Raw genomic sequence first — 70704 nt, forward strand, 5'->3', positions numbered from 1 at the left:
AAGATGACCCAACCACTCTTGAGCACTCAGAGTTATTTGTATATGGCACTCTGACCTATTATGAGTCAGCCATATCATGCTTCAATACCCTCTGCTGCTTGCTAATTTCCTTTCTCTTGTTATGGAGTTAGAGGGTCAGCCTGGCCCAGGACGAGGATGTTCGAAGGATACAAGATACAGTCTCCTTGCTCAGAGTCAGCTCTCATGATCTTAAAAGGCACATGACAATTTACTAATATAATGTACATTACAGTGTATCCTGGCTACTTCAATGTCAACTTGACACAAGCTAGAGTCATCTGAAAGGCAGGAACCTCAACTGAGATAATGCTTCAATAAGATCCAGTTGTAAGGCATTTTATTAATTAGTGAATGATGGGGAGAAGGCCCAAACCATTGTGGGCATCCCTGGGTTCTGTAAGAAAGCAGGCTGAGCAAGCCAGGAGGAGCAAGCAGTAAGTGGCACCCCTCCATGGCCTCTGCATCAGCTCCTGCCTCCAGGTTCCTGCTTGAATTCCTGTCCCAACTTCCTTCAGTGATGAATAGTGATTTGTAAGCATAAGCCAAATAAACCCTTTCCTCCCCAAGTTGCTTTGGTCATGGTGTTTCATCACAACAATAGTGGCCCTAACTAGGACACAGTGTCTCAGAATTTCCAGCCTTTTTGAGAGTGGGTAGTGTTGCATTATGGATCCAATTCACCTTTTGCTTGTCCATTTTTTAGTCAATGGACATTTGGTTTGTGTCTTGGTCAAGGTTTCTATTGCTGTGAAGAGACACCATGACCACGGCAACTCTTATAAAGGAAAACATTTAACTGTGGTGGCTCACTTACAGTTCAGAAGTTTAGTCTATTATCATCATAGCAGTAAGCAAGGCAGCATGCAGGCAGACATGGTACTAGAGAAAGAGCTGAGAGTTCTTACATCTTGACTCACAGGCAACAGGAAGTGAACTGTCTTACTGGGTGTGACTTGAGCATATGAGACCTCAAAGCCTGCCTCCACAGTGACACTTCCTCCAACAAGGCCACACCTACTCCAACAAGGCTACACCTACTCCAATAAGGCCACACCTACTCCAACAAGGCCACACCTCCTAATAGTGCCACTCCCTTTGGGGGCCATTTTCTTTCAAACCAGCACATTGTTTACTTCTACATTTTAGCTGCTTTGAATAAGCTATGAACACAGGTGAGCAAATATCACTTTGAGACCCTGTTTTTCTTATTCTTGTGAATATATATGTATACATATATATGGTAAACAATTATATATATATAATATCATATTCTTTCTATATTTACATTTTTTTTTTTTTGGTTTTTCGAGACAGGGTTTCTCTGTGTAGCTTTGCACCTTTCCTGGAACTCACTTGGTAGCCCAGGCTGGCCTCGAACTCACAGAGATCCGCCTGCCTCTGCCTCCCGAGTACTGGGATTAAAGGCGTGCGCGCAGGCGGCTATATTTACATTTTTGAGGAACTGAATGTTTCCCATCACCTTACTCTTTATATTTCCATTAACAGTGCACAAGGCTTCCTATTTGTCCTAGGGTTTTGTTTCTTCAGTAGAATCTCATATAGCCAAAGCTGGCCTTGAACTCCTGACTCACCTATCTCTGGTATTACCGGTGTGTGTCACCATGCTGGGCAAAAATTCCAATTTTCTCTAATTTCCAGTAACACTTGTCTTTTTCTGGTTTTATTTTTGTCATTTGTTTGTCTTTGGTTTTGACTCTAGCCATCCTTCTGAGGGAGAGGTGGTATCTCATTGTGGGTTTGATTTGCCTTTCCCTAATGATTAGTGAACTGAGCACTCTGTGCTTCTTGGCCGTATATAGACCTTCTTTGGAGAAATGTCTATTCACATCTCTTGCCCATTTGTGTGTGTGTGTGTGTGTGTGTGTGTGTGTGTGTGTGTGTGTGTTTTCACATGTGTAGGGACACACATGGGAATACGTGTGTGTGCATGTGGAGGCCAGGAGTTGATATCAGATGTCTTCTTTGGTCGTTCTTTATTTAGCGACATAAGGCTTTCACTGAACCCAGAGCTTGCCAACTCTCCAGCTTCCCCTGGGGACGTCCTGCCAATGCCTCCTGAGCACTGGGGTCACAGGTGGGACACCACGCCCACTCGGCTTTTCTCTGGGTGCTGGGGATTTGAACTCCAGCCCTCCGGATTGTACGGCCAGTGCTTTGTCCCCTGAGTGTCTCCCCTGCCCCCTCTGCCCATTGTTTAACGTTTTAGTGTTTTACAGTTTGAGATTCCTACCCTCAACCAGATGTTGACCTGTGAATATTGACCTTTCATGGTCTCTCCTGTTAACAGTGTCCACTGAAGCACCAGTGTTTTCATTGCCACAAAGTTCAGTCTGTGGTTTGTTGCCTATATTTTTGGTGTCACATTGGAAAAATCTTTGTCAAAGCCAATGTTGTCAATTTTTTGCTATATATATTTTTTTCGTTTTTTGAGACAGGGTTTCTCTATGTAGCTTTGTGCTTTTCCTGCAACTCGCTTGGTAGCCTAGGCTGGCCTCGAACTCACAGAGATCTGCCTGCCTCTGCCTCCCAAGTGCTGGCATTAAAGGCGTGTGCCACCACTGCCCGGCTTTGCTATATTGTAACTGGACCTGGTGATGCATGACTTTAATCCCAGCACTTGGGAAGCAGATTAGTTCAAGGCCAGCCTGGTCTAGATAGTGTGTTCTGGGCCAGCCAAGGCTACATAGTAAGGACTTGTCTCAAAAACAACAACAAAAAAACCCCACTATTGTTTCAAGCCTTTGACCCTTTTTTTTTTTTTTGCATCTGAATTTCCAACATTAGTGTATTAGCCAGGGTTCTCTAGAGTCGTAGAACTTATGGAATGAATCCCTATGTTTGTATAAAAGGGGGGTTCATTAAAATGATTTACAGGAGGCAGTCCAGCTAATCCAACAATGATTAGCTGTGAAAAAATGTCCAAGAATCTAGTAGTTGCTCAGTCCCACAAGGCTGGGTGTCTCAGCTGGTCTTCTGTACCTGCTGGAATCCTGAAGAAGCAGGCTTCAATGCCAGTGAAGGAATGTATGTGCTCGCAAGGCAAGGGAAAGCAGACCAAAAGCAAAATCTTCCATCTTCCACGCCCTTATTACAGGCTTCCAGCAGAAAGTGTGGCCCAGATAAAAAGTGTGTCTTCCCAAGATCTGGATCAAAGGCATGTGTGTCTTCCCACCTCAAAAGTCCAGACTAGAAGTGGATTCATCCACTTTAAACCAAGCAGAAACTCTCTCCCAGGTGTGGACTCCATTTCTGGATTGTAGTTCATCCCAGATATGGTCAAGTTGACAACCAAGAACAGCCGTCACAATTAGTAATAACGCCATTTGTTCAAAACACTGCCCTTTCCTCCGGGTGATAACAGTCTTGTCATCCACCAAAATCATGTGACTGTGTGTACAAAGGCTTCTTTCTGGGCCCTATTCTGTTTCCTTAGTCCCAATGTCTGTTCTTAACCCAGTACCGCACTGTCCTGACGGCTCTGTGGGGAGTCTCGAAGTCAGCTCTCTTCTGCCTTTTCTGGAAGACCTCTGAGAAGTTCATTGAGAAGCTAGATGAATTATTGGAAGATGAATTTTTTCAGCTTAGACCTTCGCCTTTGCTGTCCCTTCTTTGGGCTTTGTAGATCCTTTTTTCCTTTGTTGGTTTGTGTGTGTGTGTGTGTGTGTGTGTGTGTGTGTGTGTGTGTGTGTGTGTTTGTGTCTGTGTCTGTGTCTGTGTCTGTGTGTCTTGTTTTGTACTAAGTATTGAACTCAGGTCTCACACATGCTAAGCAAACGCTCTAACACTGAGCACTATCCCGGGCTCTCTTTTCACTTTCTAAATTTGGAGACAGGGTCTCATTAAAATCGAGGCTGGCCTTGAACTCATCGGTAGCCCAGGAAGGCTTTTAACTCACAGCTCTGTCTCAGCCTCCTCAGTAAGGTGGATGGCAGGCCTGCACTACCAGGGTCTTCCCTCTCCTCGTGAGAGTCAAATCATTCCAACCCCACCTCCGTTTCCTGCCTCCAGAGTCTCCACGGCTGTTCCCATCACTTTGAGCTCTGGTTCCACTGTGCCCTGCACCTAAAGATAAACTTCTCTCAGTTTTTCTTGTAATACTACAATTTTCTTCCTTCTCCTCTCTTCTTTTTTGAGACAAAGTCTTGCTTATATAGACCAGGTGGACTGGCTTTGGATTTGTGCGATCCTCCAACCTTTTGCCTCTTGAGTGTTGGGATGGTTTTCATCTTTAAAACATTTGCTATGGGGGGATGGAGAGATGACTGGCTGTTGCCGGGTGGTGGTGGCGCACGCCTTTAGTCCCAGCACTCGGGAGGCAGAGGCAGATGGATCTCTTGTGAGTTCGAGGCCAGCCTGGTCTACCAAGTGAGTTCCAGGAAAGGCTCAAAACTGCACAGAGAAACCCTGTCTCAAAAAACAAAACAAAAAAACAAAACAAAACAAAAAAGTCCTGGCTGCTCTTCCAGATGATCAAGGTTCGATTCCCAGCACTCATATGGAGGCTCACAACCATCTGCAACTCCAATTCTAGCCTCCAGCAGGCACCAGACATGCACACAGTGTACAGACATATGTGCAGACGAAACACCCATACACATAAAATTTTTAAAATAAGTATTTATTAAAAATTCACCGTGACCCATAATAAGCTTATTTCTAAGTTAATTCTTACACAGAGATCAGAGATTCTTTGAGACTCTTTTTGTGGGGAGGGGCGTAAGGGCTCACATAGCCCAGACCTGCCTCAAACTGGCTCTGCAGAGGATAACCCCGACGTTCCTCCTGCCTCCACTTCCCAAGTTCTGGGATCACAGGTGTGACTCACCACAGCTGCCTTATGAGGTAGTGAGGATGGAAATCCGGTTTTCGTGGGTGTTAGGCAGGTATTCTATCCACTGAGCTACCCCCAACACACACAGCGAGACTGACAGAGTTTTTCCCCCCCCCCCCCCGCACTGTGAAAATGGAGAGCCGAGTCTCAGAATTGGTGACGTCTGACCACGGCCATAGCGTCTATTTGCTGGCACATGAAGGGTGCTATGTCGCCTCATCCGTGTACGGCCTCTGGGACAGACAGGACTGGGGTGGCAGGGGAATGAAGAACAGAAAGCGACACCCAGATGGGAGAACTTGGGTCGGTGTTCTAGGCCATCTGGTGGAGAAACCACAGCATGCTGCAGGCTGGGTGTGTTTATTATATACAGTTGACAGAGAGGCGAGATTATTGTATCCCGTTCAGCAAGGAGGTGGGGTTTGTGATTTACAGCTGAACAGGGGGATGGGTTTAGCTAACGTCAGTAGGAGCAGCCTCTGTAGTGGAGCAGTCTTCAGGCTGTGGGTATCCATAAAGCTGGGAGGGGTGTTATTGTAGACATTTTCTGCACATGCTAACAAATCCACACATGGACCTTTGCCATTTTCCTCTGAACCTCACCCTGGGGGTGGAGAGAAGGGAGCTTTGCCATTTTTCCATGAGTCTGAGGATCTGGGGTCCTCGGCATGCCCACACCTGCCCCCTACAGTATGTCTTATGATCAACAATACCTTGGTTTCAACGAAACATGGTACGTGTGTGTGCTGTGTTTACCTATTTGCAGCAATGCCTCAGTCATCTGTAAATCCAAGACCACAGGGGCCAGGGCCTCACTCCAGGCCTCTGTGCTCAGCAGGTATTTGATGAATTGCTAGGGACTGATTGATGACAATCCATATCGATGAATTATAAACTAGTGAATACACTGTGCTTCCTGAGGTGGCACTAGACACACCCACCGAACAATCGCTACACTGGATAACATCTAGTGTTCGCTGGCCTGTGCTTGCTGGGCGACATCAGTGTAAAGATTTACCTTGCTTCACTCTTGGAGGAAGAAGGATGTGAGTCCTGTCTCTGAGAACTCTGGCAAAGCTCTCACTTTCTTTTCCTTGGTAAACAAATGACCTGGCCTTTGTCAACAGAAGGCTTCTGTAAACCGAAATCCACGTAAGGCAAACATGCTGTGCCATGAGGACGCCACAAAGGGGAATCCTATCAGAAAGTGATGCCAATTTCTTGCCCCGAAGACCTGATGTCTTTGTCTATTAAGGGAATGTCCTTCTGTAATCGTAATAGTAGCTAACTATTTATAACCAGGCTGTCCCTGAATGTCAAGTAAAATGACTCTGATGAGTAGAAAATAAAATGTGTCCTCTTGTGCAGGGGAATCTCTGAGTTTGAGGCCAGTATGGTCTGTAGAGCGAGTTCCAGGCTGGCCAGAGCTACACTGAGAAACTCTGTGTGTGGGTGGGTGTGTCTTCTTGGAGGGGACTTGGAGTTCCTGGTCTGGGTCCATCAAGTGTGACTGCCCAGGGGCAGATTGAGCCCAATAGCACATATTTTTTCTTTAGCAGTGGCAAGACTAAATAGCAGGATGGGTGTCCCCACAGGCAAGCAGGAGTGGAGGCTGGGAGCTGGTTTTCTTTCTTTCTTTCTTTCTTTCTTTCTTTCTTTCTTTCTTTCTTTCTTTCTTTCCTTTTTTGTTTTTGTTTTCTGAGACAGGATTTCTCTGAGTAGCCCTTGCTGTCCTGGAACTCACTCTATAGACCAGGCTGGCCTCGAACTCAGAGATCCACCTGCCTCTGCCTCCCAAGTCCTGGGCCACTCTTGGCTCTGGGAACTGGTTTTCATTTCAATCTGTTTCTTCCCTCCCTGGACTAAGCAGGGGGCTTGATTTGCAGCAGATTCCTTCAACATTCGAGGAATCTGCTGATGACCCAGTGGCACAGCAAGGAGTTTTTGCAAAGAAAAAGAAATGGGATCAGTAATAAAATATTGGGGTCCCCCTCCACCTCATAAGACCAAAACTTTTGTAAGTTACCATATGAATGTCACAATAATGTCAAGCTGCTCTACAAGTTCCCAGGAAAAAGCTGATGTGTTGCTTAGTGGTGAAGCACTCACCTTAGTGGTGGAGGACTCACCTTAGTGAAGGAGTGCTTACCTTAGTGAAGGAGTGCTTACCTTAGTGGTAAACCTTAGTGGTGGAGCACTCGCCTTCATGGTAGAGCACTTACCTTAGTGGTGGAGAACTTACCTTCACCTTAGTGATGGAGTGCTTACCTTAGTGGTGGAGCACTCACCTTAGTAGTGGCACACTCACCTTAGTGGTGGAGCACTTACCTTAATGATAGAGCCTTTACCTTCATGGTGGAGCACTTACCTTAGTGGTGGAGCACTTATCTTCACCATCAACCACACTATCCATGGGGAAAGATCTAGAAAACATGGGGGTGGGGATGAAAATATAGCAATAGAAGACCAGAAACTAAAGAGTCAAGGGGACCAGAGGAAGCAATCGCTGAACGTAGTGTGGTAATGAACAATGTGAGCAACAAGTTCTCTGAGCCAAGCACAGGGTGAGGGGCTGTCTCCTTCCTCTTCTGTGCCTCCTGGAGTGGTAAAGTTTGCTTCAGGCACAAAATCAGGGCTCAGGGTTCACCCCTTCCTAGCAGTCTTCTTTGGTGCCCTGGGCTGAATCAGCTCCACCTACAGAGCCTCAGGCCTCTCAAGCAGATGACTCAAAGACAGCCTTCTCCTCCCCTGCACTTTACAGGAGATGGCTCTGTACCTGACAGTATTCTAAAATCAAATGGGTCGTCTAATAGGTGTTTAAGGCTAAGCACATTGTGAGAATAGCCTGCCTTAATTAATCCAGAACTTGAGCTGAGAAAGATGATCCACACCTAGTCTGCACTTGGAAAGAAAGGCAGGAAGTTCAACACAAGTTGCAGGACATCCTGGGCTATGTGATGCGTGCCCTCCATGCCAGCCTGGACTACAGAGTAAGATCCTGCATGAATGAAAATAAAGATAATGATGATCATAATGATAACATAAACTTAGACCCACCCCTTTCTTCTAAAAGTTGTCTTCTCCATCTCTACACAGATATGTTTTCCTGGCCCTGGCTGTCTCTACCACCTTCCGGTTAGACCATGACTGCATGTGGAAACCGGCTCTCTGAAAACTCTGAGAAGGTATGTGCCATGGACTGAAGCAAGGGCCGTTCTCCAGCACCTTGTCCAAGCATCCCAAAAGCCGAAGGTCTTTACCTCTCTCTCTCCCTTTCTGCAGTACTGGGGATTGAACCAGGGCCTTGGGTATGATGTCATCACCTTACCCACCACCCTCTTCTTTTTTTAATGCTTTTTTTAACCTTTTGAATTTTTTTGAGACAGGATAGTACATCCAGAGTCTCCGGAGGTGTCACCCATCAGTCTTCACTGCTAGCATGGTGGCAGCCGGAGACACAAGCCCATTGCCATACTCTATTTACTAACATGGTGCACGCACCTCTGCTGGGACCGCTCAGGTCCTTCGGGGCTCTGGTCTTCTCCAGAGTCACAAGCAACATGGTTTTGGAAGAATCCTTCCCGGTTGGCATTGGAAGCTCTCTCACAGAGCATTGTGTTCTGCAGTTCCCTCCGGACCCCTGCAGGTTTTCTTCTGCATTCCACCCCGCTGCTCTGGCCTTTCCTGTGCTGAAACAAGAGAGAGGTGGCTCAGCAGGCACTACGTGCCACCAACCAAGGCTGTCCGAGTTTGGTCCGCAAAAGTCACATGGTAGAAAAAGAGAACCGAGTCTCCCAAGTTGTCCTACGACCTCCACAAGTGATATGGCAAACATACACCTCATACACACACACACACACACACACACACACACACACACACACACACACACAAATAAGTAAATAAATGTGATGAAAATTAGAGTCAATAACAAATTCAAGCGAACGCCATCGTAAATACCTCTGAGATGGATATTAACGGTACCTCCCCCAGAAAAGACTGCAGAGCTGAACAAGGGGGCAATGCTAAAACTTCTTCGCATAAACTCAGTACCAAGAACATGGAAGGAAATGACTTCTGGTCAGTAAACCAAAAAAAAAAAAAAAGATCCAGAAACAAGGGGTAGTATCCATGTCTTCAGGGATGGTGAAATTGTATTAAGAAATAAACCTATCTGGAATAAGTGGATATATCTATAAGAGAAAAAAAAAATGAAACTGAGCCCTTCCCTATGGAAAGAAATGCAGTCATCACAAAACATCTAAATGTTAAAGATAAAAGTAGAAAGATTTTGATACAGAACACAGGGGGGAAAAAACTTCATCATCTCAAAGAAAATTCCTTAAAATGAGCACTAAGGTAAGAGCACTGGCTGCTCTTCCAGCACCCACATGTCGCTCACAACCATCTGTGACTTCAGTTCCAGGGGATCCAATGCCCTCTTCTGGCCTCTGAGGGCACCAGGCACACATGTGGTACACAGACATACATGTGGGGAAAACACCCATATACACACACACACACACCCAAAAAATTTTAAATAAATAAATAAGCATTTGAAGACTTCAATACTTCATACCACAGAACTTCAACAAAAGACAACACAGGGTGAAAAACTGAGCCAGAACAATGCTTCACATGAACAATAAAGCCATGTGCCAACTGCTGTACATTAGGGAAAAGCAATCCAAATACAAACTGGCAAATATTTAAGCAAGTGTTTTGGAGAAGAGGACACACGGCCATAGCTCAATAGCAGGCAGGGTACTTGCCTTGCATGCATGTGCCAGGCCCTGGTACAACAAACAAACCAAAAACCTAATACTTTAGAAGGTGTTCAGGGACTGGAGAGATGGCTCAGCAGTTAAAAGCACGTGCTGCTCGCCCAGAGGACCAGAGTTGGATTCCCAACACCTACATCAGGTGGTTCACAACCACCTGCAGCATCACAAACACACATAAACAAACAAAAAAAAAACTTTTTAAATAGAAATAATGGGCTGGGTGTGTTGGCACATATCTTTAAACCCAGCACTTGGGAGGCAAAAGTAGGTGGATCTCTTTGAGTTCAAGGCCAGCCTGGTCTACATAGCGAGTTCTAGACCATCCATGGCTACAACATGAGACCATCTTAAATTTTTTTTAGAAAGTGGTATTCAACTTCACTATTAATTAATAAACAAACAAAAAGGACAAGGAAGATGGATCAGTGGATAAATGCTGTGGGATATTTGTACACTGTGTGAAGATGTGTCACTGTGACTGGTTTAATAAAGAGCTGAATGGTCAATCGCTAGGTTAGGTGGGGCTTCCAGGGACAGAGAGGACTTAGGGGAAGAAGAAGGCAGAGTCACCAGCCAGATAGAGAGGAAGCAGGATGGGCAGTGCAGAGTAAAGGTAACCGAGTCACATAAAGGAGCATAGATTAAAAGATATGGGTTAATTTAAAGTTATAAGAAATAAGAACAAGACTAAGCTAAGGCCGAACTTTCATAGTTAATAAGAAATCTCCATGTCATTATTTGGGAACTGACTGGTGGGACAGAGAAAGACTCCTTACAGGTAAAGGCACCTGCTGTGGAGCCTGACAGCCTGAGTTCAATCACCAAACCCCACACGGTGGAAGGAGAGAATCAGTTCCTGAAAAGTTGTCCTCTGACCTTCAGAAGTGTCATAGTTCATGCATGTGTATATACGTGCACAACATGTGTGCATGCACACATGCATACACACAAATGTAACTTAAAAATACACAAAAATTGGTGACAATGTGAAAGTGTATGGTAGATATGGAATAGGACCCTATAAACTGTTGATGCAATAAACACACGCAGAACATAAGTAGAGAGCAGTTTGTCATCACTTAGGAAATTGAAAGACACACAAAAGCTACTGGTCAGCAGTTTAATCCCTATAGAAGAGATGTAGCAAATGTGAACAAAAGGCTTGTGGTCACAGTATTTGTAATAGACAAAAAAAGTCCACGTCCTGCTCCAGCAAGGGCAGGGTGGATAGAGTCACTGTGACTGTCACAATGTTGTTTGTGATCCTGGGTGGCCACAGCTGCGGTTTGGTTGGTGAGAACGATTCTATTTCTTCATCTTTGTATTCCCTACATGTGCCTTTACTAAATCGAGTTAAGTAATGCTTCATGCTGCCTCTACATCTTCCTTACAAGGGCAAAGATAAACCATAAAGAAACACATACATTTAATGTAACCAGAAATGTGCTTGGCACACATCAAATGCTCAGTAAAGACCAACTGTTGCACTGGGTATAGTGGTGCACACCTGTAACACTAACACACTGAAGCCTGAGGCAGAACGAAAGTAGAGTTCATGATCAGCATGGAGCCCATAGTGAGACCTGTTCCAAATTCATGACCAGAACCAGGAGCTTTGTGTCTCATATTTATAGTTCTTCATCCTGAGCTGCTATGGATATCGCTCTGTATAAATAAAGCACTGATTGGCCAGTAGCCAGACAGGAAGTATAGGCGGGACTAACAGAGAGGAGAAAAGAAAAGGAGAGGAAGGCAGAGGAAGGAGACACCAGCTGCCATTCAGGGAGCATCATGTAGAGGCAACAGGTAAAGTCACGAAAATCGTGGCAACATATAGATTAACAGAGATGGGCTAGACAATGGTAGGCCTGAGCTAATGGCTGAGCAGTTTAAATAATATAAGAGTTGGTGTGTTTATTTTATTAGTGGGCTCCAGGACTAGAACGGCTTGGAGGGAGCTGGAGAGAAATGTACCAGGCTACACTGAGCCTTGTCAAGTGATTGACCCTGTAACAACTGTATTGATTCACATATGCTCTTTGAGATGTTTGTGTCATCATGGGAGGGAGAGGGGCTTACTGGGCCCCCTCCTAGGCTCCCCTCCAAAGGGAGGAGGGATAGACTTTCCCTTGCATGGTGTAGCCACTGCTCCTAGAAACAACCTTAATGGTGCTCACTTCATCACCAAAAAACAAAACAAGAAAAAGACATGGAAGTAGAGGAGGGGCCAATAGGGTAGAGAAAGGGAATTAGGGAAAATGAGAGGGGAGAAAAAGTAAGGGAGGGTATATGTGTAAATATGATCTATATGTATTATTTACATTATGGAAATGTCATGTGGTGGTTTGAAAGAAAATGGCCCCCAAAGGGAGCGGCACTGTGAGGGGATGAGGCTTTGTTGGGGTGGGTGTGGCCTTGTTGGAGGAAGTGTGTCTCTGTGGAGGCGGGCTTTGAGGTCTCCTATGCTCAAGCCACGCTCAGTGGGAGAGACCACTTCCTGCTGCCTGCACAAGATGTGGGACTCTCAGCTACCTCTCCAGCACGTTGGCCTGCATGCTGCCATATCCCACCATGATGAAAAGGGACTGAACCTCTGAACTGTAAGCCACCCAGTGAAATGTTTCCTCTTATCAGAGTTGCTGTGCTCATGGTGTCTCTTCACAGCAATAGAAACCCTAAGACATGTCATAGTGAAACCTATTACTATAATTAATATAGGCTGATTTTTTTTTTAAAAGAAAAATAAATGGAGACAAAGTCTCACTAATTGCCCGGGCAGGCCTTCAAGTTGTGATCCTCCCCTTCTAAGTTTCCTAATTCAAGCCCACACTGCCAGATCCACGCCCCCTCTGTTTGCAGGCAGGCAGTCTCACACCCCAGAATGTCAGTACAATCAACAATGGACCATACAACAACAGCAGCTCCATATGACAATCGTGGAGCTGAAAATTCCAACAACTAAGAATTGCCGTGATACCTTTTCTATGTCTAGATGTGTTCACAAATATGTACTTCCCTCCTCCGACGGCCCAGGAAAAGTGAGCAATGCCATGGGGCCTGGGTGTGAGACGGTCCATTCTGTGAGGTTTACACAATGAAGGAACTGCCTAAAGGCCCAGTTCTCAGAAAATGCCCTCCTCAGGCTGCATGCATATGACCAGTGCCAAGCAGGCTTGGGGCAGCAATTCATGCCAATGCCCTGGCTGTGCCCTTACCTGCTGTGTGGCTTTGGGCCAGTTTCAGTAGACTTTCTGAGCTTCTGCTTCCTTAATGGGAAGCCAGAGATCCTGTGGACCTTTCTTGAGGGCTGAATAAGGTCATATATGTAATTGCCCTGTACAGTGCCTGATGAGCAAGAGCACTCACCAGACGATGAGCCTGTTTCTCTCTGTGCTGGAGGCCAGTTAACATCCTTTGGGAAGTTAAGAGGAAGGCTTTTGTTTTATTTTCTTTCATTTTGTTTTGTTTTGGGCGGAGACTCACTGTGTTTCTCTGCTGGCCTGTATTTATTATGTAGAGCACACCAGCCTTGAACTCACAGCCGTCCTTCTGCCTCAGCCTTCCAAATGTGGAGATTACAGGCATGCACTACCAGGTCCGCTTCGACTACATTTGTGTTGTAGTCTTATTAAGATAAAGATGTGTCTGTGGATTAATACTTTATAATTCAGAATAAACAGATGTCCATCCGTCGGCGGACAGAGATTGCCACAGCTTGGCACAATGGATGCTTTGAGCACACAATGTGGAATCTTCACCTCCCCCAACACCAGTCCAAGCCTGTGTGAGCAGATGTTCAATAAATAACTGGACTGGCTACAGATGTGTTACTACAGGCAGGCATTTCTATCCCACAAAGTAACGAGACACTGCGCACTGTCAACTAGTGTAAGCAGCTAATGAACAGAGCTGCCTACCCTGCTTGTAAACAAACTCAAGTAGAAGGTTTCACACACCATAAACTTCCGGTGCTTAAAGAAAAGACCCATTAAATTCTGTCCTATAAGATCAAACACAAGATTGCTGTATTACTCTGAGCTGTCACACTGAGAAAAAACAGACGCAGCTGACAAATAGGGATTGAATTTTCATCAGACACACCAAGCCCAGGTTCGCTCAGAGAAGCAATTACTGTCCTGACCACCAGGGGACGCTACATACCAACACATTTTCACTCTGGTGGCTAATGGGGAGAAGCTCTCTCAACATCCAAGTTCTGGGTGCAGCCACAGCGTCAGGCTCATTGTGTATCTTCTGCACTAGAAATGTTGCTAGAACATGGAAATGTGGCCCAAATGAGAATTCCCGTCTAGTTAGTTTGTCTTATGTATGCATATTCATATATTTACTCCTCAAATTACCCTAAATACAGCCTTTGTTAAAATCAAACAAGAAGCAAACTTCTACAACTAGAAATTAAGCCATATAGTTAGCGTGTTAGCTGTCACCTAGAAAATGTGTACTAGGACAGGTGCAAGGAGCCACTGTCTCCTTAGTCCTTCTGGTCTAATAAGACAGACACTAAAGTTCTTAAATCCCAGACTAACATTTCTCAACCTAAGAACTATGTCAGACACGGTGATGCGGGCCGGTAATCGCAACACTCGGGGGATATGAGCGGAAAGATCAGGACATCAAAGCCAGACTGAGACCCGAGAGACTCTGCCTTACATTGGGCGGAGGTGGCGCACGCCTTTAATCCAAGCACTCGGGAGGCAGAGCCAGGCGGATCTCTGTGAGTTCGAGGCCAGCCTGGTCTACCAAGTGAGTTCCAGGAAAAGGCGCAAAGCTACACAGAGAAACCCTGTCTCGAAAAACCAAAAAAAAAAAAAAAAAAAAAAAGCGCCAAGTCACACAACCAGGACACCGTGCATACGTGCAGCTCCGAGTTCCAGAGGAGAGATGCCTCACATGCCTTTACAGCTTCGGTTTCTCCTTAGAATGCGTTAAACTCAGACTGGATCAGAAATGAATTCTTCCAGAGAAGGGAGCACATTGCTAACTCAGGTAGATCCAAACTTTAATAAGACAACGGAGGTTTCTCCGTGGGGACTGTAAAAGGATCAGAGACTTGAATTTTCCTTATTCCTAAAATAAATCCATCACCCGTAAAGGGAATTTTGGTATCATTTTCAAAATTGCTACCAAAATGCATTCAACTATTATTATTTTTTTATTATTATTAAATATCCTTTGCTGGCCTATCCCACCGATCGACCCGAGGGAGCCCGAGGGATCAAGAGGCCTGAAGACATTGAGTTGTGTGCGACATGGACAGTGACCTGATTCTAATGTGCTTTTTTATGGCTTGTTTCCTCCGCCATGCTTTAAGAGCCCAGGAGAGGTCAGGCGGAGCCGGGAGCGACTAGACTAGGGCGCATGCGCGCTTCACACCCAACGCCAGGCTCGAGTCAAACTCCACCCTGTCCTTTCATGCGGATGCCCAGAAGTCCTGGCCACGTCTCAGGAAGGCCAAAGCTTGGTTCCAAGTGAGATGTCAGCGCCAGAAGAGGATGCCAGCGCGTGAGGGGAGTGCAGGTGTGGGATGCGGGTGGGGGGGATGTAGTCAGTGCAGGATGTAGGTGAGGGATGCAGGTACAAGAGACAGGTGAGGGATGCAGGAGCCTGCGAACTCTAGGAGGGACCTCCAATGGACGCACAGAAGCGTGGGGTACTCCAGGAAAAGGGTGGCACGGCAGGGTGGGCAGAGGCGAGGGCGTGCCACAGTAGCGGGGACGATGGCCTGGGGCAAGCCCTTGCTTTTTTTTTTTAAACTAATTATTTTATGTGCATTTGGTGTTGTGCCTTAATGTATGACTGTTTGAGGTTGTGGGTCCCCTGAAACTAGAATCACAGATAGTTGTGAGCTGCCGTGTGGGTGCTGGGAATTGAATCCGGATCCTCTGGAAGAGCAGCTAGTACTCTTTAACAGCTGAGCCATCTCCTGATGAATGGCCAGGGCAGGGTCCAGGTGGTTTGCCTGGAGATGTTGTGCCTCTGCTGGCGGAGGTCAGGATCTGCATGGCTCGGACACCCCATCTCCAGGCCGTGGCATCAGGTGCCTGGTCTCAAGCTGTCATAGGGTGGCAGGATTAGTTAGAATTGGTTAGAAATTAACTAGTTAGAATTAATAGAGTTCAACTAGTTTCTTTTAAGAAAAAAATTTAATGCTTCAGCCATGATGCAGCTTATTGGTCTGTACGTACCTGGTGGTGCCCGCGTGTTAAGAAGGCACATGTTCAGTGGGAAATCGGAACTGCATTTTGCAGCAATCCTTTAATTGGGAGACTAGCAATGACAGTAAATTGCCATGGTGGGGCGCCGTTGGCTTTCTGCCCACGGAATTCACCCCCCTAGTCAGCCAGCTCGGCCCCTGGATATTTGTGAAAGGGACTTCAGCACCCCAGTTTCCTTTTATCAAGATGCCTCCAAAATGTGCCATTTAACAGAGGTTGTTTACCAACGGCCTGAAAGTGGGTTATGCCCTGGCTCTCCCCTAGAATTCACAGCTAGGAGATTTGTAACCAGCCAGCCCCTTCCCTGGAGAAAGAGGCCCTTCTTTTCTAAATACCAGTGTGTTCAAGGTAAACATCCGCTAACTTGGTACAAATTCCCCTGCCTCAGCAGTTTGGCACCTGCTTGAGAGCAGTGAGCTGACTGTCCCTGTCGAAACGGTCATGTGGGAAAGAGGAAGAAAATCCTTCCCATGCTCACTAGGTAACGACAGCTTGCTTTAAAAAAAAATTGTATTGCTGCTCAGAAAGTGGGGTACTGGTAAGTTCCATTTCACTTGAAAGCAGTGACTTTTTAAAAATACTGTTCAATTATTCAAACTCAGCGGACAAACACTGAAGGAAATCCACCTGTACTAACAAATCACTGTTCACTAAATGCTGGTTAGTAGAACGTTTGGCTGTGTGGCATGACTAGTAGATGTCACAGGTCTTTCACAAGAGTCACTAAAAAGATTCCCATGCTGTTTAGTAACTGGCAGAAGAAACCGGGAAGACAGGAGGAGGAAGAGCCTCAGACAGGAGCGTCTGGTGTGCCACGTGTGGGTCCTGGGGCTGTCACATGCCCTTGTCAATCAGACTGTCTTAGCCGGTTGCTTTTTTCTGACCTAATATGAGAGACGTGAGGAAATGGTGACTCAGCACTGATTTCCAGAGAGAATATTTGTGGAGTTTTTTTCAAGTATCTCAAGAAAGAAGTGACTAAAAGGGATGTGTGGTGTCGGTGTTACCCTTCTCCACTACAAAGCAGTGAAGATCTTTGTTTCTAAATGAGCAGGTTTTCATTATTTGCAAAATAAAATCAGCTCTCACTGCAGCCAGGTGTGATGGTGTACCTGTGGCCCCAGCTTCTGGAGAGGCTTGAGGCTAAGGATTGTACCAGCCCAGGAGTTCAAAACCAGCCTGCACAACACACACACACACACACACACACACACACACACACACAGAGAGAGAGAGAGAGAGAGAGAGAGAGAGAGAGAGAGAGAGAGAGAGAGAGAGTAAGACTTGGCGCTAAGAAATAAAGTCTGGAGAGGAGTTCACTCAGTGATATGTTTACCTCAAAGGCATGAGGGTATATGCTCAACCCCTAAGGACCTATGTGAGAGTACTGAGCATAATGTTGGGAGGCAGACACCAGGGATCCCTGGGCCTTACTGGCCAACCAGTCTAGCCTACCTGGTGAGCTCCAGACCAACCAATGAGAGATTCTGCCTCAAAGAAGGTGGGTGACATTCCCAAGAGTGACACCTGACATTGTCTTCATCAACACACCACGAGCACCTATGCACACATATGAACATGTCTGTGCACATATGCTTTATACACTTGTATAATTCCTGATGATTCTCAGCCTGTGGGTCACCACCTCTTCAGGGATTGAATGACTCTTTTACAGGGGTAGCCTAAGACTGCTGGAAATAGCAGATACTTACATTATGATTCATAAAAGTAGCAAAGTCACAGGTATGACGTAGCAATGAAAATAATTGTATGGTTGGGGGTCACCACAACATGAGGAGCTGTGTGCTAAGGGGGTCCAGCATTAGGAAGGTTGAGATCGCTGTAATCGTGTGTGTGTGTGTGTGTGTGTGTGTGTGTGTGTGTGTATGTGTAAAATGACTGGAGTCAAACTGCTGTGTGAGACTTTAGTTATAGCATCAGTGTATCTTTGTGGCATTAGTGTGATTAAAATTACATTTAACATAGTTTATGTTTGTATACATTTCACAGTTGAGGATCATATGGATTTTATTTTTTAGTAATTATGAATGAACCATAGTTTTTTAAATTTACAGTTGGCTTAATTCTGTTGAGAATTGAAAATAATGCATCTGTTAAGTAACATCCATGCATCCATGAGTAACACAATATCTAACTTGAACAGGTAAGAATTTTGCCTGTGAACATTAAAAAAAAAAATCTGGTGGTGGCTTTGTCCATAACTTGTGAAAATTAATCAAAATATTTGCAAATATGTATTTTATCTTTAATTATGTGGGATGAGTACAGGTTCCTGGAGGCCAGAGGACCTGATTCCCTGGAGCTGGAGTTGTAAGCTGTCATGGGTGCTGGGAACTGAACTCGTGTTCTCTGAAAGAGCATCAAGCATTCTTAACCACAGAGCCCTCTCTCTATCCATCCATCAAAATACTTTAAAGAGCCAGCCTCTGCATGGAGACTTCGAGAAGGCAGTAGGGTCAAGTAGACATGGCAGGCATCTCATCATCTGAACTTGGCTTCTGCCTCTCAAGGAAGGACCTGGCCCAAGCTATAGTCTTCCCCGTGGTGCAGTCCCAAGCTGGAGATGCTGACAGAGCCTACTGAGGGACTCTTGTGGGGTGGGGTGGGGTACACTGAGCTCTTCTAAGACTCATTTTTTTTTCCTTTAAACTAACAAGTTCTCTGCTTGGTACATCCCTCACTGTAACCGGTGTGTGCTAAAGACTGGGCGAGTCACTTGGGTGAGCAAGCCACTCTTGTTAGCACACAGAAGCATGTTTGAGCCGGTTTGGGAACTGTATGCTCCATCCTATGGCAAAGTGAGTTGTGCTGACATCCTTCTAGGGGAGCCTGTGTGTCCTGGCTTCGGTCCTTGCTTAGAAAGAGAGCTAAGAGTACTTGCTCACCCAGAACCAGAACAGTGATCCAGGTTTCAGCCACCGGTGATTCTCGAGTTACTTTCATTTGCCTGAGAACAGGATGGGTTGGGGCACACTTCGGAGTGTCCTAGAGAAGTCAACCAAACCTCCCAGCATTGGGAAAACTTGGCTCATCATGGTCATTGTCTGAATCGAGATCCTCATGATGGCTTTGAAAGAGGTGTGGAAGATGAGCAAGCCACTGCAAAGAAGGTGTGGGGAGAGAAGAAGGCCGATTTTGTTTACAACACTTCCCAGCCTGGCTGCAACAATGTGTGGTACAACTACCACCATTCCATCCCTCACAACCAGCCTTGGCCCTTCAAATCTCCCTGTCCACACCGCCCCTCCTGGTGGCCATGCACATACCAGAGACACAAAAAGAACGGGAGTTTTGGAAGGAAGGACACAAAGAATAAATTTAAAGACATTTAAGAAATCAAAAGCCAGATGGTCCAGGGACTGTAGGGATGGCTCAGAGGTTAAGAGCACTTCCTGTCCATCCAGAGGACCAGAGGTCATTCTCAGTACCCATTTGTAACTCCAACTCAAAGGAACCATCACCCTCTTCTGGCCTCTGTGGGTATTTGAACACACATCACACACACATACACACACACACACACACATATATATATATATATATAAATTTTAAAAGCAAACAACAACGACACCAGAAGGTCTATATCAAAGAGTCCCTGTGTCCCTGTGGTGAACCTGTTGCACCACCAGTATCCTTTTCTGGGTCGTCTTTGAAGCTGTCTTCATGATTGTCTTCTTTTTTTTTTTTTTTTTTTTTTTTTTTTTGTGAGACAGGGTTTCTCTGTGTAGCTTTGCGCCTTTCCTGGAGCTCACTTGGTAGCCCAGGCTGGCCTCGAACTCACAGAGATCCGCCTGGCTCTGCCTCCCGAGTGCTAGGATTAAAGGCGAGCGCCACCACCGCCCGGCTTTTTTAAATTTTTTTTTAAGTTTTTTTTTTTTTTTTAAGATTTATTTATTTATTATGTATACAGCATATATGACTGCAGGCCAGAAGAGGGCACCAGATCTCATTACAGGTGATTGTGAGCCACCATGTGGTTGCTGGGAATTGAACTCAGGACCTCTGGAAGAGCAGTCAGTGCTCTTAACCTCTGAGCCATCTCTCCAGCCCATGATTGTCTGCTATATCATGTACAATGGCTTCTTCTTGCAGTGTCTGATGAGATGCAATGCCTGGCCTTGCTCCAATGTGGTGACTGCTTCATTTCCAGGCCCATGGAAGACTGTCTTCATAGTGGTCATGATTCCTGTGTCTGGAATTTACATCCTGCTAAATACCTGCTAAAATTGTTCTGTTTGCTCATTAGATATCGTTCAGGAAGGGCCATGGAGAGATGTCTCGGTAGATAAAGATTTGCCACACCAGCATTAGCAGTGCAGTTCAGAACCCCACACCCACATTTAAAAAAAAGAAAACCAGACAGTTGTTTTTGAAACTTGTGCTCCCAGCACTGGAAAGTAGAGATGGGATGCTGAGAGCAAGCTGACTACCTAGTCTAGCAGAATCTGTGAGGTCTTGGTTCAGTTGAGAGGCCCTACATTAATGAACAAAGGAAGACACACCAACTTCAGACCCTGCACACACGGACATACATGCACATGCCCACACCACACATGTAACAAACGATGAAGAACGACTTCTTTTGCAATCAGTCCCTACAGGTGGAGGAGGAAAAGGTGAATGGTGAACAGGGGGAGGCTGGGGAGTTCCCGCTCACCTCCCTGCATCCACCCATGAAGGAGTTCCTTTAGATGGTCCTCTCTGGTCTCTCTCTCCCCCCCCATCTCCTTCTCATTCCCTCCCTCCCCCTTTTCCCTCCTTCCCTCCATCCATCCCTCCCCTCTCCCCCCATTCTGAGGACTGAAATCGACTATTTGGTGTAAATTCTGAATCTAGCCTATTCTGACTGATAACATCCATATTGCTCTGTTCAGTTCTAATTAATGATGCTCTTACCTCCAACCACCTAGAATGGATTCTTAATCTAGCCCATCCTTAATAACTCTGAGTGAACTCTGGCAAATGACTACTGACTTGCATCCCTCCCTTTCTGCATTAGCTGATATGGCTATTCTATGGTCTCTTCAGACTTGGACAAATTCACATGCCTTACCTGGATCCAAAAGCAAATCCAAAAGACCTGTTTTTACTGGCCAGACTGAAAGACCCCAGCATACTAGCTTAGCCTAACGCCATTTCGAGTAAGGTCTGAAAAGCACGGAGTGTCTACGGCCGGCCACCTGGCCCCAGAAAAGGGTACTAAAGGTCAGAAAAACAACTTGGAGCCAGACAGCAGGCGTGTCGAGCTCGGGGGGGGGGGGGGGGGGGGGAACCACGAGCTGTCCTGAGTTTGAACCTGGCCTCATTTGAATCGTCCAATCAGAACCCTGTAAACCGAGCTCCTCGTGCTTCTGCTGCCCGACCCTATAAAAACCCTCCACTCCAGCCCGCCGGCGCGCCAGTCTCTTGAGCCTCTTGAGGGACTGTGTTGCCCCGGGTACCTGTGTTCCTGAATAAAGCCTCTTGCTGTTTGCATCTGACTTGTGGTCTCGGTGTGATCTCTGGGCGAGGGTCTCTCCAGAGGGAAGACTGCCTTCGGGGGTCTTTCAAGACAGACGCCACTACACTGACAGACAGTTTCTGAACTGTATGACACACATTTCCAAAACATCTCTAAGATTCCCAGACCTATGGCCAATAGTCACAAACACTGGACCCCTGATCATGTACATCTCTTTACTAGTCCACACTCCTTTCTGCTCTACCAGACAGTGTTTCTTTAAAGTACGCAGGGGGAACGATGGTGATATTTCATTTGTACTGAAATGTGATTTTATTTGTATGTTAATAAAGTTGCCTGGGGGTCAGAACCAATAGCAAGCCATAGCAGAAGCCAGGCGGTGGTGGTGGTGGTGGTGGTGGTGGTGGTGGTGGTGGTGGTGGTGCACACCTTTAATCCTGATCACATGACAGGAAGATCTCTGTGTGTTCAAGGATACACCCAGCATGGAGACACACGCCTTAAATCTCAATACCAACCATAGAAGACCTGGAGGTCTGTATAGACAGGCAGTGAAGAGGAGGTCCTGTGATTGGGTTTACAACCAATGAGAAGGCAGAAGAGAAAGTCAATAAAAAGACAGACACACAGGAAGTAGGTCTCTTTCAGAGGGGAAGGACAGCAGTGGAAGTAAAGGGTAAGAAAAGGTTTTTAGTATCAGCTCTCAGCTACTCTTGGGCTTTTAACTCTGCATTTGGCTCTGTGTTTCTTATTTAATAAGACTGTTACATCTACAGGGAATGATTAGCCTCCACTTTCTAGTCCCACTACTACTATCAGGCCACCTCCAGTTACTTCTCCCATTGGGGTGACTACTAAGTTTCACCCACCACAAATGAGAGGTTCCCTCAGTCATTGCATTTCTCAAGCTCTACCCAATGATTCGGATGCCACCAGGACTTTGTGCAACTGGGAATGTCTGCCCTTTTCCCATGGCTTCCAACAGATGGAGAGCCCACTGGAACCTGTAAAAAATAAAACATCCTCCCCTTCTCTAACACCTCTTCCTTCTGTTACACACGCGCGCGCGTGCGCGCGCGCGCGCGCACACGCACACACACACACACACACACACACACACACACTTCATCCTGAATGCTTCAAACTCTAACCTATACCCACCCTCCCTGCTGTCACACTTGAACACCTGGCAGGGTCAGCTCCAGCCAATTTTCTCTTTGTCTGAAAGCAAATCCAGCTCTTTTCCCTCCACCTTGATGCCCAACTATTCAAACAGCATTCTCTTCTGTAGTGCCTCAGCAGCTTCTGCAGCCCTGCTAACTGAACAAGAACTTGCACTCTAGCATACTTATCCACACACATGCAGCTCCTAAACAGCGATGCTTTCCTAGCCCCTTAACTGGCCACACAAGAGAAGAACTCCACTCTTATTTCCCTTCTCATGGCCCTGGGAATAACAGTGGGCGTTAGCACTGGAGTCTGCCACTCAGTCTGCCTCTGTATCTGCGGTGGTTTGAAAGAGAATGGCTCCCATAGGCGCATATGTTTGGTGGAACAATTTGGGAAGGATTAGGAGATGTGGCCTTGTAGGAGGGAGTGTGCCACTGGGGGAAGGCTTTGAAGTGTTCTCTCTGTCTCTGTCTCTGTCTCTGTGTGTCTCTCTGTCTCCCTCTCTCTCCATCATGAGTGTAGATCAAGATGTGAGCTCTCAGATGTTTGTTTGCCCCACCATTATGGACTCTAACCCTCTGAAATGGTAAGTCAAATTAAACACTGTTTTAGAAGTTGCCTTGGTTGTGGTGTTTTATCACAGCAACAGAAAAATGACTGAGACAGTGACTAATTGGCATTCTTCATCCCAAGGCATACAAGAAAGCCTCCACGAAACATCCAGACCCAGCTAGAGTCCTTAGCAGCCATCAATCACACTCCAAAAGAGGAAAGGATGGGAGTAGGGGTTCCATCTCCTGATAAAAGAAAGGGAAGACCTGGCCTCCTTAATGAAAAGAGCGCTGTTTCTGAGTAAACGAGTTCTGGCCTGGTCAGAGGCAGAAAGGGGCAGGCAACTGTGCCTCAGGAATCAGGCATCAGGTACCAGTCATGGCACAGGTGGTCTCAAAAGCCCCCATGGGTCTCCTAGCTCAGAGAGACCTCTCTGTCACCTCTTTAACAACCATTTTGATTCTCAGGCTCTTTTTTAACCCATTAGCTCAATTCCTCCGGACCACCACACAGCCTGCCACATGGACTCACAGGCAGTAGCCTTTTGACCCATGAGTGCAGATAATTGTTTCCAACCAAGACATCCCAAGATAGAAAGGCCTCAACCCCATGATGCCCCAACCCAGAAGTAAGCAGTTCATGGTGTAAATACTATACCCGTCACCCCATGACACCTCCCCCTCTGTCTCCTTCTCTGTGTGTTTCTTTTTTATATAAACAGAAAGGCTGGAAATGTTTGATCTCCAGCTAGATGCTGTTCAGGCCACGCTCATCTGAAGCTACCATGGGCAGGAGCAGTTTGGTTTTCTTCAGCAACAGGGTCAGAGGTAGGGTTGGTTTTCCCTTTTACCTCACAGAGGTTCCGTGTGGCCAGCAACACAAGAGTTTATAAGGATTTCTGGGTTTCCATTCTCTTTCATTAAGACAACTTATTGTCCAAGACTGCCTGCTACCTTGGTTAGTTCTTGCAAGTATGTGCTGGTCTCACTCAGATTCAGGTGAGATCAGAGAAAAATCAAGAGAAGGAAGGAGAGTCGGGGGGGGGGAGGGGCAGGACTTTAAAACGTTTTTGGTCTGGACAGCAGAAACAATATTAGAAGATATGGGGGTGGAGGATGGGGAAGGGAATGTACCTTGTTTCGGGGATTCCTGTTTGCACTGTTGGATTTATCAGGCTTGCTGCGTGAGTGTGTTCTGAACATTGACTAGATTAGTACCCGTGGTCCCCCCTCTTCCATTTACCTTGTGTCTGTTTCTTTACCTTTCATTCACTGCTCACCTCCATAAGCAAGCATATAAACCACTCGAGGAAAAATCCTGCACTCTTGCTGGGCAATGGTGGTACACACCTTTGATCCCAGCACTCAAGGCAGGCTGATCCCTGAGTTCTGAATTCGAGGGCAGCTTGGCCTGCAGGGAGAGTTTCGGGGCTACACAGAGAAACACTGTCTTGAAAAACCAAGGGGGGAATAATCATGTTCTTAATGTTTGAATGTAGACATCTTACAACTTAGATACATGTGAGATTAAAGAGAGAGCTGAAGAAAATTTAAAGGGGAGAAAATTGATTTTATTTAAACATTTTTAATAGTTTCAAATGAGTACTGGATTTTCATCATTCCTATCTTCCTCTCCTCCTCCATCTCCTCACTATTCCCTTCCAAACTCATGACTTCTTTATTGCTCCACATGCTATCATGCACAGGTATTATTTAGGGCTGACATTTAGGATTGGCTAAAATGTCAAGGAACCCATCTCTGGGGACATTTTCTTATAATCCGAATTTCAGCCAAATTAGGTTCTGCTCAAGAGAGCAGAAACAATCCCAGAGGGATGTGGAAACTCAGTACTTTGATTTCAGGAATAGTAAAGCAGAATTAACCCAGATCCATTTGAGACCAAGAGGAAATGTAGAGAAAGGAAAGCAGGAGAGAAGAAAAAAAAACTTACAAAAGCCTCAGGTGGCTGCAATAGTTTGAGATTAGACCAGACAGAAGAGACAACGGTAGAAGGCAGAGACTGTAGGGAATTTAACCCTGCATCTTGTTTTGCTCCCTTTTTTGCTCTCTGGCTGGCTCAGGGAGTCCAGCCACAGCTGCCCACTTTTCTCCAGGAATGTTCTGGGTCCTGACTGCCCCCACACACGTAACAGCTGCTGCTCACTGGCCAAGCAGGGGAGTGGAGAGGCTGCAGCCTACGGCTCTCCAACCACACAGGTAACTTCAGTCTGAGGTCAGCCACAGACATCAAAATGAAAAGGTAGAGAGTTGGGAGGGACATTTTTAGCAGCAAGATGGGAAAAGATGGGTGTTCTTGTCCCCTGTTGGTGCAGCCAAAATGGGGTGGGATGTAGTATGAATCTTAAAAGTTCTTATTAATAAAAGCAAATCCGGGCCAGGTAATGGGGTGAAATGCTGAATGGTCAGAGAGACAGAACAAGCCATAGCTAACCTCACCTGGCCAACTTCTCAGCTGATCTTGTTTCCTCAGACTGGAAGCCTCTGTGTCCCCATATCCAAATGGTTCTCAGCTGAACTGTGCTGCTCAAAACCTAAAAGCTTAACCAGCCAAATACTTCTAGTTTCTGGTCCTCACGCCTTATATACCTTTCTGCCTTCTACCACCACTCCCTGGGATTAAAGGTTCACTCCCTGGGATGTGTCACCATGCCTGGCCGTTTCCAATGTGGCCTTGAACTCATAAAGATCCAGAGGGATTTCTGTCTCTGGAATGCTAGGATTAAAGGCGTGAGTGCCACCATTTTCTAGCCTCTGTCTCTAGTGGCTGTCTGTTCCCTGACCCCAGATAAATTTATTAGGGTACACAATATTTTGGGGAATACAATACCACCACAGGTGGGATCTGGTATGTCCATTCTTCTTGTTCAAAGAATCCAAATGAAAACCTACATAGACTTGCAGAAGTAAGGAAAGGGTATTTGAAGCAAAGATAGAGGACAGCTTAGCATAACTGCAAAGAGTCCCAGAGCACAGGAGCTGAGGTGTCATTGGTTGGCACTGCTGCTGGGCGTTCAGGAGGAGGAGGGGCTGGTTACTAAGGGGGTGGTTTGGGGGTGGTTTGGGTAGCAGATTAGACCATATAATTGTTCTATCGCATGTGTCCCTTCCCATAATTCACCTGGTTTTAGTCATATGCCTGCCCAATTATGTCTTGGCAGAAGGTGGTAAGTAGGGGAGTCTCCCTACAAGTCCACCTGAGGGCACAGTTTCTCTTATTGGGCATGCACCCCAAACCAGTCTGGGCCAGTTCATTCTTTCCATTCTTTATGCTCTGGTACACTGGCTGGATAAGCCCTTCCTGGGGCTGGGGGAGGCAGGGAAGACTACTTGCTCTCCTTCTAGAGGACCCAAGTTTCGTGCCTAGCAATTAAGAAGTGCCAATTAAGCCAGGCGGTGGTGGCGCATGCCTTTAATCCCAGCACTCGGGAGGCAGAGGCAGGCGGATCTCTGTGAGTTCGAGGCCAGCCTGGGCTACCAAGTGAGTTCCAGGAAAAGGTGCAAAGCTACACAGAGAAACCCTGTCTAGAAAAACCAAAAAAAAAAAAAAAAAAAAAAAAAAAGAAGTGCCAATTAAGAAAGAGTTTCAGAGTCTTGCAGGAACACTGGTTCCTAATGCCCAGCATGTGGTGCCACAAACAGGGCAGATAACAAGAACAAATGTACACAAGATAACAAGAATCAAAGGTATAGAGGCCACATCTAGTGATAGTGTTGCTGGCAGAATCTGGTGACACAAGCCATCATACCATAGAGGCAAGAACACTTAGGAAGCCACCAGAGGAGGAACATGAACTTGGAACAGAGGCATGTGATCACCTCAAGTTTGGGGGCAGCCTGATCTACACAGTGAGATCCTGTGTTAAAAATCTAAACTAGCCGGGCGGTGGTGGCGCACGCCTTTAATCCCAGCACTCGGGAGGCAGAGGCAGGCAGATCTCTATGAGTTCGAGGCCAGCCTGGACTACCAAATGAGTCCCAGGAAAGGCGGGCGCAAAGCTACACAGAGAAACCCTGTCTCGAAAACCACCCCCCCAAAAAAAATCTAAACTAAGCAAAACCAACAAGACGCCTCCAGCGTTCAGCCATGGGCTCTCCTGATGCCCCTGGCTAATCCCAAACATCCATCCCACGCCCATCACTAACTCCACATTTGGGCCAGGACTGGTGGCTTATGCCTGGAATCCTGGCCATTGGGAAGTAGAGCAGGAGAATCAACACAGTCACAGTGATGTCTCTGTCTTGTTTTCATAGTGCTGGAGACTGAACCCAAGGGAATCCAGACCAGGACACCGCCTCTTGAGAGCGTCTCTGCGCCTACAGCACAGTGATTTAACCTGCTCCTGCCACGGTCGCCGTGTTCTATACACATGTCCTAAGTATGTAATGTGCTGGAGGCCAGAAGCAGGGCTTTTGTCTTTTTCCTTTCTTTTCTTTTTATTTCCTTTTCTTTTTTCCATTGAGACAGGATCTTGCCTGGGTTGGTTTCAAACTCACAGTAATCCTTCTGCCTCAGCTTTCCAAGTACTAAGGCTTGTGCCACCAGGCCTGCTTTGACTACCATTGTCTCATCAAGACTTATATGTGCCTGTGAATTCACAGTCTGTAATTATCCGGAATAAACAGACGTCCATCAGTCGGCGGACAGAGATTGCCACAGCTCGGCACAATGGATGCTTTGAGCACAGAATGTGGAATCTTCACCTCCCCCAACACCAGCCCAAGCCTTGTGTGAGCAGATGTTCAATAAATAACTGGACTGGCTACAGATGTGCTACTACAGGCAGGCATTTCTATCCCACAAAGTAACGAGACACCGTGCACTGTCAACTAGTGTAAGCAGCTAATGAACAGAGCTGCCTACCCTGCTTGTAAACAAACTCAAGTAGAAGGTTTCACACACCATAAACTTCCGGTGCTTAAAGAAAAGACCCATTAAATTCTGTCCTATAAGATCAAACACAAGATTGCTGTATTACTCTGAGCTGTCACACTGAGAAAAAACAGACGCAGCTGACAAATAGGGGTTGAATTTTCATCAGACACACCAAGCCCTGGTTCGCTCAGAGAAGCAATTACTGTCCTGACCACCAGGGGACGCTACATACCAACACATTTTCACTCTGGTGGCTAATGGGGAGAAGCTCTCTCAGCATCAAGTTCTGGGAAAGAGCCACACCGTGTATTTTCTGCACTAGAAATGTTGCTAGAACATGGAAATGTGGCCCAACTGAGAATTCCTGTCTAGTTAGTTTGGCTTATGTATGAATATTTATATATTTACTCCTCAAATTACCCTAAATACAGCCTTTGTTAAAAATCAAACAAGAAGCAAACTTCTACAACTAAAGATTAAACCATATAGTTAGCGTGTGAGCTGTCACCTAGAAAATGTGTACTAGGACAGGTGTAAGGAGCCACTGTCTCCTTAGTCCTTCTGGTCTTTGCATATATATCTTTTAAAATGTTCACGGTAATAAATAGATGCCATTTATAATGGATCATCTTTCTCATGTTAAGGCCACAGTTCCTGTGGCTTTATGCACACCCACACTGCTGTAAAAGTGCCACCCATCTGTTTCTAGAGCTCTTGTCCCCAAACTGAAACTCCATACCCACCTCTCCCGCCCCATCCTCCGCTCCGTGGGTCCTGACAACCACCATTTCACTTTCTGTCTCAATGAACTTAATACTTTTCTTATTGAGACAGGATCTCAGGCAGCCCAGGCTAGCCTTAAACTCCTGCTCCTTCTGCCCCCACTTTTCAAGTGCCAGGACGACAGGTGTGTACTTCCATACCACCTTAAGTTCCTTTTGTTTTTTAAACAAAGTCTCCAACTATGCCTCAAGGTGGCCCCATAGTCCCACCAAACTGACCTCGCCTTCTCAAATGCTGAAGTATAAATATTTGCCTGGCTTTAATTTGACAACATAAACTTCTCATAAATTAAATCACTCTGTATTTATTACTATTGTAACTGACATTCATGCTCCTTTCTCTTTAAGGTCAAACAATATTCTACAGCATGTATAAGCCTCATCTGTGACTCCATCCATCCTTCCGGGGACACTTGGATTGCTTTTACTTTTTAGCTGTTGAATAACGTTATGAAATGGGTGTGCAAATGTTGGTTGGAGTTATACATTTTAAATTTATTTCTAGTGAAAAGTTGTAAATCATCATTGTATTATACTTCTGACTTTACCTATACAATACTAGAGCGTGGGGGGGGGGCAAGTCTTTTAATACTTCTGATGCTTCGGGGGAGTACATTCTGGTACTTCTCGAGGAGAATAAAAACAAACGGGAAAACAAAAGTGTCTAGAATAGTATTTCTGGATTTAAAAAGAACTGAGGCAGATGTGCAGTGCAGACCTGCAGTCACAGCACATGTGTCTGCAGGAGGGTCTGGTCACAGCCAGGTCGTGCTAGAGGAGACCCTGTCTAAGAAACAAACGAAATAAAATAAAACCGCAAACAGCTCCACGACAGGAGAAAGGCTTCGCATGTCTTTACAGGCTTTGTTTTCTTTCTCTTTGGAATACGCTCAAATTCTGGTCTGAACAGAATGAGTGACTTCGTCAAAGTGGGCTGGTTGCTAATCCCAGCAGAGTCAAACTTGAGTCACGCAATAGAGGCTTCAAGGGGACCGTAAAACAACCAGAATTTTGGCCTCATTCCTGAAAGAAATCCATCAATCATAAAGGGAATGCTGGTATCAACTTTCAAAATTGTCACGAAAATTCAGTGAACTATCATTTATTAATGATTGTCTTTGCTGTCCAATCCCCCTGCTAGACCTTAGGGAGCCAGACGGAACACGAGACCTATCGGATATTGAGACAATAGACAGGGTTGGGATTCTGTCCTGCTCTCTGGCCTTCTGTCCTATGACTCTCAAAGAGAGAAATCCTGAGGGTTGGACATATTAAAAGCCTCACCCCGTTACGGACAGGCTAGATGGACCACATTCTGGCATCTCATCCCCAAGACCAGCTGGAACAAGTTGCCCGCAGGGACATCTTCCCCAACACTTCAGGCCATGCCAAGTCTCAAGCGCCTTGGAACAAGTTATTTGAAAAAATTAGAATCCTGTGGAGCTGTCTGCTAATTTGGGTCCTCCTGGAAGCAGGCTGGCGGCCGCTATTTATAGCTTGTTGCCCGCGGGGGCATCTCTACCCGCCTGGCCGAGAAGGGATTCCGGCCGGGGCTCACACCGGGAACAAGCCTGCATCCCCAGGCGGCGACACTCGGGCGCGCCCGACGCGCCCGCCCGACGCCCACGCGCGCAGCGCCCAGACCACCCCGGCAACAGGTCGTTGCCTCTACCGGGCTCTCCACTCCAGCCCTCCATGACCCGGTCGTGGGGTGCTTGCGGCAGGGAGCCCCGTCCTATTCCTCCCGCGGATCGGCCAAGCTGCGGGAGCCCGGGCGAGAAGTGCGCGTGGTGCGCAGTGGGGTGCAGGTGTCGCCGGAGGATGCGGGCGCGCGAAGAGGGCGCAGGTGCCCCGCTCTCCAGGAGAGGACATGGAGAGGGGCGCGTGGGGGCGTGGCCTGCGCGAGGCCCCAGCGGGGAGGCGCGGCCGGCCCGGGTGGGAGGTGGCGAGGGCGTGGCGGGCGGCGGGGCCGCAGCTTGGGGCGCGCCAAGTGCCGCGCGTACCGCGGCGGTGGGGATGGCGGCCGGGGCGGAGAGGCCGGACCCTGGCGCGGGGCGCTCGTGGGAAGGGGCGCCGCACGAGTGAAGAGGGAGCCTCCTTTTCAGAGCAGGCCGAGCCCCGCTGGGCGAGGAGCGCCGGTGCCGCCGCGGCAGAGCGGGGTAAGATGGACTGGGCGCCCCAGGGCCACACTCGGGACCCACAGCACCCGGGGCGGCCGGACAAGGCGCTGCCACCCCTGGGCCAGGCCGGGTGGCGCTCAGATCCTGGGAGGCTTTAGTGATCCTTAGGATAGTTGCGGAGCGCCGTAGGGGTAGGGAGCTGAGCCTCGGGAGACTTTGATAAACTTTGGGAATGATTGCTCTTCCTGCTAGGCTCCTAAAGACCTGGGCGGAGCGTCTGCTCTCCTTGATGGATGACCAAGGCTCGGTAGAGATGGTTTTCCTAGAGATAGTATGCCCTTGGATTGGGGAAAGCAAGGCTGCCCCCAACAGCAGGGATCCTAAGGTCATGTTAGCAAGCCACCCCAGCTGCAGGCAGTGGCCTGCAAGTGCCCCTGTGCATTCGTAGTGTTTGGATTGGAGAGAAACAAGGTGGCCTCACCTTCCTTCTAAGAAACTTTCTGAAGTTTATTTTTCTTAAATACCTTAGTTATTAGTATCTTGATCTGTACCCAGCTTCTTGATCTGTGCGCACGTGCTGATGCGCACGTGTAAAGAATGTACATATTCAGAAGCGTGCACTTAGCTGCGTTCTACAAGAATCCTTTAATTAAGAGACTTGTAGTGGCAGCGGCTGGGCAGCTGTTTGTTTTCTGTCCACTCGTCACACTGGTGGCAGGAATTCACCCTCCTGGTCAGCCGTCTTGGTTCCTGAATATTTGTGAAAGGGACTTCAGCACTCCAATTTTCATTTTGTCAAGATGCCTCCAAAATGTGCCATCGAACAGCAGCTGTATAAAACAACCAGGAAGGGGATTGTGCACTGGCTCTCCCTTAGAATTAAAAACTACAGCGATTTGTAATGTGTGCATCACTTCCCGGACTGCCCATCTGTGGTGCCGTGAAATATATTGCAAGACAAACATGGAGCGATTAAAGTGGAGTAAGGGAGGGACTTTTCTAAATATCAGTGTGTTCAAAGTAGAAATGAGCTAGCTTGGCACAAACGCGCCTGGCTCAGCAGTTTGGCCTCTGTTGAGATAAGCATCAAATGAGGACAGTGCTCTGCCCCATAGTGTGAAGCGGTACACACACACACACACACACACACACACACACACACACACACACGGTCCCATGGGGACAGACAGTGCACTTGGCTGACTAGCACATGGCTGAAAGCGGTCCCGTTTAAAAATGGGAGGAAATAAAAGTTAACTCTTCGCCAATGAGGAGAGAATTTTGCCCAGTTTCCCTGAACGATACTGATGCTTTAGGTTCTTGTGTTCGTTTTTCATAGTTGAATGACAGGATGGGTTTGAAACTGTCTCATGGCTGCTGTGGGCTGCCTGGCTCGTGTGGAAGATTGGGACTACAGCCTCCATTGCTTGAACACATGCCTAACAGTACCTAGGACACACACACACAGCCACAGGATCTACCTTCACCGTTTCCCAGTCCTACAGTACTTTAATAAACACATACTTTCGTAACTTACCAGCACATATGAGGGCTGAAAGGCCTGGGAAGATTCTCACCTGTGCAGAAAGCCTGGCCCCAGGATATGAGTGTGAAGAAACCAGCCAAGCTCAGCTGGTGTTCGACGCACCCTTGTCTGTCCGGCCCTCTGGATTGCTCTACTGGTCCCTGGGACTAGGCAGTCAGGGCATATACTTCTACCCATTTTCCTCTTCCATAGTCTGCAAACCTGTCTCCCGAGGTGAGGAACACATTCTTGTTTTTATTTGAATGCTCACAGTACATATAGCTCCGTTCTGCACACAGGAGAGATTTCATGCTTCCTGGAGAGAGAAAGGCATCCACTATTGTTCATGGGGTCATAGAAACACATGTGTGTCTATGAAAACAGTTTGTCTGTGCTTTCAGTATAAAGTATAAAGGCAAGAAAACAAAGTTTCGTCTAAATTGTCATTGTTTTGGGGTGGGAAATTTTCCCTCGTGGTAATTAGATTAGCAATCTGCAGCTGGCTTTTTTTTTTTTTTTTTAACTGCAACAGCTTCAAAGGTGTGGATAGTTGCAGAGATTTGTTTTTATACTTGTGCACATTATTCTTCGTTTTTGTTTTGTTTTTGGGGGACTGAGTCTCACTATGTAGCCCTGGCTTGCCTAGAACTCTCTGTGTAGACAAGGCTGACTCCAAACTAAGAGAGATCTGCCTGCTTTAACTTTCTGAGTGCTGGATTAAAGGCCTGTGCCACCATGCCTGGTTCGTGCACTTCATTCTTTTATTTGAAGAATTAGTGGTTTATTTAAACCATTTACAAACTAACGGTACTAGCTGTGAAAATTGCTTATTTTTTTTCTTCTGGCCACCCCACTGTCTCCATAAATTAGTTCTAGCCTTATTCATGAAAAATCTATTTCTTGTTAATTTAAAAATGAATCTTTAGCTGGGCATAGTGCCTCATGCCTTATAATTCCAGCACGTGGGAAGATGAGGCAGGAGGATTGTCATGGGTCTGAAGACAGCCTAAGTTCCCTAATGAGTTCCCTGCCAATTTAAGCTGAAAACCTTTTGACCATACAGTTTCTGTTCATTAAAAAGTGGAAAATAACATTCCACAGCTATGGAGGTATGGGGTTTGTTTGCTAAGAGTAGAAATATTTGCATTTAAAATGATGTTTCCAGTGATGTGATGAACGAGGTCACTGGACTGTCCTTAATGCCTTTTAGGGAGCGTGCAGATGTGTGTGTTTGGGCTCAGGCATGAATCACAGCACATGTGGAGTGAGAGGGGAGCCTGGAGAGTTGGTTCTGTTCTTCTGACTTTATGCGGAGTGCAGCGGTTGACTGTGGGTGGCCAGGCTTGTTCAGCAAGTGTTCTACCTGCTGAGCCATCCTCCCACCAGCCCCTGGGACTGTTGATGGAAGCTGGAAATGCTCCTTTAGCCACTCTTCATCGACAAAAGCTTACAATGTGACCTGTCTGTCTTAACATACTTGTTGAAGCGTGTAGAATGTGATTTGATGCAAAGGGCAGCTGCTGGAACCTGAGCAGTGTGCCTGCTGCTTACCCCCTTGAAGGCATGTGCCAGGGGAATGTGACAGAGTGGCAAGTGAGGTTCCTTGCTGGCATTGGCACTATGGGCTGTGCAGTGTAAGGCAAATCTCAGGACTCTCGGGGCTTCCACTTCCGGGTCTGTAAATAAAGAAGATAAACCTGACACGTCCCAGGGGTTCTTAGTGCCACAGGGCTGTTTCCCTATACCAGGTACAGTGAGTGATGACATCACTCAGTCTATACAGGGAAATTACTTTTTAACTGTGTTTACAGGGCCGGAGCTAGAAAAGCTACTCAGGCTGCCTGACTTAGGCGTTTTAGGCATACCAAGAGCCTGTTGAGATCTCTAGTATGGTAAAGCATCCCACAATTCCTTTTTTATATAATTTATTTTTATTTTATGTCCATTGATACTTTGCCTACGTGTATATCTATGTGGAGGTGTCAGAAGCCCTGAAACTGGAGTTACAGTTGTGAGCTGCCGTGTGGGTGATGGGAATTGAACCCAGGGCCTCTGGAAGAGCACCCAGTGCTCTTAACTGCTGAGCCATCTCTCCAGCCCCCGATAATTTCTTTTACTGCAATATACTTTGCCTAAACCGTCCTTTAGAAAGTAGAGTGTTGGTAAGTCCCATCTCACTTGGAGGTAGTCACTTTTTCATCGTTTAGTTATTATGCTTGGGGGAAGAAGCTGAAGTGAGTTCATTAACAAGTGATGTTTATTAACTGTTTTGGGAAGTGACAATTCTACTGTGGCTCCTTCACAGAAGTCATTCAAAAGACTTGCCACGCCATTCAGTAACCCGCAGAGGAAGCCAGAGAGCTGGACAGGGCAAAAGAGGGGAGCCCTGGACAGCAAAGGATCTGGTGTGGCATGGAGGCCTTGGAACCTGTCACCATCTCCCTGTGACATCCTGAGGTTCGTCCAGTTGCTAGCTTTCTGTAGATGTTAGAACTCCACAGAACGGTGTAGCTGTAAATGTCTCAGTCCCACCCGGTCCCACGGTCCCATGTTTCTCCGGTCCTGCCCAGCCCCACACGGCAGCCACTTAGAAAATAATCACACAGAGGCTTATATTAATTACCAAGTCCGAGGCCTATTGGCTCAGACTTCTCACTAGCTAGCTCTTACAACTTAACTCAGCCCATTTCTATTGATCTATAGTACCGGTCGGCTGGCATCTTGTTGCTCCTTGGGTGGCGGGCTAGCTTCTCCCCCAACTCCACCCTTATTTGTCTAGTCTTCAGTTTGAATGTACCGCCTAACCTTGTCCTGCCCTGCCATAGGCCAATGCTGCTTTATTTATCAACCAATCAGAGCAACACATATTCACAGCGTACAGAAAGACATCCCACAGCAGAAAGGGCCACTCAAGTCTTATTTCCAGAGAGAATATTTATTTTGTTCAAGTATCCAAAGAAGAAAGAATTTAATAAAAACGTAAATGTATTGTTAACTTGCCCTTCTTCCATACAAAGCAGTGAAGACCTTTGTTTTTAAACATTTTTTAGATTTTTTTAAATGTGTGTGCATGCTTTACCTGAATGTATATATGTGTGCATTATACATGCATGCCTGGTGCACTTGGAGCTCAGAAGAGGGCATCAGATGCCTTGGAATTGGAATTATGGATGGTTGTGAGCCACCCTGTGGGTGCTAAGAACCAATCCCCCTTCCCCTGCAGAGCAACAAGTAGTTAACCACTGAGCCATCTCTCCAGCCCCAAGACCTTTATATTTAAATGAGCACACATTTCCATTCCTTACAAATTGAAATTAGCTCTCACTGTAGCCAGGTGTGGTGATGGTGCCCTTGCAGCCCCAGCTACTGGGGAGGTTGAGGTGCAAGACCGCACCAGCACAGGAGTTCAAAGCCAGACTTGTTGGCTTTTTTATTACTCTTTTGGGGGACCCACCACCCAGCTCCCAGATAAATCACACATGGAGGCTTATTCTTACTTATGAATACCTGGCCTTAGCTTGGCTTGTTTCTGGCCAGCTTTCCTTAGCTTAAATTATCCCATCCACCTTTTGCCTCTGGGCTTTTTCCTTTCCCTTCTCCTGTAAATCTTACTTTCACTTTTACTCCGTGTGACTTGCTTTGTAGCTGTGTGGCTGGCCCCTGGAGTCCCTCCTCCTCATTTCCCCTCTCCCAGATTTCCCCTTCTATTTATTCTCTCTGCCTGCCAGCCCCGTCTGTCCTTTCTCCTGCCTTGCCATTGGCCGTTCAGCTGTTTATTAGACCATCAGGTGTTTTAGACAGGCACAGTAACACAGCTTCACAGAGTTAAACATATGCAACATAAATAAAAGCAACACACCTTAAAATAATATTCCACAACACAGACTAAATAGCACAGTAAGACCTTGTCTCAAAAAGTAAAACGAAGGCTGGAGAGATCATCCAGTCAAGTGCTTGCCGTAGTACCTGGGCCCTGTGTAAAAGAGCCAGGCAAGAGCCTGGAGCGGTAGCTCAGCCGGGAAAAGCATTTGCTGTGCAAGCATGAGAAGCAGAGTTCAGTCCCCAGCAGCCACATAAGAAGCTAGGTGTGGCCAGAGAATCCATGGGGCTTGCTCCAGGTTCAGAGAGAGACCCTGTCTCAAGGGAGTAAAGGGGAGCATGACAAAACAAGAACCACATCCTCTCTGTGTGTACATCATGCACTGATGTGTGTCCACCCCCTCACATAAAGGCATACACTAAACACCAAAAAAAAAAAAAATTAAAAAGTGTCCAACATGGTGGCACACACTTGACATCCTAACTGTGGACAGAGACAGGAGGATACCCGAGACTTGCTGGCCAGCCAGTCTAGCCTCCTTCCTGGGCACCAGGGAGAGACTCTTGTCTCCAAAGGAGTGACACCCAAGGCTGTCCTCTGGGACACATACACACACACACACACACACACACACACACACATGCACACGCGCGCGCGCGCACATAAATAAGATTGAAAGCAGTTCTCACTAGGCCTTTACATCCCCATAGCTCAAAAAAGAAAAGTAGTTCATGGTTCCCTCTGAGAGGTGATGTGTCATCCCATGATTCCTGTAGGTAGCTGGGTGTCCACTAGAGCATCAACTCCCCAGGCCTTCATAAATGAGCAAGAGCCCCACGTGGCAGGATGCAAGATGAGAACACAGTCACACTGTCACAGGTGCTTCCTGTGCATTCTTATTTCATAAGCAATGGCTTCAGGACCAGGATTGCGCTCAATGGTTGAGTGCTTAGCTGGTGTACACTTGACCCGAGTATGATCGCCACCATGAGGTGGAAGGAGGCGAACTGTATATAGCATGAATTTTAAAAATATGATTTAAAGATAGTCTTCTCTTTCTGGAGCTTTACCCTTGGACATTAGGATGATATTCTGACAGTGCTTGGGAGCTACTAAAAGAGACGTGGAGAAAGAACTGTTTATGATTTCAGTACATCGTGAATTCCGGGAGAGAGTGGCCTTTCTCTGAAGAGTGTGGGAGTGTTTGGAAGTCAAGTAAAAACCCAGGAGTGGCAGCACTCAGGAAGCCAGAGCATTGACACAAGTTCAAGGCCTTCAGGGGCTACATTAAGGGGCAGGAAGGATGGCTCAGTGTTTTAAGAGCTTGTACTGCTTCTTTGGAGGACCAGAGTTCAGTTCCCAGCACCCATGCCAGGCACAGCTACCTGTAACTCCAGTTCCAGGGGATTTGAAGCCCTCTTCTGGTGCCCACACACCTGTACTCATACACATATACACACAGAGACACATAATTTAAAAAAAAATGTTTAAAAAAAAGTACAAATTTGATAAAAACATGCATTTTTTTTTCACTTAAAATAAGGGCTAGAAACCACTGGAACAAATAAATAAACACATTTACACTAAAATAAAGAATGTCCTTTGGTAGATATTCTACAGTAATATTGGTAAATACTAACATTGTCATCTATTCACTACTCATTCTTTTTAAGGATACCAAAGTTGGTTCTAAAAAAGAAAACAAAGCCAAAATAAAACTTCTGAAAGACATAGCATTTTAAAATATGAACCTCAGTACAAGTACCATTGAGTTTAGTTTTTTCTTGTTGTTGATGTTGGTTGTTTTTTGGTGGTTGGTTTTTTTGGTTGGTTGGTTTGGTTTATTGAGACAGGGTTTCTCTGTGTAGTCCTGGCTGTTCTGGAATTATCTTTGTAGACCAGGCTGGTATCCAGAAGTCTGCCTGCCTCTGCCTCCCAAGTGCTGGGATTAAAGGTGTGCACCCCCACCGTCCAGCCTGGTAGTTTGTTTTGTTTGTTTGTTTGGGTTTTTTTTGTTGTTGTTGTTGTTTTTTGTTTTGTTTTGTTTTGAGACAGGATCTCACTATGTAACCTTCACTGGCTTGGAACCTGCTATATAACTCACAGACATCCACCTGCCTGTCTCCTGAGTGCTGGGATTAAAGGCGTACTCCACCATGGCTGGCCACCATTGAGTTTAGAAATCATAAGCTAATGTTACAAATAATTTGTTAATAAATTTTAAATGCACAGGAAGTAGAGATTTTTCTGAAAGACAAAATTAACTCAAGAAATAGCAAACTTGCTGGGCATTGATGGCACACGCCTTTAATCCCAGCACTCGGGAGGCAGAGGCAGGTGGATCTCTGTGAGCTCAAGGCCAGCCTGGGCTACAAAGAAAGTTCCAGGACATCTAGAGCTGTTACACAGAGAAACTGTCTTGAAAACCAAAAAGAAAAAGAAAATGCAAACTTACACATATCAAGAGCTATTAATGAAGCGGGATCTATCCAGATCTTCCGCCACCTCCTCAGGAAAAGACATTAGTCCCAAACTCCCGTAAGAGACTTTCTTATATGAGATAATTCAGAGAACTTAATCTCTCCAGCTTATTAACTTATATGCCAAAATATACCAATAGTGCAAACAGTGGTCCACTGTGGGGGACCAGCCCCCACTTTTATGACCAGGGCACTCTTGAGTAGGGAGAAGTGAGGAATATATAGATAGAAATTTAGAGGAGAGAGACAGACAGAAACACAAGATAGCCTCGGGAGGGCCTGGGTCAAAACCCACCAGCCCAGAACTTTATTCAAAAGGGATTTTTATGTCAATGCCAAGAGGAGGAGCAAAAGACTTCCCCCTTGTTAGATACAGCCAAGTGTAGACCCTTCCAAACACCTGGTACCCAGGCTAGTGGCCTAATCATCCTCTTACACAGTCCTACTGGGTAAAGCCACTAGGAAACCTCCGTGGGCTCCAACAGTCCATCTGAGATATGAATAAATAAATCTAAAGTAAAATGATAGAATATAGAGTGTCCTTGGATATTAAAAATAAGCCTTGGTGAAGACACATTTGCAGTGATCACCAGCTAAAACTCAAATATATTCAGGAAAAAAAAATGCTGTATTAAGTTTAGTACTCAGTGATGACGTAGGAATAAAGGGAAGCATGGAGCCTGTAGCCAGCCAAGACCAGAAGCTCCTTCAGCCTGATAAAAATGAACACACAGTGAAATTAAAGACAGATGTGCACCAACAATGCTAGTGCACATCTGTGCTCCTAACACTTAGAAATAAAAGCAGGATCAGAAGTTCAGAGCTAGCCTCAGCTACATAGTGAGTTTGAGGTCAGCCTGAACTACATAAGACCATGTCTCAAAAAAAAATGATGAAGGGTTGGGGATTTAGCTCAGCTCAGTGGTAGAGTGCTTGCCTAGCAAGTGCAAGGCCCTGGGTTCGATCCTCAGCTCTAAAAAAAAAAAAAAAAAAAAAAAAAAGATGAAAATAATTGAAACACTAATCACACATTAAAAACATTTGTGAAGTCAAATGTGTAGATGCCACAATGCTACCTGGTCTACTTGCTAACAACACCAAACAAATGAAAAAGAAGTAACAGGAAGCTAGATATTGTGGTTCACAGCTCTGGTTCCAGCACTCAGAATCACAGGCCTGGAGAGACAGCTCAGCAGATCAGAGCACTGGCTGCTCTTCCCAAAGACCCAGGTTCAATTCCCAGCACCCACATGACAGCTTACAACTGTCTGTAACTCCAGTTCCGGGGATCCAGCACCCTCTTCTGGCTTCCTTGGGCACTAAGCATGCACGTGATGCACAGATATACAAGGGTAAAATATAGTTTAAAAAATGAAGAGGGAAAAGACCGAGGCAGGAGAATCACAAGTTCCAGGCGAGTCTGAGCTAAGAGGTAAACGTGGTATCAAACAAACAGCAGGAAGAATGAGAAGAACAGTCTGTGTTTAATAGCAGGTGAGTTGAATGATGGCAAACCCTAAGTGATCTCCTGGCACCTCTGTTCGTGGATTCCTAACAGACTGTCAGATACAAGATTAGTATAGAACAGGAACAGCCAGGCCGGGCGTAAAAGTGCTTGCCAGGCACACATATAGCTCTGGGTTGTGTCCACGGCACTGCCCCAAACAAACCAACAGTACTAATGATAACCAATCAGAGAAATTTAAAACTATTTAGAAGAAAAAAAAATGTAGAACACTTTTCAAGCATCTGGAAATAAACCCAACAATAGAATAAACGCAAGCCCTTCTGGGTCAAGGTCTAAAGCCCAAGGGGTGGTTGTCAGAGAATGTCTGTGTCGACATAGAATGGCTGTGCTTACTGCAGAGGAATGACAGGGTAAGGAACTGAATTCAGTTCAAATACAAATTTAATGTGTTTCGTTTGGATACCATAGTTAGCCTTTTTGTGAAACTGACCTACTGTGTTCAAATTTCATATTGAAGAGATAAACGGCCAAAAATAGTTAAGACAGATTTGGAGAACAAGGCTGGGAGTCCCGTGCTGGATATCTGGTATAGTCATCTCTGGGTGTCATTGGGGAGGGGCTCCAGGACCCACACACCCTTGCTGAAGTCCATGATGCTCAAGTCCTATATGTGAGATGTGCATTGTTGCCAATACACACATCCTCCCATGTGCCTTGAACTATCTAGATGACTTCTAGTACCCAACTATTTACATCGCATTGATGTAGGTAGTCACCATAAAGTGGAATTTGGGAAATCATGACAAAGATGTCTGTATATTGTAGACACAATTTATAAACTATTTCTTATCTGAGAGTCTGGAAGCCTAACTATACTGTCTCAAGAGTGACGCTTGAAATGGGTAGATAAGGAATACAAGAAGTTAGTGGGAAAGTCTTTCCATTTTCCATGAATAAAGAGTTCATCAGATCAGCCCATTTATCACTGGATCATATCTGTGACAAGTTCAGCCCACCAGGTCCCTTTGGAGGATGTCTCAAATCAGGTGCAGCAAAAACTACTTCCTGAGCCACCCCTCCATCTTTCAAACCCCAGCAGACATTACTAATGGAACATAGAACTCTATGTCTTATAGGACCCTTAAAGTTCCACTGAGTGGTATTCCATGCCATTACACACACTTCATACAAAATTGATTTTCCTAACCCACCCCAGATTATATTACCTCTCACTAACAAAAGCAGTTAAGATATTATTATAAAAGGTAATAAAGAATGCTACACATTCAGTTTTTTGGCTCTGATACCATTCTGGAGTCTTAGTAAATTTTGCATGTCCCAAGGCTCAGTGGTTAAGAACACTGTTGCTCTCCCAGAGGAGCCAGGTTGAACTCCCAGCACCCACATGGGGGCTCACAACCATCTGTAACTCCAGTCCCAGGAAATCTGACCTTCAAGGGCACCAGTCACACACTTGATGTGTATGCATGCATACAAAACACTCAGACACATAAAATAATAAATCTTTTTAAAAACTGGAAGACTTATGGTCAGCTGCCTTGCGGTCCCCTGCTGTCTTCCTGATGTCAGTGTGCTCCAGACTCAGACACCAGCGGCCACTTTCCTTCTCTTCCCCTGCAAGATCTCCAGGTACTCTGAAATTTTCATTATTTTTTTATTTTTACTTGGACTTTTTTTTTTTTTTAATTTATGTGCATTGGTGTGAAGGTGTCAGATCCCTTGGAACTGGAGTTACAAACAGTTGTAAGCTGCCATATAGGTGCTGGGAATTGAATCCAAGACCTCTCTGGAAGAGCAGCCAGTGCTCTTAACTGCTGAGCCATCTCTCCAGCCCCAACTTGGACTTTTTTTTTTTAAGATAGGGTCTCTCCATATATCCCAGGGTGGTCTGAAACTTTTCATCTCTCTTAAGTCTCTAGAGTACTGGGGCTAAATAAGTGTGCCACCACACCCAGCTTGAGTACTGGGGTTAAACGAGTGTGCCACCACACCCAGCTTGAAGGCTTTAAATACCTTCTGCTTGGTGACAACCCCAGATGGGACCTCAAGCTTGGACATTTGCCCACCTCAGGCATTTCAGACTTCATCATGTGTCCCAAATAGAACCCACGATTGCCACGGTCTCCCCTACTTGTCCCTCCGCTGCCGATGGCCCACCTTGGGAAAGAGCACATGTGTTCCTGTAGTTGGAGTCACGAGCTCCATTCTCCTCCCTGGGCCTGCCTGACCCTCTCCAGTCCTCAGCATGTCTCAGGAGCGTGATCGGTGGAGCTCAGCTGACTTACCAGCTATCCTGGAGGGAGTGGCCTCTATAGATGGCAGCAGGAGTCCCCATTGGAGACCCTCTAAAGTTCTGTGCTCCCCTCTAGGACATTCAGGACACACAGAGAGAGGGGGTCCCAGGAGTGCTCTGGACAAATTGTGTCACTCTGTTCAGCCCCTCAAAGGTGTTAGTGTTCCCATAAGTGAGAACCAGGAACCTGTCCCTCCTGCTGCGGCCTGTCCTGGCTTGCTGTGCCCTCTTCCTTCATGCCTGGAGGAATACTCCCTCACTTCTGGAGTCTTCTGCCCTGCAACTGAGGCCCTCTGTTTGGTTTTCACAACCACGTCCTTGCCTTATGTGTCTTGCCCTCTGGCTCCATGGACCCCTGTGCCCACCTTCTGTGTCTGGCCATTTGGTTTGTGTTACAGGGGCAGGTTCAGCTGAGGGCTGGTTGCCCATGGCTGCAGCCTCTGGCTGAGAGAAGAAGGTGGGACCTTCCTTCCTCCCCATTCCTTCTCTGCAGACTCATCTTTTTGGGAACCGTGGCCTGCCCTGAGATGACCTTCTTTTGACCTCCCTGACAAGAGTTTTGTCAACACTTCAGGGAAGGCTTCTTCTCACACTTGCTCTCTCCACTGCTGTGGGGGAAGAAGGCTCCTGGTGTCCTCATCCTCCTTGTTCCTATGACTTCGCTCTCCGACATCCTCCACCCATGGCTTCCACGGCCTCGAAACACCTCTCAGGGGGCCCAGACCCTGCCTGAGACTGTGCTGACTTCTCTTTTAATTATGTGTTTATTAACCAAGTGCTCTTCCCCCATGCCCCACTTAACCCCGCCTGCCGCCTTTTAACCCTTGATTAGACTCGCTGTTCCTACCTTCCTGCTGGACTGGTCATTTGAGGACTGTGGGTGGCCTCCTCCTGCCGAGATCAAAGGGTCTTTGCTTCACCCACGTTGAACACTCTGAAAAAACGTTGACACGCCGTGGCTCATCAAAGCCCTCTGCTGGCTTCTGAGTCAGGAGTGGTGTTCCTCAGTGTCCCTTTGCCCTCAAGCCCCTCCCTGGTCCCTGGACCACCTGTTGGCCCCATTTTGACATTAGACAAAATGAGATACCTGCAAGAGATACCTGGCCACTTTTAAACGACTACATTCCCACTGCAGCAGACAGTAGGGAGCGGGGCCAGTTCTGCCCTCCTGCCCCGACAGAGAGTAAGGCCTTTTTTTTTTTTGTTTTTCGAGACAGGGTTTCTCTGTGTAGCTTGCGCCTTTTCCTGGAACTCACTTGGTAGTCCAGGCGAGCCTCGAACTCACAGAGATCCGCTTGGCTTTGCTTCCCGAGTGCTGGGATTAAAGGCATGCGCCGCCGCCGCCACCACCGCCAGGCCAGAGTAAGGCCTTTTAAAAGAGAGAGAGAGAGAGAGAGAGAGAGAGAGAGAGAGAGAGAGAGAGAGAGAGAGAGAGAGAGAAAGAAAGAAAATCAAAGAAACAGGAAGGAGAGGGGGTGAGAAGGGAAAGGAAAAAGTTTGTGAAGTGACTTCCTACAAGACTGAAGGGAAATCACGACAAGAGATGAAGCATTGCAGTTTCTCAGAGCGTAGACTCCAAGACCTCGAAATCCAAATGCACTGACTTCTCTGGAGACCCTCATCTGGTCTACAACCAAGAAGACACTGGTGTTCTCAACACGCCGCCCTTCTGAGCTTTACCCCACCCCATCCGACTCCAGTACTGCTTTCGCACACAGGTCACAGGGCCTTCAAAGGGCATCGTTCTTCACAGGACCTTGGTTGGTCCTGATGCTGACAGACGGGCTGGGCATACACAGGCTGGCCATGGCAATAGCTCTGGAGTGCCGTAGTCTTCAGTCCATGTTGCCTGGAATGTTACGCAGTGCACGACTGCACCTGAAATGTACCCGGTAATGTGGGTACGATATCCTCTCGCTAGAGCATATGGCTTTACGGAGTTGGGGGTCACTCAGCTTCCTCTTGCCTGTGGCCTCATGCCTCTTCCACCATGACTTAATCCAGGCCATCACAGAGGCAAGGCCTTCATTTTTTTCTTCCAGACTCTATTCAGCATCCCAGCCAAAACCTTTTTCTCTTCAGAGAGCCCTGTGACCTCCCCAGGCTGGGCTTTGAGGTTCGCCCTGAATGCATTTCCTGACTTGACTTAGACACATATCCTGTTCTCTCTGTCCTCAGAAGATAGTCCCTTTCGGTTCCTTTCCGGTCTGTTTTGCCCCCTCTATCGCCTAGCCCACTTGGCCTCCTCTGCTTGCCACACTGAGTCCTGGCCAGCTGCCTGAGGCCCCTTCTTTCTTGAACTCCACTTCTCACCTATCTCTCGCCTCTCAGAACAGCCCAGTGGCTCCTTTGTTTGTACCGACTCTGGGCTGCAGTCTGCAGCGAGCGGAGTCGGTCCACAGTCAGCTCTCATACACAAACAGCTGGGGAAGTGACTGCTTTCTAACCTCAGATCTGGTGGTGTCGTTCCAGATCACACTCATTCCGCCCGTGGCTTGGCTTTCTTCTATCCAGAGGCCATACTCCAAACCCTGCAGTTAGGGTTTCTGTTGCTGTGATGAAACGCTGTGACCAAAAGCAACAAAGAGTAAGTCAGGGCAGACAGCTGGAGGCAGGAGCGGATGCAGAGGCCATGGAGGGGTGCTTCTCACTAGCTGCTCCCCATGGCTTGTTCAGCCCGTTTTACAGAACCCAAGACCACCAGCCCAGGGGTAGCACTACCCACAATGGGCTGGGGCCCTCCCATATCACTCACTAATTAAGAAAATGCCCCTAGGCTTCCCTACAGCCAGATCTTATGGAGGCATTTTCTCAATTGAGGTTCCTTCCTTTCAGATGACTCTAGCTTGTGTCAAGTTGACATAAAACTAGCCAGGACACAAACAAAACACTCATACACATAAAACAAGAATTTTAAAAAGAGATCTTTCTTACTCTCTTTCCTTTTCTTCTTTCTCTTGTTTTTCTGTGTGTGTGTTCTTCTCTGCTTTGTTTTTGAACTTCAGGCCCTTGCTCAGTGTCCTGGATGGTAGGATTACAGGACATTGAAGATGTGTGCCACCTTACCGTGCATAGACAAATTTTAAACGATGTGCTGTGACCATGTCCAACAAACCCGGGTTCAGGAGTGAGCCCCAGGCTGCCCCTGCTTTAGTAAACACACCATTTGCTCTGACAGGAACACCGACACATCCCGAGGCCCCAGTGAAAAACTACATCACCGTCCAAAAGAAACGGAGCTGCCAAGTGTCAGGAAAGCTGCCAGAAGCTTTGGAAACCTAAGACCTGCTTAGTGCTCAGTGATGTAAGGATAAGGGCCGCTGTTGTTTGCAGGACGTAGTAGAGTATAGTAAACAATTCAGGTTCCTCGGGCTAGCCTCAGACTCACTAAGTAGCCCAGGTTGGCATTCAACTCCTGATATTCCTGCCTCCACTTCCCAGGTACTGGGATCACACGCCTGTGCCGCCATGCCTGGCCTTCCATTTTTTTCAATTAAGATGTACTGAGTAGATCAGGTGCCATTTCACAGGGATAAAGATCACATCCAGGCAATATGTAGCCCTACTACCTACCACCTTGTGGATCAGTTCCCCCTCTGTCCCACCTGTGCAGGACCCTGCTCTGACAACTGCCACAGGTTGATTTTGTCACAGTGTGACTACAGAGTTACACATACAAACGAAAGCGAGCGTCCTCACCAGGTGATGCAATCTTACGGGACCCTGTCGCTTTGCAGTCTGTCAGCACCACAATGTTGCTATGCAGCACTTGACTATTTAAAGTGCTATTATAACGCTGGGTACAGTATCCTGTCATTAAGTTGTAAGCACCTCACAGAGTTAAGCAGTTCCCATTATGAAAAGAATAAGCTTGGGCTGCCTTCGAGGTCAATCTGCCACGTTCTCCTATATCTGAGGCACACTGCTCACAGCGCTAGTCTCAAGAGTGTGGTGCTGATGTCAGCTGAACTACAGAGAGGAAGATCATGTCTACACAAAGGAGGCAGGAAGTCTGGCGTCCCACAGTTCCCTCCAGGGGTCTGCCCGAGTCTATCTGAGGACCGTCCGGCAAGTCCCCTCTTTGTGGTCCCACTGCCTCCCAACACACTTGGTGGGGAGGAGCAAACCACGGGAACACCGGCATCCTCTTCCCAGCAGGATTCATTTGTCCAGGTGGACCTCATCCTGCTGCACACCACCCTGTGGCCCCTGCTGTCTTGTTGAATCAGTGTGCCCCACCCATCCCTGTGGACTCTGCTGTCTAACTCACGTTAGGGCTAGAGTTAAAAAATGGTGTGGATGGGGCTGGAGAGACAGCTCTGCAGCTAAGAGCACTGACTGCTCTTCCAGAGGACCTGGGTTCAATTCCCAGCACCCACATGTCAGCTCATAACCATCCATAACTCCACTGACAGGAGACCTGGCACCCTCATGCAGACAAAACAGGCGAAAACACTAGTGCTCATAAAATAAGAATAAATAATTGTTTTTAAGTGCTATGAATAAGATGCCTCCAGAACGCCTTTGTGCCATCTGGAGCCACCTGAAGGAGATGGTGAAGGAGATGAAGGTCACGTCTGTCGGCTCTAGAGTTATCTGCTTGGCTCTAGCCTGGATCCAGACTATTAGGCTTCCAAACAGCCTCTGGTGAAGTTTCCATCACACATGCATTTTGCCAAACAAAATCAAACCCTCACCAAGGAGTGCAGCATGGAGGCCCAGCAGGGGGTGTCCGGGACATACCTTGCCCCTGAGGATTAGAGTAGCTGGGAAATTGCTCTCCCCTAGTTCTGTCCCCCTGTGGGTACAGGGGCAACAGGGCCCGTCTTGACCTTTGTCAGTCACCCACGCCTCTCAGGACTGGCAGTGGGCCTCTGTGACCTCAGCTCCCACAGTGGTGGTGTGAGTGTGTGGACCTTACTATGTAGCCCAGGCTGACCTCAAACTCATGGCAACCTACCTACTCCAGCCTCTCAAGTATAGAATTACAGGCAAGAGCCACTTTGCCCACGTTGGTTTGCTTTTTGTTTTTGTTTTTATATGTGTGTGCATGTTCGTGTATGTACAGTTCTTGCTCATGTATGTATGGTTGCACATGCTCATATGTGTGTATGTGGCCCACGAAGATCTGTGGCATGTGGAAGCCAAAGGATAACCTTGGTGTCATCCTTAGGAATGCTATCTACTTTTTGCGTCATTAATATGCTTAAAATTATATTTACTATTAGTATGCATTTCAGTAGTTAGGGATCATGTGAATTTTTTTTTCAGTAATTATGAATGAATCATAATTTCTCATTTATGCCTGGTCTTACTCTCTTAGGAACTGAAGATGATATATCGATAGGATTGATTTTTTTCTTTGTCTATATATAAGAAAAAAAGATATAACTTGAACCAGTAGTGGACTTTCCTCCGTAGGAACCCTGGGAGCAGCTGGCAGGGTTGATTGAGCTGCCTCACAATGTGACAGCAGATGGCCTTCGTACTTCCTTGACCCTTCCTTCAGGCTCCCTGATTCATGCTTGCAAGGTGGCTGCCCAGCTCCAGACATCACATCTGTGCACAACTTGGGAGGAAGGGGAACTGTCAGCATGAGGACCATTCTTTTCTTAGAAAGCCAGCCCTGGTTGGAAGGACACTTCACAGTTAAGAACACGTGCTGTTCTTGGCAGGGTCCCAGTCCAGTTCCCAGCACCCTCATGGGGCCCGTGGCTCACAGCAGCTTATAGCTACACCTCCAGGGGATCCAGATATCTTCTTCTGATCCCTCCGGGCACCCATACATACCTACACAGCACACACATGTACATGCTAAATTAAAAATAAAATATTTTTTTTTAAAGAAAAGAAAATCAAAACTTTCTAAGAACTTCCCAGAATTCTTCATCTTCAGATGAAGATTTTAGTCCCCTTTCGCTGGTCCCCTCTGGCTGGCTGGGAGTGCAGAGAACAAAGGTGTCAGAGGTAGACCAGAGATATGAGAGTAGACCCTGGGTTGACCAGATCACCGTGTCAGCCACAGCAACCACCAGGCTCCTTCTGTTTGTTTATCTGCCATCTATAGCAGGCATCTGTTTCAGCACCATTCATCCTGGAGATCTCTGAGGATTTCAGTTGCAGCCAAAGGTACTGCGTCACTGTGTGTCTCTCACATTACCAAATTCCTTCCCATCAAGATTCACCACTACACACAGAGTGCTTGAGAACTGGCCTCTCCCTACGACTTGGTTGAACTGTGGCCATGGCCAGCGCAGAGACAGGATACTTGGTGGCACATCGCTATTCTTATAGGTTGCACAGAAGCATGTACTGGCGTGTTGTAAGTGCCTGGAGCTGGTGGCTCTTCTAGAGAGGACTCAGCCAGCAGAGTGACAGGCAGTGCAGCCAGCTCCCCCACCCCACCCTGGCACCATGCCTTTCCTCCACCAATATCCCAGTGGAGGATAGTTATTGAGCTATTCATGTTCCTCAACAGGTGCCTATGATGGGCATCTGGGGTGGATCAGTTCCTCACTATGAGGTCAGCTCACACACGGGGCCATTTGGCATCCCTAGCTTGCAGGGAAATGCTGGCAGCAGTATCCAGTCTATTTCAAGCAGAAAAGTCCCTTCTTTCCCTCTGTGCCATCAACCGTGTAGGAGGAGACCCCAGGCCCTTGGTTCGAGCACATCTTGTCAATGTTTGCTAGCAAACAGAGAGTGCTTCTGGGAGATGAGCGCCTGGAAGAGACTTAAATATGTGCACTGGCCTCTCCTTAGCCATGGCTAGCAGTGTTTGCCCCAGTTCTGCCGTAGAAGGCTCAAGGGAAGGTGTATGTGCTGGCTCCACCCCCGGGGGGGGACTAAAGGGGACAGAGTCTTTAGTCCTCTGGTGGTCTTGAGACTGGACGCTGTGGTGTCCTAGGTCAATAAGGAGAAAGGTGTGGGCCTGCGCAGGAGGCTGGGAGGCTAGGACAGGTCCACAGGTTGGGCCCTGGAGAAACTGCACATACAGGCCAGTTTGTGTGTGTGTGGGTGTTCCGGGAATTTAGTGTACCCTGGACTGTGGCCAGGGCCCAGGGAGGAGCCCCACCACATGCTACCATGGCTTTGTCTGGGCAGTGCTACCTATGTGCTTACTTGTGTGCCACAGTCTCAGGGGACCCCAGGGAAGGGTGGCAAAAGGGCCGAGACACAAGTCAGAGCTGTGGACGTTTCCCCCTTGTGACGCAGGCCTGACACCACAAAGTGCTTAGGAAGAGTTTCTGTCGCTGGCAGTGTTAGAGGCTCAGTGGCAGGCACTGGCGTGAGTTCAGCGCTGTGGGGCCCCCACCGTCTCTTCCCTTCCCTGTCCCTCTCCCTGCCATAGTCATGGTGGAGAACGAGGATGCGTGTGTGCACGCATGTGTGCGAGCGTGCATGTGTGTGTGCTCAAACAGTAAGAGTGAGGGTGAGGGAGAAGAGACAGACCGGCCCCACACTGTCTTTGAGGACTATGCCCCCGTGACTTAAGGACTTGAATTCCCACAGCTTCCCAATACCACCACTCTTGGGAACCACACCTCTAACAGGTGAACCATACTGAAGCCGTGGCAAGGTGCCTTCCTGATAGCCTGGGGCAGCCAAGCGCCCCTCTTTCCAGGGACAGCTCTGAGGGATGGGTAGATTGAGGGCATACTGGAAGAGAAGAAAGAGGGAGCTAGAATGGGTCCCTTACATCCATCAGGAAGAAGAGTGGCTGCTTTAAGTGATTTAAGTCTTTGAAGGATGATGTTTTATCTCCTGAGAGGATGCAGAGCATGCCACAGCGGGGACAAGCGGAGTGTGGAATTTATAAAGAGTAAGATTTCATCCCCATTCTTATCCCAATAAGCAAGCATTGGAAGTATGCTTGGAGTTAACATTTTACTGCTCCTTTAGACTGCTAGTAAGTGAAGTTTTATTGAATTCCAAGCTGATTCAGAAAGACTAGTGTTGAGGCTGTAAGATGGGGGGTGGGTGGGGCTGGAAAGATGGTTCAGCTGTTGAGAGCACTTGTTGTTCTTGCAGAGGACCTGGGTTCTGTTCCCGGCATCCACATGGTGGCTCTCAACCACCTGTAACTCCAGTTCCAGGGAATTTGAGGTCACCATGCATGCGTGTGGTGCACAGACATACAGGCAAAACTCTTAATACACATATAATAAAATAAATGTTAAAAAATATTTTTAAAAAGGTATCTCAGTGGGTAAAGGGCCTTGCTGCCAAGCTGGACTACCTGAGTTTGATCCCACGACCTACAGGGTGGAAGCAGAGAACAGACTTCTGTGAATTCTTTCCTGACTTCCACCCAAATCAATACATTTTAAAAGTTTTAGATTTATTCATTTTATTATTTTATGTGCATGAGAATTTTGTCTGTGTGCACGTCTATGTACCATGTGAGTGCCTGGAGCCTGCAAGGTCAGAAGAGGGTGTAGGATCCCCTGGGACTGTAGTTACAGATGGTTGTGAGTTGCCATGTGCGTGCTTGGAATCAAACTTGAGGTCTTAACCACTGAGCAAACTCTCCTATCCAAATAATATTTTTTAATTAAGTAGATTAGTATTGTATATGTATGTACATGTACATGGGGCGGGGGCTTCCTCATCCCTGAAGTGAGGGATCAGGAGGGCAGTTAAGTCATTTACACCAGCAGTTGCCTACTGTGACGGCTGCTGAGTCATAGTGGTGATTGGTACTCAGTGTCCATGGGGATTGGACTGGCTCCAGGACCCCCACAGATTCCAGGTCCCTTCTATAAAATGGCGAAGTATTTGCAAAGAACCTGTCTCATCCCTCGGCATACCACATGTCATCTCTGGGTGATTTAAGATATCTAATACAATGTAAATGCTGTGGAAATTGTTGCCATACTATGTTGTTTAGGGGATAATGACAGCAAAATGCAAACACAGGACAATTGCAACCAGCAAATACTTTTAAATTACTTTATTTATTACTATTACGGTGTGTATATGTGTCTGATACGTGTGAGTACAGGTGCATATGTGCCATGGCCGATGTGTAGGGATCAGAGGATGACTTTCAGGAGTTGGTTCTACTAAATGAATTCCCAGGATCTAACTCAGGTTATTAGTACAGTTTTGCCAGGGAGGAGGAGGAGGAAGAGGAGGAGGAGGAAGAGGAAGGAGGAGGAGGTGGAGGAATAATAATAATAATAATAATAATAATAATAATAATAATAATAAACACAAGGTCGTTCTAGGTAGCTGAGGCTCCCTGGTTCTGGTTCTGGGATTACAGGCATGCGGCCCCACCCTAGGCCTCCACCTGCTTCAGATCTGAGGTTGGTGGGACCCGAAGCTACTGAGGGCTGGCAGCACACTGCATGCTGCATGCTGCTGCCTTGACCTGCTCTCCCCAGTAGTTAACAGCCATGTTCCCCTTGCAGGTTAGCTGTCGGGAGCGATGGGCGACTGGAGCTTTTTGGGGCGGCTGCTGGAGAACGCGCAGGAGCACTCCACAGTCATCGGCAAGGTGTGGCTGACCGTGCTGTTCATCTTCCGCATCCTGGTGCTGGGGGCAGCGGCCGAGGAGGTGTGGGGCGACGAGCAGTCAGACTTCACCTGCAACACGCAGCAGCCCGGCTGCGAGAACGTCTGCTACGACCGTGCCTTCCCCATCTCGCACATCCGCTTCTGGGCGCTGCAGATCATCTTCGTGTCCACGCCCACCCTCATCTACCTGGGCCACGTGCTGCACATCGTGCGCATGGAGGAGAAGAAGAGGGAGCGGGAGGAGGAGCTGCTGAGGAGAGACAACCCTCAGCACGGCCGTGGCCGCGAGCCGATGCGTACAGCGAGTCCGCGGGACCCGCCGCTGCGTGATGACCGTGGTAAGGTGCGCATTGCCGGCGCGCTGCTGCGGACCTACGTCTTCAACATCATCTTCAAGACGCTCTTCGAGGTGGGCTTCATCGCGGGCCAGTACTTTCTATATGGCTTCCAGCTGCAGCCACTTTACCGCTGTGACCGCTGGCCCTGCCCCAACACGGTAGACTGCTTCATCTCTAGGCCCACGGAGAAGACCATCTTCGTCATCTTCATGCTTGCTGTGGCCTGTGCGTCACTGGTGCTCAACATGCTGGAGATTTACCACCTGGGCTGGAAGAAGCTCAAGCAGGGGGTTACCAACCACTTCAGCCCAGATGCCTCAGAAACCAAACACAAGCCCTTGGAACCCCAACCTCAGGCCTCCAGCTCTGATCCGCCCAGCGCCTCCATTGGGCTCCCACCTTACTACACACACCCTGCCTGTCCCCCAATACAGGCCAGGGCCACAGGGTTCCCTGGGGGCCCACCACCACCGGCAGACTTCACAGTGGTAACCCTGAATGATGCACAAGGCAGAGACCCCCCTGTCAAGCACTGTAATGGCCACCATCTAGTCACAGAGCAGAACTGGGCCAGCCGAGTGCCAGAGCGGCAGACTCCAGCCAGCAAGGCCTCTTCGGCAGCGTCCAGCCCTGAGGGTCGCAAGGGGCTCACGGACAGCAGTGGCAGCAGCTTAGAGGAGAGTGCCTTGGTGGTGACGCCAGAGGAGGGAGAGCAGGCCTTGGCCACCACAGTGGAGATGCATTCCCCACCCTTGGCCCTCCTGGACCCAGGAAGGTCCAGCAAGGCCAGCATCGGGCGGGCCAGACCTGGTGACTTGGCCATCTAGCCATAGTCTCTCCAGACAGCCTTATAAACCTTCCCTTTCCTCCTTAGAAACAAACAACAGCAACAAAACCAAAATGCATTTCAAATCAGCAGGTAGAGAGAGAGAGAAACCCTGACAGCGCTGGAGTCCCCGGAAACACCGAACAAACCCAGTCAGGTGTCTGTTTTAATGCTTGCTGTTCCTGTCGCTGTGGGATAGAGTGGGTCTGACACCAGCGTGTCTGAGGTCGAGAGGGGGCGGGGTTGTTGGCTCTTAAAGATGCTCCCAGCAGCGGTTGCTCTCGGACTCCTCCATCTGCAGTTCCTGTTCTGCCGTGATAAAGCAACAGGTGTTTGCAGCCCCTTCAGGGGGAGACAATTGGGTTTCCATTCCTAAGCTCTCCAAACAGCCCAGAGAGTCGCAGAGGCACTTAGCTCTATCTCGGTTTGATACTTTTAACTTAGAGTTGAATTTCATTTGGGATATTTGCCAAACTGTACTAAAAAAAGATTTAGAGGGACTCTATCTAGTGTCATTTGAGTTTCTGGAATTGCCTGTGAGGTCCAGGCTACCCAACCACAGGCTGCATAGCAAATCGACACAGAGCAGCTGCCCTCCAGAGGGCGGTTCTGTGGGGCAGGACCACAGCCATTACTGGTAGAGGCAGGTGGAGATGCAGAGACCCTGGAAAGCCCTCAGCAGATGAGGAAAATGACCACAGTGTGGCAGGTATGCCGTAGGTATTTATTCTTTGGTGACATTTTGTGCTTAGCCTGAATGGTAAAAAACTATTTGCAACACAGACACACATACACACACACACACACACACACACACACACACACACACACAGATTTTATCTTTCATTTAAAAAACATAGCACTGTTAAAATGACTGCTGATCAGGAAGATGTTTAATTAGTTGAGATTTTGAACTTTGCTTTAAAACAAATTCACCTTCCATGTCATCTGACTAATCACTGTGAGGGTGTCTAGATAATAAGTTAATCACTGTGAGAATGTACGCTAGATAAAACTTGGGGGATTCGCGTGCATTTTGAATACTTGAAGTTTTAAAGTTTCCGAACGGGAGGTTCCACCACTATAACCAGGACAAATATCTATACAGATGAATCACTGATGACCCACACTTAAAAGTACAAAATAAAACACTTCAAGTTCCCTAACCGTTTTTTTGGTGCCTGTTTGCTTTCTAAAGTGTAAATAAAATTGTCTTGATTTGACTGCCTGTGTAAGAGCGTGTGGCTGATTGTGGGTGTCCACTCTGTTTCCACCCACTTAAGTACTGTCCTGCAGGGAAGCTATTTATGTACTGGGCTGGGCAGGAAGAGGGCAGAATCCCTCTGTGGTTCTCACTGTGTTGTCTCTGTTACTGTCACCCTTTGTCAGAAGCCAGTGAATAATGGTCCTGCAGAGCCTGCCCCCACCCCACTTGCTTCCACTCTGAGTAGTACATCCTTACTCAGCAAACATCGTGTATTTCCCCGCTTCATTTATATTTATAAGTTAATCTAATGATTAATTTGGGGCACCACCCCACATACTTTCTGTCTCCCATGTTAAAGGGGTGGAGAGGAACTTCCAGACTGAGCCTTTTGTGTGCATACATGTATAGTTTGTTAGGCCGTTCGGTTTGCTGTAGAATGCAATGGGCAATCATTGCTGTTTAAAATACACTGACTCTCCATACAGAGCCTGGGCCACAGTTAAGTCCTTTGGAAAATTCTAGATACATAAATACTAGGTCGGCACGTGCAGTCTTTGACTTGGGGAGTCGGACTTAGCTCTTTAGAGAGAAGGGCTATGAGAAATCCTGGTGCTAGAGAATTCTGATAAAACAAGCAAGCAAACTACTTGGTTCTCTTAGAAAATGCATTAGCAGTCACCAAAGAGCTAACGTTCAGTCGCACATAGATGTGGTGCTTCCTGTAAGTTGGACTGAAATAAATGTTACATATGAGCCCTGCGCTTACCCACAGTTGATTTTTGACGGAGTATTTATTTAGTTTTCACATTTAAAGACTGGGATTGGAAAGACAGCTTTGGGACCTGAAGTGCCCAGAACCTTTTTTTTTTTTTAATGGGCTGTGGTGGCACGTGCCTGTAATCTGAAGCTGGGGAGGTAGAGGCAGCAGGTCTGGAGCTGGCTGGCCAGTCTAGCCAAACAGGCTAACTTCAGGTTCAGTGAGAGACCCTGCCTCAGAAACTAAGGTGAGGAGCAACTGAGGAACACTCCATACATGTGAATCCTTACATACACATACTCAAACACAACATTCACAAAAATGCCAATATTATTTGATTAGGCATGATCTGACATAGACATTACCTACAGCCTTCTTCTTGGGTCAGTGTGCAGGCCATGAGAAGAAAGAAGGCTTGTCTTGCATGGTGTTGCTATTTGAAATACGGTATCTTGGAGGAAGGGCTGCCTCTCCCCTATGGCTGTGTGGGATCACTCTGTACTTGTGTGATAAAAATAGAAATTGATTATGTAGGCAAGAGTCCACACAAATGTTCTCTGGCCATTTCATGAACTAGAGATTTTACCAACACTGTTTTTCTCTTTATTTAATAGAAAAAATTTAATTCCTAAGCTTATTAAAATGCATAGGCTTATATATAGCTATTGTATTTACATATAATGTTTAATTAAGCATATATGTTTCAACTGTACCATATAACACAGTCCCTTTAAAAATTTTTGGGACCAGGTGGTGGTGGCACATGCCTATAATCCCAGCTCTTGGGAGGCAGAGGCAGGTGGATCTCCATGAGTTCAAGGCCATCCTGGTCTACAAAGCAAGTTCCAGGACAGCCATGGTGGGTACACAGAGAAACTCTGTCTTGAGAAACTTTAAAAAAAATTTGAGGTTTTGGTGGTGGTGGTGGTGGTGGTTTTTGTCTTGTTTTGTTGCTTTGAGACAGGGTCTCTCTGTGTAGTCCTGGCTGTTTTGGAACTTGCTCTGTAGACCAGGAGCCTCAAACTCACAGAGATCTACCTGTTTCTGCCTCCTGAGTACTGGAATTAAAAGCATGCATCACCACCACCCAGCCTACTTCTTATAACTATTTAGACTCTCAGACATCAGTTGACCCTGAGCCCAAGCTAAGGGGTGATAAAATATGAACAGGAATAGCCACAGAACACAACCCATTCTTAAATTCTAGACATTCCTTATATTACCACCTTATAAGATTGATTTTACTGAGCTAGTTTTGTTTTTTTCATAAAACTAAATCCAATAGAGAAAAAGAAAAAGAGAGATCAGGTAGCAATGCACACTTCTGGCAAATCCTGGCTCTGGCTAAGTAAGTGGGTGGAGCATAGTGCGGGGAGATGTGTACACATGCATTCTCATATGTGGTTTTGGGACAGGGTCTCACTCTGCAGCTTAGGCTGGCCTGGATTTCATGGAAATTCCCCTACCTCAACCTCCTAGTGCTAGAATTACAGACATGAGCTACCACATCTGGCTAAGAGTATTGGTTCTTGGGGTCTGTTGTTTTAGATAGAGTCTCTAGCCCAGGCTAGCCTTGAACTCCCTATGCCAGCAATTCTAACCTGTGGGTCAAAACCCTGTTGGGGCTTGAATGACCCTTTCACAGGGATCACATATCAGATATCCTGCATATCATATATTTACATTATGATTATAACAGTAGCAAAATTACAGTTATGAAGTAGCAATGAAAATAATTTTATGGTTGGGGGTCACCACAACATGAGGAACTGTATTAAAAGGTCACAGCATTAGGATGGTTGAAAAACTCTACAAAGCTAAGCATGACCTTGACCTTCTAATCCTCCTGACTCTACCTCCCCAAAGCTGGGATTATGGGTGTGTGCCACCCTGATTATGAAATGCAGTGGATTAAGCCCAGGGCCTCTTGCCTGTTAGGAAAGCACACTACAAACTGAGCTATGTCCCCAGCCCTTAGAGAATAGAATTTTTTATAAAAGGTGCCTAGAGCCAAGCATGCTAGCACATGCACATAATTCCAGCATGTGGGAGGCTGCTGAGGCAGGAGGATGACTGTGAGTTCTGGACCAGTCTGAACTATAGTGTGAGACCTTGTCTCAAAAGAGCAAAATGGGATCCAGGAATGGTGGCACAGGCCTATGATCTCAACACTTGGGAGGCAGAGGAGGGAGGATCTCTTTGAGTTCAAGGCCAGCCTAGTCTACATAATGAGTTCCAGGACAGCCAGGGTTATGTAGAAAGATCGTGTGTGTGTGTGTGTGTGTGTGTGTGTGTGTGTGTGTGTGTGTGTACATTGTGTTTCAAGACAGAGTTTCTTTGTTTAGCCTGGGATGTCCTGGAATTTGCTCTGTAGCCCAGACAGGCCTCAAACTCACAGAGATCTGCCTGCTTCTGCCTCCCAAGTGCTGGGATAAAAGTCGTATCACCACTGCCTGGCTTGAGATTCTGTCTCAAAAACAAGCAAATAAACAAGTCAGAACAAAATGGAGAGAAGGGAGTGAGAGAACAGAGAGTACCCAGAGTAGGAGAAAGACAGTAACTCAAACATTGGCCTAGTTAAAGCTGACCTGATTGGGTTGAGGCATCGTTTGCAGTTAAGCTCACTATGGTCAGTATTAATATTTTTCTTAACACTTAGGGAATTCCTGAATAAAATCCTTTTTCTTGAGCTTTTTGTCTTTCTTCTGATCTTTGTTATTAATCAGTTCATGGATCTCCACCACGATAAATACTCGAAACTTATGGCATGACTTAAGAGTGCAGACGTGTTCAGTAAAGAGCAATGAGTTAGCCAGACAGTGGCGGTGCACGCCTTTAATCCCAGCATCTGGGAGGCGGAGGCAGGCAGATTTCTGAGTTCAAGGCTAGGCTGGTCTACAGAACAAGTTCCAGGACAGCCAGGGCTACACAGAGAAACAAAAGGACAGTAAGTTTCTGCCACAGTTTGGGTTTAGTCTAATATCCTTTAAATACCAGGTGTGGGCATCACCCATTTCCAGTCAGGGAGGAGGGGTGAGGGGTCGTGGCTTGATGGTTAGCACCGGCCTGGCAATGCACAAGCCCGAATGCTCCACCCTGGCACCAAAAGAAAAAGCCATGGAGGAGAAAATCTCTCTTCCTGTATCTGCATTACACTGCAAACCTCAGGTCCACTCTGAGATTTCTTACTACTGAAAAGATTTTTTTTTTCCCCTTACAAAACCTTTGACTAATACTCTTGGGCCAGTTAGGAATTTCATGACACTAGAAAGAGCGAGTTGCTTCTAGAGAGTTCTATTAGAGTAGTATTAGACAATGGTCACATGTCAATCTCAATTTTGCTCCTGTCTTTACAAAACTCTTACTTAATTTTTTAAAAAAATTTACTCACTTGTGTCAAAACACACCTTTTGTCTTTCTTGGATCACACTGTAACTGGAAAAGAAGCATTTTCTAAGCATCAGCAGTAACAAGTGCCCTGTTTAAATTGCTAGTGGGCAGGGTGTTTGAATAGACTCCCTGAGCAGGATTCCTGAACAAGTTCCGTTTTATTAAAATGAGGAGCAGAAAGCTGCTTCCTGTAGAAGCTTAAGAAATTATTGCTGTGCCCCTTCTGCCATCCCTCAGGCTCCTCTCACCTTGACATAAGACATCCCCCCCCCAGAGCTCCTTGGATGTCACTCCTCGGGTGACTCACCACATGCCCAGCAACTTTTATTTTAAACAAAGCATTCGAACTGAGCCTCATGGCTCTAATCCAGCTTCCTGGGAGGCTGAGACTGTACACACATGGTGCACCCACATACATACATGCAGGCAAAATGCTCTTGTGTAATATAAATACATCTTTTTTAAGAGAAAGAAATTCTACCCATAGCTGGGAGCCATATTCCAGCTAGAAGCCTTGCTGCTGCTCCCTCTTTTATACTTTATCCACGTCCTTGAGTTTCAGAGTGACTTCCCAAGTGAGGAAATGGAACAGGTAAAACGACAGCACTGGATTGTGTCCACATCCCCTTTCCTGGGACCTATGAATGTTACCTCACTGCCAAAGAGACTTCCTAGATCTGTCTAAAGCTCCTGAATGGGCACATGGCCTGGACTCTAAAGGTGGAAGACATATGATCTCAAGGGTCCTCAGAAGAGAAGAGAAAGCCATGTGACTGGGGAAGCAGAAATGAAAGTGATGCATGAATGTACAGTGCATGCTACATATGTATGTGCATGCACATCCACACATCCACAAAGAAGAAAGAAATTGAAACGATGGATTTGGAAGATGGAGGAAGGCTGAAAGCCAAGGAGGGCAAGTAGCCACTGGAAGCACAGAGCCCAGCAGAGATGACACCTTGATTGGAGCCTGGTGCTGATGTTGGATTTCTGGCTTGCAGAATGGTTAGGACCAGAGATTTCTATACTAATCTCATTGCAGTTTGTTGCAGGAACCACAGGGAAACCAACCCAAAAGACTTACTAGATCTCACTCCAAACTAGCCTGAAACTTTCTACGTAGCCCTCCTGTTGAAACCTGCTGATATGGTGGCTCGTTCAAGTAGTCCTGGAACTTGGGAAGCTGAGGCAAGAAGATGCTGTGAGTCTGAGGCCAGTCAGTGCTACATAATTTCAGGACAGTCTGGAAATGGTACCCCCACCCTAGGAAAGAACTTCTTCACTTCCTATCACCTCTATCCTGGCTGTCACATCCAGGAGAGAGATGAGTCACCTTCACCGATTTGTTTTGAAGGACACAGCTCGGGCATAACCAGAGAGCAAAAAGATGCCGAGGGCTAGGTGGGTGATGTCACACCACCTCCCAGTGCCATGGGGCCTAGTACAGCTGAAAAATGATCTAATTAGGAACATGTCTAAAAGGATTGTCATTATCGACAATGTTTTGATGACACCAGTCCCTTTTTTTTTTTAAGCTTTGCATTCTATAAGTCACATCCTGGAGGACCACAAAACAAAGGAATCAATAAATATTTAATACTCTGAGTTTCCTGTTAATTTTTTCAGGCAGCTAAGTTTCTGGTTGAGCGGAAATCCTTTTACTTGTTAAGTATGGCTGTCACGTGTGTGTGTCAGGTTATGTCTACTTGTAATTGTTGATAATTGTAAATTGTAATCAAACAAAATTGTAAAAGGTCTAAACACTTTGAAGATCCAGATTCTGCTCAAAAGTAAATGCTCAGGGCTGTGCTGTGCTGTTGACCCCTCTGTGGTCTAGGATTTGCTTAGGAATCCTCTTAGAGAGTCCTGTAGCCATGGTATGTTGATAGTCTGCTACAAAAAGACATGCCATGTCCTGAAGATAGCATTTTGCAGTGCTCTTCACCAGTCCTGCTTGGAACATTCTTTCTGCCCCTACTCCACAAAGTACCCCGAGCCTCAGAGACCGAGCACTCAACAGAGACTAAATATTCTTCAATATTTCATAGCAGACTTTAGGTAAACCCAGCCTGAGAGCCTTTCTTTCTGGAACTCTCTAGAACTCCTAGTCTCTTAAATTTGGCCAAGAATAAAAGGCTTTTGACATTCTCTCCTTGAATATCTGCACACACACACACACACACACACACACACACACACACACACACACAGAACGTGGGATCAGATCAAACAGGAAGGGCCTCCCTCCTTGTTGGATGACCAGACCAAACCAAACCACGAAATGGGTTAATCAGTGATGTCTTCACAGAAAATTGTTCTGAGAAGGAACAATTGTCATGGAAGGAAATTATGATCAAAATGGAGTCATGGGATGGTGAGATGGCTCAGTGGTTAAGAGCAGTGGCTGCTCTTCCAGAGGTCCTGAGTTCAGTTCCAAGTTAACACATGGTAGCTCACAACCATCTGTAATGAGCTCTTGGGTCCTCTTTTGGTATGCAGGCATATATGCAGATAGGACATTGTATACATAATACACACACACACACACACACACTCACACACACATACACACACACACACCCCTCATCTCATTGGGCCATTAAAAATAAATAAAGCTAGGTGTGGTGACTCATGCCTTTAAGCTCAGCACTGGGGGAGCTGAGGATGACAGATCTCTGTGAGTTCCAGGCCATCCACAATTACAAGATAAGCCTCAGACTCAATCATAATAGTAATGAGAAAAGAAAGCTTTCCATGAACATGGGCTTCACAGAAACCTCTTCAGGAAATACTTAAAGAGATTCTTTGGAATGAATAGAAAAGTAAGCCATCCACCAGGCCACAGGGAAGAATAAACCACCCTTGAATGAGTTAAGCAAGAGCTGGGTGGTTGTGGCACACGCCTTTAATCCCAGCATTCAGGAGGCAGTGGCAGGCAGATCTCTTCAAGGCCAGCTTACAGAGCGAGTTCCAGGACAGCCAAGGCTACACAGAGAAACCCTGTCTCAAAAACCAAGAACACAAGTTACTACTGAACGATAGAGAGGTCACTGAGGAAATAAAAGATTCTTTAAATCAAATAAAAACGAAAACACAATATACCCAAACGTATGGGTCATGGTGAAAGCAGTCCCAAGAGGGAAGTTTCTAACTGAGTGCCACACAATCCAATCAGAGAGGTTCTATCTTAGGTACTTTTCTGTGGCAATAATAAAGTAGCCTGATAAAAGCAACTTAAAGGGGGAAGGGTTTATTATGATGCACACCTTCAGGGGGATAGAGCCCATCATGGGGAGGAAGATATGGAAATAGTCAAGGAAGGCCGAGAGGCAGAAGCTGGAAGCTGGCTGATCACATTGCAACCACACTCAGAAAGCAGAGAAAGAAAAGGAGAGGATGACTTAGCCCAAGGGAAGCAAAGAAGTAATCAGAGTCTGGAGGGAATTGCTGTTCTGTCAAGGTCACTGTGAGCAATGAATGGAAACAAGGGTATTTAGGATGAACTTGAACTTCAGTGGACGAGGACTCATAGAACACTAGCACCCAAGGAGCCAAGTGTACAGCCCAGGGTGCCTCCAAATAGTTCAATATGCTAGCACCCCAAAGGATGTAGCTTAAAATTGGAAATCTCTCCAAGGACTGTAAGCCAGCTTCATCTGTGCTGATTCCTGGTGCTGAGTGGGAAGGGGTCTTCCTGCTCAGGTGACTTTGCTATAGACTGGTGCTCACAGGAATTTGCATCCTGACTCCATATCACCAACTGAACGAAATACTTCCAAGCTGAGACTTGGGTTTCAGGTGTCTATATACCAGGAGAGATGCCTGTAAATCTTCGAAGAGGGAGGCAGCATTTTCCACCATCTCCAATAAGCCACCTGCAAACAGCCTCAGGCAACTCTTCCAGGAGCAAGAATTATATTTTTTTTTATCTTTACACAGCTCTCAGGAAAATTTATCTTATGAACCAAGAAATGAGGCCCAGGGAGTGAGGGTAAACAGGAGAGACCTACAGAGACTTTTGATGTAAGAATTATCGATGCAGCATATGTTTTAAGCACTGAAAGACTGGAAATGCAGGTGGAGAACAAGGAATAATGAATGAAGACTGAATGAAAGCTTACGGATTACACAATCACAACAGAAAACTCAATGGGTAGGTTGGACACCGAGTTAAGGAAAGACTCAGCAAACTAAATAATAAAGCTGAAACAGGGTGTTGTGGCACACACCTATGATCCCATGGTAGAGGCAGGAGGATTGCCGTAAAGCCTAGGTGACTGTATTTGACATAGTTCTCTAGAGTAATAAAATTTACAGAATCAAATGAATATAAATCTATAACATATATATGAGATTTATTAGAATGATTTATAGGCTGTGGTCCAGCTAATTCAACAATGACTACCCATGAACAGAACATCCTACAATATGGTAAGTATTGGTTCACTGAGACTGAATGTCTCTTCTGGTCTTCAGCATATGCCAGAATCTCAAAGTGGCCTCTAATGCACTGGTAATCAACTTTCCTAAAGCTTTGACACTCCAATATGGCTCCTCCTGTTGTGGTGACCCCAAAACATAAAATTATTTTCATTGTTACTTCATAACTATAATTTTGCTCCTCTTATGAATAGGAATGTAAATATCACATATATGCCATGGTCTTTGGTAAACCCTGCGAAAGGGTCTTTTGACACCCAGAGGAGTCACAACCTATATGATGAGAATCGCTGCTTTAACACCAGTAAAGAGATGGACTTGCTAGGGAGGGCAATGGTAAGCACCCTATCAAAACATCTGGATTATTGGGGTTTCCTCCCAAAAATAGCCATCAGAAGTCCACCCTTGTTAATTTGACAATCATATCACATTATATAATACTTAATTTGCAAATGAAATACAAACGAGGTTATAATTACACTTAAAGTGACATAACAGTCCAATATAGAATAGCAAAAGCATTATATATTTAACCAGGTCATAATTATGCCTTAAATAACTATCCCTTTTACAACTTCCAAGGCATTATAAATTTTAGGATAGATGTCAAGGACACTTGATACACATTCTTTCAGTATCTGAAACTTAAAAGTGATAATTTTTAATATTCTCCTAATTGATGTTACATCACTCCACTGCACAGCTACATTTCCAGCTCCAAAGAGTTTCTATTGCATTCTGGAGAATTTGAGGCTTTGAAACACTGAACATGAGTTCCACAAAAAGAGGGCTAGAGAATGGAAACAGTGTGGAGCTGTTTTCCATGGAAGCAGGGGTTCCCCTTGTAGTATAGGAGACACAATGCCAGGAGTCTGATGATCATAGAAGGTAGAGGACAGGTTCCAGTCACTCAGGAATGAAATTCCACCAGTATCACATCCCCTGCCTCTCTACTGGCCCCCACTGAAATGACAAGATGAGGTAGGAGTTTCTTTTGAAACCTTTATTTGATTCTACTTGTTACTCTTCACTGAGGAGGCAGAGAAAGAAGCTTACACATACACAACATAATGATTCCAAAGTTGTTAGAGAAAATTCAAGGAATCTTCATTATCTTCTCTGAGAGCCTTCGTGGTCATAAGAAGTTGACCATGGCCGAAGAAGGCTGGTGTCTCTAGGGACAAGGCGGAAGTAGGTGTGGAACTGTCAAAGGATAGCTGGGATTTCTTGGACCCATCTGGGAACCAGTGAATCCTCCTGGCTATCATCAGTAATGGTTTCCCTGAGAATCTCCAGAAGGTACAGAGATGCCATGATCCCAAGGCTGGTACATAGGAGTTGGCAATACCATTGGAGGTTGAAGGTACATTGAAAGCAGGGATTTACCAGCCCAATCACAGAGAGGTTCTGAGAGAAGAAACACAGATCAAAAGCATGGCACCCTCACCCTCATTAAATCACATTCAGTAATTGCCTATCTTGTCTGTCATAGTCAACAATAAACAAGTCTAAATTCCATTGCCTGGTGTAAGAGAGAAAGACTGACGACTGTGATAGAGGCCTGTGGAAATGGGGCTTGGCTACAATGTGTGATGTGCTCTATGCTCATCATGGACAGGTGAGGTGATGACCAGTTCTAGAGAACTTCAGAGGTCTAAACAGAAAGGACTAACCTGGAAAATGGCTTTCCTGTAATCGGGAGCCCAGGGTCCTAAACAGGGCCTCCTCCTCATAAGGAGAAAACACCACTTTTACTCTAGGTCTCTCATTACATAGTCCTGTGCAGACTCAGCAGCAGGTTGAAACAGCTTTTCCAGGTCTTCCACAGGTCCCGCTGATAGAGTCGCTGGTGAATAGCCCTGGTTTTCTTGCATATCTTCCTGCCTGGGTGTTTGACGTCCTGTTCAATGACTTCCCACTCCAATAGGAAGATACTGATCTCATACTCATTCCATGGCCAATGGGAAGGACCTGCAAAGGACAGAGGGATGGGATCAGAACATTTCCCAGCATGCACATGCACATCTGAACTTTTCTTGGGGACTCTTCCTGCACACTGATCAGCTCCAGTGCCCTCATTCATGTATCATGAGATTACCAACACTTGCTTGCCCGCCAAGGATCAGGCATCCACCCTGCTGGTGATTACAAGGAGTCCACTCACTGGGAGAGCATAGGTGTCTTCAGTTTTAGAAAATACATTATAGAGTAGAAGGGGCTCTCACAGGACATGTGGGTCCCGGGAACATTGTCCCCACCTACACTCAGAACCAATCCTCCCACACTCCAGGGAGCTATCACAGCCCCCTGAACCTCTGTCTCTACTGTGAGAAGGTCAGAGAAATGGAACCACTGAGTACCTCTCCATTCTCACCACAGCTGCTCACATGTGGGCTCTCGAATAAACCTGGGGATCACACAACAAGAAATGCAATAGAAGGCTTTTGGTTTAGCACACATTTCACTCTGATTACCCGAGGGTCTTCCTTGTCCTTCCTGCTGCCCACTCCGGTCCATTCTGCCTTGCTGTGTGTTTCTCAAACCTTTGACTTGGTTTGCTTTTCTCTGTCCAGAAATGAATAAATAAGTTATCAACACCATTTTCATGCAACAGCGATCTCTGTCTCTTAGCTGTGTGTGGATTAAGGATTAAGACCAGCCTCTTGCAGCATTAGCAAACAATGGACCCTTCATTCCTCATCTACAGATGCTAGTCATTCTCACCTAATGGGAAGCTTGGTTGTCAAGCTTGACCAGGGAAAGTCTCCAGTGAGTATCAGAGGTGCCCCTGTGGAAGGGACAGATGAGACACAGAAAGACCTGTCCTGTGAGAAGACCTTACCCACTATCTCCAGCTTATTATCCCGGTTAACATAGTGACAAAAGTCCATATGAAATTCTCCTAATATAATGTAAATAAACTTTAAATCGCCACCTCTGCTGCACATAATAAGTCATCAACCAACTATGTCAACCAATATTTTTCCATCTCCTATCACATAAGATGAGTATTTGGCTTGTGGCTATAATCCCAGGTCTTACCTAAGAGGTGCGGGGAGATTCAACAGTTCAGGGTCATTCTTGACTACACACCAAGTTGTGGGCTTCCCTTGAATAAAGAAGAATCTGCCTCAACAAACTAAAAACAAGTAAGACCAAGAACAAGAAGAATGCTGCCTTTTGTACCTCTAATAATTGAAGAAATGGGCTCACATTGAACTCAGTTAATCACCTTTTGCCACATTTCCTTGTCCAATACCAATGCCTTCCATGAGGCTTGTCGTGAGTACAAGATTATTCCATATCCCTGTAGAGTGGAGAAGCCTGCCAGAGGCACACTGTAAAGCTTCTGAGATGAATTGAAGGACAAATATCCCAGTCAGCCTCCAGAAAACACAGAGTGGATTCCCCCAACTCACATAACTTTTCCATCCTAAGCTCCTTTGTCCTCCGCAGAATCAAGGAACCAGGGTGGTGGAAGGTGCAACAGAGACTGGCGTGTGGACAAAGAGATCTGCTTGCTTCCCTGGGCTTCTGGAAATCTGAAACTCTGTGGACTTGAGTCCCTTTATGCAGCTTTTGGTTGTGATTGAATCTGACCTAGCCTGTCTGGATTATAGGGTGGGTCAGCAGAGGATAACAATGAGATTTAATCGTATCTCAGGAAGCTGAGACACAAGGGTGGCCCAGATTTCTAGCACTCTTAGGCTAGACCAACAAGCAAAACCACGTAGTCTCAATTATAATTATCAAAGAAACACAGCAAAAAACATAGGCAACTAATTTGGATTTTTAGTGTGAGACAGTTTTTTGTTTTTACATAGTCTTGGCCTTCCTGGAATTCACTAACATGTAGACCAAAATGTTCAGAACATCAAAATGATCTACCTGCCTGTGGATCTCCATCTCTATGCTAAGATTAAAAATATGGGCATCCATGGCTGATCCATTTAATAACCCAACACATTTGCTAAATATCTTCACTTCATGTAAACTTTCATTGAAAACCTGAGAACTACAGAATTTTTTGGACCTGTTATTTTGTAACTAACAATTGTCTCTAAAACTGTAGCTAACCCAAATACTGTGGAAGTAGAGCCAGGCAATTTCATCAAAAAGAAGCAAAAAGAGAAAAAGGGCCAGGCAGTGGTTACACGCCTGTAATCCCAGCACTCAGGAGGTAGAGGTGGGGGGTGGTCTCTGTGTGTTCAAGGCCAGCCTGGGCTACAGAGCTAGTTCCAGGATGGCTAGGCAATTACACAGAGAAACTCTGTCTCAAATAAGAAAGAGACAGACAGAGACAGAGACAGTGAAAGGAAGCAGTGCAGGAGAACAGGGGAGCATGTGAGCACAAGCTGTGGGAAACACCAAGAGTGGTGGCCCAGCGGGGCCTTCTAGGATGGAGGCCACGCTGGATATGCCAGTGCAGGGCCAAGCTTCGAACCCTTCTGTCTCTCAGCTCAGCTCAGCTCACTACTGCCATAGCCTGAACACCTCAGTCATGGATGCTTCTCTCTCCTAGAGAGGCACACAGTTGATTATCCACACAGTTCTCAAACTGTGGGTCAGGACCCCTCTAGACCTAGAATGATCCCATCACAGGGATGGTCTAAGATTATCAGCAAACACAGATATTGACATTATGATTTAAAACAGAAGGAAACTGGACTTACTAAGTAGCAACTGAAATAATCTAATGGTTGGGTGGTCACCACAACATGAGGAACTGTATTGAAGGTGACAGCATCAGGAGGTTGAGGAACACTGCTCTATCCTGTGGGACAGAAGGTTTCCCTGCTGTGTTCACTTTAAAGCAAAGGGAACTGAGGGACAAGAGGACAGTGACATCCAACAGGGATTCACATCATCAATATTCAAGGGTAGGGAAAACCTCATTCTGGTCCTTGGTGGGTTTTGTGAGTTTGAGTTTCTGGAGACAGTACCCCATGTATCCCAGGTGATATCATGCAGCCCACCTTCTTCTCGAGGATGATCATGACCATCTGCCCCTCCTCCCTTGATCTCCCCGTTGCTGGCATTGTCCACCAACTCATGTCACGACACAATAGAGGGCTCATATACAACAGCAGAGCTGGAGTAGAGAAAGAGACTCTAATATGAACTTTCAAAGCCAGGACTAGAGGAAGTCAACTGGCAGGCACCCGTGTGAAGGATACATGCATCGGTTTCCTTTCTTCTGCTTTGGAGACAGGGTTGCCAGGAACTCTGGGGCTGGACCAACAACTCATTCAGTAGAATTAGAATGATCTTGAACTCCTGATATGCCTACCCTCAGTGGTTTGGGAATCTCCGGCCATTTACAGGTTCTGCACCTAGGCAAAGTCCAATGTGAAGGAGTGGAGATGTGAGCCCCATATCAGGAGAGCCTCTCTGAGTAGCCAGTGTCCATGCAAGCCCTGTCTTTTAGGTGCAGAAGGCCAGGTCTTCCAAGCAAGCCTTAATACACTTTTGATAACCCAATGTGGCTATGAGTTTTGTATTAGTCAGTTTCTTTCTCTCTGTCTCTGTCTCTGTCTCTGTGTGTGTGTGTCAGTCTGTCTGTCTGACTCTCTCTCTCTCTCTCTCTCTCTCTCTCTCTCTCTCTCTCTCTCTCTCTCTCTCTCTCTCTTTCTCTCTCTCCCACACTCTGTTGGTATGTGAGGGTGTCTTTAGACAGTTTACTACAATGCATTGGGACCTGTAGTCCAGCTAATCCAACAATGGCTACCTATGAAGAGAAAGTCTAAGGATCCAGTGGCTATAGTTTCCTCCCCAGACATGTCTCAGCTGGTCTTCAGTATCAGCCAAACTTTTTTTTAATTTAATTTAATTTAATTTTATAATACCATTCAGTTCTACATATCAGCCACGGGTTCCCCTATTCTCCCCCCTCCCACCCTCTCCCCTTACCCCCAGTCTACCCCCCATTCCTACCTCCTCCAGGGCAAATCGTCCCCCCCCCAGGACTGCGATCAACCTGGTAGACTCAGTCCAGGCAGGTCCAGTCCCTTCCTCCCACACTGAGTCAAGTGTCCCTGCATAAGCTCCAGGTTTCAAACAGCCAACTCATGCAATGAGCACAGGACTTGGTCCCACTGCCTAGTTGCCTCCCAAACTGATCAAGCCAATCAACTGTCTCACCTATTCAGAGGGCCTGATCCAGCTGGGGCCCCTCAGCCTTTGGTTCATAGTTCATGTGTTTCCATTCATTTGGCTTTTTTTTTCAATAATTGAGTAAAACTGAAATTTATTATAAGCCACAGTCGACCTAGGGACCTCCATGCTATATATATAGCCTCCATGGTTCTATGGGTTGTGGTTTGATTGTTCTTTATTTTATATCTAGAACCCACTTATGAGTGAGTACATACCATGACTGCCTTTCTGGGTTTGGGTTACCTCACTCAGGATGATTTTTTCTAGTTCCATCCATTTGCCTGCAAATTTCATGCTTTCATTGTTTTTCTCTGCTGTACCACATTTTTTTCATCCATTCTTCCGTTGATGGGCATCTAGGTTGTTTCCAGGTTCTGGCTATTACAAATAGTGCTGCTATGAACATAGCTGAGCATGTATCTTTATGGTATGAATCAGCATTCCTTGGGTATATGCCCAGGAGTGGGATGGCTGGGTTTTGATGTAGTTCGATTCCTAATTTTCTGAGAAACCACCATACTGATTTCCACAGTGGTTGTACAAGTTTACATTCCCACCAACAGTGGAGGAGTGTTCCCTTTGCTCCACATCCTCTCCAACATTGACTGTCATTGGTGTTTTTGATCGTAGCCATTCTGACAGGTGTAAGGTGGTATCTCAGAGTCGTTTTGATTTGCATTTCTCTGATGATTAAGGATGTTGAGCATTTCTTTAAATGTCTTTCAACCATTTATGATTCTTGTTTTGTGAATTCTCTGTTTAGCTCTTTAGCCCATTTTTTAATTGGACTGTTCAGTACTTCGATGTCTAGTTTCTTGAGTTCTTTATATATTGTGGAGATCAATCCTCTGTCAGATGTGGGGTTGGTGAAGATCTTTTCCCATTCTGTTGGCTGTCTTTTTGTCTTGTTGACTGTGTCTTTTGCCCTGCAAAAGCTTCTCAATTTTGAGAGGTCCCATTTATTAATTGTTGTGCTCAGGGTCTGTGCTGTTGGTGTTTTATTTAGGAAATGGTCTCCGGTGCCAATGTGTTCAAGAGTGCTTCCTACTTTCTTTTCTATTAAGTTTAGTGTAACTGGATTTATGTTCAGGTCTTTGATCCACTTGGACTTGAGTTTTGTGCATGGTGACAGATATGGATCTATTTGTAATCTTTTACATATTGACATCCAGTTATGCCAGCACCATTTGTTGAAGATACTTTCTTTTTTCCATTGTATAGTTTTGGCTCCTTTGTCAAAAACCAGGTGTTCATATGTGCATGGATTAATGTCAGGGTCTTCAATTCGATTCCATTGGTCCCTATGTTGGTTTTTATACCAGTACCAAGCTGTTTTTATTACTATAGCTCTATAGTAGAGTTTGAGGTCAGGGATGGTGATGCCTCCAAAGGTTGCTTTATCGTATAGGATTCTTTTAGCTATCCTGGGTCTTTTGTTTTTTTCATATGAAGTCGAGTATTTTTCTTTCCAAGTCTGTGAAGAATTGTGTTGGGATTTTGATGGGGATTGCATTGAATCTGTAGATTGCTTTTGGTAAGATTGCTATTTTTACTATGTTAATCCTACC

General features: G+C 46.3%; 1 protein-coding gene across 2 annotated transcripts; it reads left to right on the forward strand.

Moving 5' to 3' along the window:
• Positions 1-30793: 30793 nt before the first annotated feature.
• On the forward strand, positions 30794-60109 carry Gja3 (gap junction protein alpha 3). 2 transcript variants are annotated; one of them, XR_003734615.2, is made up of 3 exons: positions 30794-30932; positions 51917-53895; positions 59593-60109. XR_003734615.2 is itself a non-coding variant. In XM_028870422.2 (2 exons), exon 2 carries the CDS (start codon positions 51934-51936, stop codon positions 53185-53187), a length of 1254 nt encoding a protein of 417 aa, XP_028726255.1. In that variant the 5' UTR covers positions 30794-30932; positions 51917-51933; the 3' UTR covers positions 53188-54409. The 2 variants fall into 2 exon arrangements, 1 of the variants encoding a protein (XP_028726255.1); XM_028870422.2 differs by lacking the exon at positions 59593-60109 and having other exon boundaries at positions 51917-54409.
• Positions 60110-70704: the final 10595 nt, after the last annotated feature.

This window comes from Peromyscus leucopus, chromosome 9 (genome assembly GCF_004664715.2).
Source record: "Peromyscus leucopus breed LL Stock chromosome 9, UCI_PerLeu_2.1, whole genome shotgun sequence".
Taxonomy (NCBI): domain Eukaryota; kingdom Metazoa; phylum Chordata; class Mammalia; order Rodentia; family Cricetidae; genus Peromyscus; species Peromyscus leucopus.

What these genes read in the sequence shown, in the direction of transcription:
- Gja3 (XM_028870422.2), top strand. Translation starts at nt 51,934, where the DNA reads ATGGGCGACTGGAGCTTTTTGGGGCGGCTGCTGGAGAACGCGCAGGAG.